The sequence below is a fragment of the Amblyomma americanum genome, chromosome 7, assembly GCF_052857255.1.
Source record: "Amblyomma americanum isolate KBUSLIRL-KWMA chromosome 7, ASM5285725v1, whole genome shotgun sequence".
Taxonomy (NCBI): Eukaryota; Metazoa; Arthropoda; class Arachnida; order Ixodida; family Ixodidae; genus Amblyomma; species Amblyomma americanum.
This window is the reverse complement of record NC_135503.1, coordinates 63,777,985-63,850,073: the sequence shown is the minus strand read 5'-3', so window position 1 is coordinate 63,850,073 and position 72,089 is coordinate 63,777,985. Positions and strand designations below refer to the sequence as shown.

At 49.3% G+C, this 72,089-nt stretch overlaps 1 protein-coding gene across 1 annotated transcript; it reads right to left on the bottom strand.

Moving 5' to 3' along the window:
* Positions 1–29,731: 29,731 nt before the first annotated feature.
* LOC144097739 (uncharacterized) lies at positions 29,732–66,326 on the bottom strand. Its single transcript, XM_077630377.1, has 2 exons — positions 65,802–66,326; positions 29,732–31,003 (listed from the first exon to the last, which is right to left on the bottom strand). Exons 1-2 carry the CDS (start codon positions 66,324–66,326, stop codon positions 29,798–29,800), a joined length of 1,731 nt encoding a protein of 576 aa, XP_077486503.1. The 3' UTR covers positions 29,732–29,797.
* Between the last annotated feature and the right edge of the window lie 5,763 nt (positions 66,327–72,089).

Below are 72,089 nucleotides of genomic sequence, written 5' to 3'. Positions count from 1 at the left end.
CGACGAGCAGGTGTTCAACAATTAGAGTAATATCTGTCAAGAAGCACATGCGACACAATGCGCAGACGTGAACGGTAGCACCACAGTCTCCTGACTGCTCCATGCAACCCATATATATCACAGTTTATAGCAATCCCGACGAGCAGGTGTTCAACAATTAGAGTAATATCTGTCAAGAAAGTTTGCTGTGCACGTGATGTTACCGATTTTTCGAAAGGAACAGGTAAAGGAACAGCTATAACGTACTTAACGTGCCTGATTCATTGATACTTGATTTCTGTGAGGCTATAGATAGGCATAATTTCGTCAAAATAATCTTTAAATTTTGATTCGAGTTCGAATAATCAGCTCGCTAACTGAAGCGTCGATGTCGTAATGATGAACTAAAAACATATTTCAAAACAGCCACACATAAGACATTGTTGTTCCTTTTGTGTGTTTTTGGTGTTCAGCAGTATTAACAGTCTGCTGAAAGAGGTGAATAAGATTTGGGAATCGTTTGAGCATGCGGAAGGCTGTTGCTTTTTTAATGTTCTTGGTGTTCAGCATTGCTAACAGTCTGGTGAAAGAGGTAAATAAGATTTGGGAATCGTTTGAGCATGTGGATGGCTGTTGCTTTTTTAATGTTTTTGGTGTTCAGCATTGTTAACAGTCTGGTGAAAGAGGTAAATAAGATTTGGGAATCGTTTGAGCATGCGGAAGGCTGTTGCTTTTTTAACGTTTTTGGTGTCCAGCATTGTTAACAGTCTGGTGAAAGAGGTAAATAATATTTGGGAATCGTTTGAGCATACGGAAGGCTGTTGCTTTTTTAATGTTTTTGGTGTCCAGCATTGGTAACAGTCTGGTGAAAGAGGTAAATAAGATTTGGGAATCGTTTGAGCATGCGGAAGGCTGTTGCTTTTTTAATGTTTTTGGTGTCCAGCATTGTTAACAGTCTGGTGAAAGAGGTAAATAAGATTTGGGAATCGTTTGAGCATGCGGAAGGCTGTTGCTTTTTTAACGTTTTTGGTGTCCAGCATTGTTAACAGTCTGGTGAAAGAGGTAAGTAAGATTTGGGAATCGTTTGAGCATGCGGAAGGCTGTTGCTTTTTTAATGTTTTCGGTGTCCAGCATTGTTAAGAGTCTGGTGAAAGAGGTAAATAAGATTTGGGAATCGTTTGAGCATGCGGAAGGCTGTTGCTTTTTTAATGTTTTTGGTGTCCAGCATTGTTAACAGTCTGGTGAAAGAGGTAAATAAGATTTGGGAATCGTTAGAGCATGCGGAAGGCTGTTGCTTTTTTAACGTTTTTGGTGTCCGGCATTGTTAACAGTCTGGTGAAAGAGGTAAATAAGATTTGGGAATCGTTTGAGCATGCGGAAGGCTGTTGCTTTTTTAACGTTTTTGGTGTCCAGCATTGTTAACAGTCTGGTGAAAGAGGTAAATAAGATTTGGGAATCGTTTGAGCATGCGGAAGGCTGTTGCTTTTTTAATGTTTTTGGTGTCCAGCATTGTTAACAGTCTGGTGAAAGAGGTAAATAAGATTTGGGAATCGTTTGAGCATGCGGAAGGCTGTTGCTTTTTTAACGTTTTTGGTGTCCAGCATTGTTAACAGTCTGGTGAAAGAGGTAAATAATATTTGGGAATCGTTTGAGCATGCGGAAGGCTGTTGCTTTTTTAATGTTCTTGGTGTCCAGCATTGCTAACAGTCTGGTGAAAGAGGTAAATAAGATTTGGGAATCGTTTGAGCATGCGGAAGGTTGTTGCTTTTTTAATGTTTTTGGTGTCCAGCATTGTTAACAGTCTGGTGAAAGAGGTAAATAAGATTTGGGAATCGTTTGAGCATGCGGAAGGCTGTTGCTTTTTTAATGTTTTTGGTGTCCAGCATTGTTAACAGTCTGGTGAAAGAGGTAAATAAGATTTGGGAATCGTTTGAGCACGCGGAAGGCTGTTGCTTTTTTAACGTTTTTGGTGTCCAGCATTGTTAACAGTCTGGTGAAAGAGGTAAATAATATTTGGGAATCGTTTGAGCATGCGGAAGGCTGTTGCTTTTTTAATGTTTTTGGTGTCCAGCATTGTTAACAGTCTGGTGAAAGAGGTAAATAAGATTTGGGAATCGTTTGAGCATGCGGAAGGATGTTGCTTTTTTAATGTTTTCGGTGTCCAGCATTGTTAAGAGTCTGGTGAAAGAGGTAAATAAGATTTGGGAATCGTTTGAGCATGCGGAAGGCTGTTGCTTTTTTAATGTTTTTGGTGTCCAGCATTGTTAACAGTCTGGTGAAAGAGGTAAATAAGATTTGGGAATCGTTTGAGCATGCGGAAGGCTGTTGCTTTTTTAATGTTTTTGGTGTCCAGCATTGTTAACAGTCTGGTGAAAGAGGTAAATAAGATTTGGGAATCGTTTGAGCATGCGGAAGGCTGTTGCTTTTTTAACGTTTTTGGTGTCCAGCATTGTTAACAGTCTGGTGAAAGAGGTAAATAATATTTGGGAATCGTTTGAGCATGCGGAAGGCTGTTGCTTTTTTAATGTTTTTGGTGTCCAGCATTGTTAACAGTCTGGTGAAAGAGGTAAATAAGATTTGGGAATCGTTTGAGCATGCGGAAGGCTGTTGCTTTTTTAATGTTTTTGGTGTCCAGCATTGTTAACAGTCTGGTGAAAGAGGTAAATAAGATTTGGGAATCGTTTGAGCATGCGGAAGGCTGTTGCTTTTTTAACGTTTTTGGTGTCCAGCATTGTTAACAGTCTGGTGAAAGAGGTAAGTAAGATTTGGGAATCGTTTGAGCATGCGGAAGGCTGTTGCTTTTTTAATGTTTTCGGTGTCCAGCATTGTTAAGAGTCTGGTGAAAGAGGTAAATAAGATTTGGGAATCGTTTGAGCATGCGGAAGGCTGTTGCTTTTTTAATGTTTTTGGTGTCCAGCATTGTTAACAGTCTGGTGAAAGAGGTAAATAAGATTTGGGAATCATTATAGCATGCGGAAGGCTGTTGCTTTTTTAATGTTTTTGGTGTCCAGCATTGTTAACAGTCTGGTGAAAGAGGTAAATAAGATTTGGGAATCGTTTGAGCATGCGGAAGGCTGTTGCTTTTTTAATGTTTTTGGTGTCCAGCATTGTTAACAGTCTGGTGAAAGAGGTAAATAAGATTTGGGAATCGTTTGAGCATGCGGAAGGCTGTTGCTTTTTTAATGTTTTTGGTGTCCAGCATTGTTAACAGTCTGGTGAAAGAGGTAAATAAGATTTGGGAATCGTTTGAGCATGCGGAAGGCTGTTGCTTCTTTAGTGTTTTTGCTGTACATCGGTGTTAATAGTGTGGCAATGTAAAAGAGGTACAGAAGATTTTGGAATCGTATGGGCATGCAGAAAGCTGTTCTTTTTTTTATGTGCAGCAGTATTAACAGTGTGACAAAAAACATTCAGAACATCGCTCAGCTAGAAACCATTAACATGGCTCCTCAATAATGGCGAGCTGAGCTGTTAGCCTTGACTCCTTCACGATGCTGCGGCGAATTTTAAAAGTTTGCCGCCATGATGTTCCTTAAACGTAACGCTACAGGAGGCGCGCCTTCGCCATCAATGTTAATCGCCAGGAATATCCCAAAGAGTTGCGCAAACAAAAGCGGCCTTTGTTTCAACCTTAATCGGTCCTAATTAGCTGATAGATGCTAATAAGCAAGCACGCCAGCCCCTTGCGAACGCATTCGTCACGTGCGTATACTCGGCACGCCTGTTTACCAGCTGCAACCATGAGAAGGCTCGCAAGAAGCGGAGCCTGTAATCAGTGCCGTCGGCCGATTCATTTCCAGTATTCTGGCTGTCGTCCTCAAGGCGATTCGACTTTTTCCTTTATAAAACCAAGCGCGCGACGCTCGCTCGTTTGCTGGCACCGTCGGCATTGAGCGAGACCCAACCCGCTGTGTGTACGGCGCCAAGTCTGTGTAATCAAGCCGGCTTCCTTTAATTGGCGCGGCTAATTGCTGCCTCTACAGGGTAATGTGTTGTACACATGCATTATCCGCAGAGCGCGCGCCCGACACGGACCTCCCCGGACGTTTGGTGCTGCTTGGCGCGCTGTGTCACCCGGGTTGTTTGTCCAGCTATGCGTCGAGCAGGAAGTGCCCGCAATAAATGCATTCTCCAAGAAGACGGTGGGTGCGGCAATTAGTAAAACATATGCTCACCGTTGTGCAAACTGCTATTTGATGTATACGCTTCACTATGTAAACGCAGAAAGAAGCGCTATATATTTTTACTGTTGGACTCTTGTTCAAGATGCAATAAACTCGATGTCATTGAGCATTCTCCGTAATATTGATTGTGAACTGCAAAGAAAATAGCTAGCAAACTGTTACCGTACACCCGCGCCCCGCCAACAGTGGCCACAACACGACCAGCTCAGCAATGGAGCGATAATTTGTTGCAGGGACAGATGGACGTGTAGAACTGCATGTTCTCAACGCCTCCCGCATTCTGCGTGTGCAATTAAAAAAATATTGCAAGAAACAGTTATTGTGTCCAAATGAGTCTCTTATACAATTTAATTACTGTGGCTTCCGCCCAACCCGAAGAAGAAAACTTAATGTTCACCAGGTCAGTTATTTTTATTGTCAGTATCCTATATCGCCTACATTTAGCAGGGAAAGGGAAAATTGCTGCTCGTTTTGCTGTTTGCTGGCATCCAAGCTGCCGTCATGTTTAAAGAAACAAGCGAACGCACAGCCTTACTGAACTAGGTAAATTCCGGCCACCACATGTAATCCGAAACAGCTCGGGGATGGAAGTGTTTTAAGCTACGTTGAGCGCCCTTGCGGTGTGCACTGCACGTTAGCCCCAGTTATATTCAAAGCCCGTAAGGACAGCACAACACTCGCAATACAGAATGACAGTAGTTTTTAAATTTGAAAATAAATGATGTTTACTGAGTACCAAGAAATATATATCCATGTTATAATATGGTGAGTACAGATTTGGAGAATTCGAAATCTTACTACGGCGCTCATCATGTTTCGAGACCTACTTCAGTTTAAGATAATGGTTACTAATTTATATATTATGATGGAATAAAACAAACCAATTAATTAGTCACGTTTGGTTGCTTCGACATTAAAGAACTGGAGGAGCGAGAAAAGCTTTGATTGCAAGCTTTCAAAGAGCTCCAAAAGCAAAGGTAAATTAAGTTTTTGAAGAATTAAACTACTGCAAAAGTGCTTCTCGCGATCTTAACGCAGCACGAAAAATCTTAAGTGCTCGTTGCACCAATGCATGTCTTGGTCGTTTCGCTGCTGACAGTGACAGCCGGCGTGGCGAGTCAAAATTTCTGCACGGTTGGCCAAGTCGCTATGTTGCCAAGCGACAGTGCGGCTGCTCTGTAACTTCCATATCTAAAAATGCTAGGGCCTTGACCGCCTTTGTTTGTATACAGCGCAAAAAAAAAGCAAGTTAATATCACACCAATGCTTACAGAAAATGCGGTATATCCGTTTTCTTTCCTACGCTCAGCGACTTCATGAAGAACATCTTGGTGCGCATCTATAACGACTTAAAATTAAATCCCCACTAATTAATTAGATATGAGTATTAAGCGAGAACTATCCATACAAGATCTATGCGCAATCACTGAAATTATCGCTAAATTAACTCTCATTCCCGCCGAAAGGATGCCGAATAAATCGTTCTTTCTTTTTTTTCCACCGTGAATTTTCCAGGCTCCAGTCATCGTAGATTACGCAGCCGACATTCGTCTAATGACCCATTTCTCTTAAACGTGAATTTCTGTCAAACGTGGCTGCCTCGCGCACCCTACACCAAATAATAGCTGGTCCGTATGGCTGCGGACGCAAACAACCATAGCATGCATAGGAGGGGGATGGGTCAGGAAAAGGGAAAGGTGAGACAGGCAAAGGAAAAGAAAGACGCAACACTGTGCAAGCTAAAAGTGCGCACACTGACGCGCGTCTTCGTTTTGTCCTGTCGCTGTCTCGCCGCCCAGTGGACACTGTCGAAAGAGAGGAGCGTGACTGACCCAAATGCGGCCCCGTCGCATCATGCGTTTGTCGGTCGCGAGTCGTCGCGCTGTCGGCTAAAACACGCGCGGATCACGCTGGACTTATACGGCTGCTGCTGCAGCAGCAGGGAAAGCTCACTTCTTATGCGCGGAGCACAACGCACACGCGCGCCGTGACAACGCCAAAGGAAAAGCAAGGGGGGAACCACCTAGCGACGCTGCTCGAGACGAGGCCACGCGCTTTCTGAGCACGCTTGTCGCACTACTTGTCCTCATTGGAAATTCGAACGACGGAGACAGCTTACGAGCGCACGAACTTTTACTTTCATTTTAGTTAAAAGCCAGCTGGCAAAGGCTCAGTGGCTATGACATGGCGTTGTGTTGTTCAGTAGTAGGCGATCCTGGTAGCGTAGACGCTGGTGTGTCTAGATATTTATGATCGTCAAAGAATATCGGGGGAAGAAATTTTGGACCGAAATCTTCACTACGGTGTTCCTTGTTGTCCGTAGTGTAATTGGGGATGTAAAATGGTTTTCTTTTTTAGATTTTCACAACTACAACAGGCATTTCATGTGTGTAAATTCCTACATGTAAAGCTAATATGTCTGGGAAAAGCGAGCGGGGGAATAGAATATATTTTTTTTTCAATAAGACATCCTTACTTGAGGACAGGAAGGATTTATAAAAAGGACAGGTCAACTACAAAGCGTCACAGTGCCACCGATAGCTGAGTAGCAGACGTTGAACCAGCCAGTGTTTTTTACCAACAATGCCTAACCACACAACAGGTGGCTTAGATGCATGGCTGCAGCAGTTGCATAGCAACTAGGACACCTATGGCCAGAGAAAAGGCACCGGACATATCTCAACACGCATCATATTCTTCCTGGCAAGAAGACATTGGCTTTATGCTATTCATGGCCTGTTTATTAATGTGCGTCACTTTCTTTAAAGAATGAAGTCAGAGCCCCTGGACGCCTCTTTCAGGGCTTTACAGCCTGAAGGACTGATATCACCACGTCGTGAAGATACTCCTACGCTTAAGACAAATGGTGTGCACCCAGTGCCACCAGCTCGAATTCTAACACAGCATTCTCAGCGCACATGAGGCCAATGCATTTCCACTTGGCCGTCATCGATTTCTTGTTGCAAGTTTATTAGCAAACATTCAGTCGTTTACGTCATGTAAATGTCGCCACAAGCGGCTTCTTGTCTCAACTATCGAAACCACAGCTAAGACGTGATGTGCCACTCAATTATTTGGGCGTGCCATCTCGTATAATGTCAACTACCAGTGTTTCTATTGTTTGCTTATTATTAAAAGATAAAGAAGGTCACCTCTATTTTTTCTCGCAATTTTCAAAAAACAAGAGACAAAACTGGTATTATTATCATAATTGGCTACACGGAAACAACAAGAGCTTAATGCACAGACCAAATTTGTTTTCAGTGCGACCCTCTCCAAGTTTAAACAGAAGATTAGTTTTGGTTAGTTTGGTTTATGGGGGTTTAACGTCCCAAAACGACTCAGGCTATGAGGGACACCGTAGTGAAGGGCTCCTGAAATTCAGACCACCTGGGATTCTTTAACGTGCACTGACATCGCACAGTACATGGGCTTCTAGAATTTCGCCTCCATCGAAATGCGACCGCCGCAGCCGGGATCGAACCCGCGCCCTTCGGGTCAGCAGCCGAGCGCGAAAGTTACTGAACCACCGCGGCGGCAAAACAGAAGATTAGACGCAGGTAAGACAAGACCCACTCAGTCTGCTGCGAGCAAGAAGTGGCGTGCCCAAGCCGGCCACCGCTGAGCAGCAACCAGCAATGCTCATTTGCAGACATACAACCGCAGTTGATCGCTAATGCGCATAATGCAAATGCTCACTCAGGCCGGGCACTCAGACTGTCCCTTCAGAGCTGTCCTTTTCCTGACAGAACCACAATAAGCAAATGTATGCACACGAGGAAACCGACGGCATAGCCAAGTGCTTGTAATTGTCAGAGAGGACATGGTTTTCTCAAACACAAAGCAAAGACGCCGACCACCAGAAACGTCGGCTGCATCGCCCGGGCTCTGCTCCTCTCTCTCTCTCTCTCTCTCTCTGCTTGTTGTGTTTCAGAGGAGCCTCCACGATGCATTGACTGCCATGGCAGGTACAAGCCTTTGCAAGGATCGCCGCTCTGTCATCCTTGGACGCCTGGCTTCCTCCCCTTGAGAGCCGTCACATACACGCAAAAAAAAGGGACCCTGCGACTGGCGTGACCTTCACTCGCTGTATCGGCGCGGGCATGTGTGCTGTTTCTTCATGGCGTGTACAAGTACACCCAGCGTGGCGTACGCTACTTGGAACGTACACTGGACACACACGCAGTTCGTTAACCCACCCGACCGACCATCCGGGACGTCCCTCTCATATTACGCACGCGTACAAGCATCGCTCTCACAAGCACACGAGGAGTGATCTGCATACGGAATAGAAAGGAGCTCCATTAAATGTCTGCACAAGTACTGTACTGAGAAACTAGTCGAGGAACAGGGAGTGGTTAAACGATGGGAGGTTCTCTTGCAGTGCAAAGCCGTCAGTTGCTTCGCCCAAGTGCCGCATGTAGCAAGTAGCCCTGTCGATTGCGAAAATAGCCGATCATGTCCAAATAGCATAGGTAATCGTTTAAACGCACCAGGGGAAGCAGGTGATAAAGCCAACCGAATTGCAGCTGGCCAGGCAGAACTCAGGTTTGTAGACTGCCTTGCAGTCCAGTCGCGCAGGCCCGCCCGTCCCACCTACAGTAATGGTGCCCAGTATCGCAATTAGCCCAAAATATCGACTTCTCTGGGAAACCTGAGCAGAAGCCAACCAATCCCCTTCTTTTAGTGAGGTGGCGTGACGTCCGCGCTGCTGTGCGGCACAGCGTAGAGAAGAAAGCCTTGTATAATAACGTGCAATAATGCACAACGTTATCGTGGGATCAACACGGCAGGTAAAATGGCTTCGTAGCGAGTATAGCTTGCAGTGGCTCATTGCTGTTCGCTCTAAGCCAAAACACGGTAAAATGAGAGCAACTGCAACAACTGTCCCTCATGACTATGGGTTATTTTTGGCGGAGGCTAAATGAAGCTGACAACCCTTTGCTATTAGTCTTTGCTATTAGGATGCAACGATTAGTCTTCTCAGGGGTTAGCGGCTGTGCAGCGTAGTTACTCCGAAAGGACCAATCCTTGTAGCATCCTCAATTAGTCGATCAGCGGTTTAGCTAGAGCGGTCTTACTAAGCCCGTGAGGATGCGATCGAGCACAATGGCTTCCATTCCGTTAACATGGTTGGTTATGTATACGGATGGTGCAGCGGGGCGTACGAAGAACTAGAGTGGTTCATCACGATTTGTCTTATGGCATGTTCGACTTCTTGCGACGCTTTCACAGTTGACCCAAGCGTGAGAGCCCCACAGGAAGACTTCCAGCAGCTTCATTGACTCAACAACGCATACACCTGAGGTAGATTCATTCAAACTATCCTTGAAACCAAGGGCGCGCAGCTATTTGATCAAACGGAGTGACAGCATGTGGCATTTGTCCAACAGAAACACCCGTTGCCGTTGTGAGGCCTGGAGTGCTGACTTGCTGTAACACAGTATCACGAAAGTTTGCACTGGGTAAGACTTCAGTTTCATCATAATGGGCGTCTCATAGGCGATGCCTTCACCATGTGGCCTTCACTCGCCACTGTTGTGCCGAGCTTCTGGCAACACTGGGTGGCACAGCCGTTCACGCAGAAAGATACTGCTTCCACCTCCCACTACCCCTCCCCCTTTTTTTTCTCCTTTTCCCATTAACGGCAAAGATGTAACAGTGCTCCTCTGTTCCGAAAGCACCGCACCCCGAACCTTCGTGTGTCGCCATAAATTAGCGGCAGCAGCAGATGTGGCCTCGGCGAAGCCACGTGTTCACGACTCCGCTTCGGAGGCGTTCCCATCTCCCTTCAAGAGTTCGGGAGAAAAACATTCCTCGGGAAAGCAAGGAAAGATCCAGCGTGATGCTGTGCTTACGTATCCTGGGCTGTGTTGCCCGAGCCACCCGCGGACGCCACTGGCGGCGGGCTTCAAAGGGGACGTTCCAAGAATCTGCTGCCTTGAGAATCTGGCACTGGGGCCCTGACGCCTACTGCGGGCCGGTGCTGAGTGACAGCGAGTGTAGAGATAGTCTTCGAGGGGGCGCCGCGGCTACTGTACAAGTGCGCGCGCGGTGTTCGGATTGGGTGTTCCTGACTCTCGAGAAGGTATAGGCCGATCGCCTTGTCGGTCGCCGACCCTTCGTGTCTCAATGTAACCACTATGTAAATACTGTGCATAAAGTCTTTTTCCAGCATTCATCTGTTTATATAACCCTGTCCCCCAGCTCCTCATTCCTGCTCCGACCTCGACCACGGTGTACCTGTATCCCAGCACCACCCTGCAGAATACGACGCAGTCAAACAAACCCCGTGGCCCAAAATACCCTAAAGAACGGAATCACAAACACCACACAGCATTTATCAACAAGGGCGCCCATGGAGATTGAAGATACATTGTGTACCTCCAAGAGTTCCACTATCATGGACCTCGCTTCAGTAAGAGAGGCTCACAGTTTTTGTTCGAATGCTGCGGCATTTCACATGGCACGTTAAAGATCCCCAGGTGGCCGAAATTATTCCGGAGCCCTCCACTACGGCACCTCTTCCTTTCTTCTTTCACTCCCTCCTTTATCCCTTCCCTTACGGCGCGGTTCAGGTGTCCGCCGATATGTGAGACAGATACTGTGCCATTTCATTTCCCCAAAAAACCAATTTTCACTGCGGACTCCAGTACGACCATCCCAAACGGGGTATTTAAGGAAATAAAGTAATGTTATGCGATATGATATGACCACGAAGTCGCCACGTGCTGCTCATGTCCTTGTGAATCCCGACGAAGCGAAGAGTAGCGAGCTCAAAGAAAACCCGAGACTTCGGCTGTTTCCTGTACAAGGCACATGATGAGAGTTCGCACAGTGCCTTTTCCACCCTAAAATGGCATAATTACACCAGAAGTCCCGGAGAGGCGACAATATCGATGTAAGGTTACTGGGGCTGGTTGAGCACATGGTCCTATGCCAGCTGGCAAGGTGCGACTCGGATGGCGAGATCGCGAGCGAATAATGGTGCCCTGAAGCTCGGCAGGAACGCTGTGAGGAATTCCAGCATTGACGAACGACGGTTCCATTGGATTTTACTAGTCATTTTCCGTACCACGTTCAGAAGCGGTGCTCTGCTGCCTACAAAACGTAGTCAGCAGGCACGTTTTCATTGCAGCCTTGAGTCAAGGGTGACGCGAAGGAACAGCGCGAGCTTGTCTTAGTGATCTGATACCCAAAGGGTAAATTACATGCACATATGCAGCCCAAAAAATACATTGACAGAGGACAAGCGATACTCCCGATCTTGCCCTGTGTCTCGGCTGCTGTGCGTATCTTTTTGCGCGGTTTGCCGTAATGTGTACTGTTCACCAACTCCCCCAATAGGTCAGTCCTTAAAAAAGAGTTCACTGCTGGATTAGTTGGCACGCTAACTTCACATCCATCTTATTTAGCCTGCTGACCAGTCACGCTAAATAAGATGAATGTGGAGTCAGCAGTCTTTCGGTGTGTGTGTGTGTGTGTGTGTGTGTGTGTGTGTGTGTGTGTGTGTGTGTGTGTGTGTGTGTGTGTGTGTGTGTGTGTGTGTGTGTGTGTGTGTGTGTGTGTGTGTGTGTGTGTGTGTGTGTGTGTGTGTGTGTGTGTGTGTGTGTGTGTGTGTGTGTGTGTGTGTGTGTGTGTGTGTGTGTGTGTGTGTGTGAGAGAGAGAGAGAGAGTAAGAAACTGTTCTTTTTCAGTAGTACCGCTTATGCACTCGCAAGAACAGCGCTATTCGTGCAGTGCACTCTCTTTTCATAAAAGGGTGAGCCAAAGGACAGTTTACTCTCTTGTTACTCCCATACAGGGGTATCTAATGTTTGGAGTTATAGGAGGAGCCCCGAAAGTAACGCACTCTCGTGGACTCCGGCTCAAGGGAATTAATTAATCCAATGCTTATCCAGAAGCTTACATCGGCAGCTTGAAATAGCAGTTGCGCCTTTTCTAAGTGCCCTACCAGCAGCCAGTACATTCAGCATCCTTGTACGTTAGCCCCTCACGGATGCTTCTACCCGATTCCGTCTGCCTTCAACAACTAAGGGACATAACGAAAGAACAAGAACGCCACACGTTTTGTTACTGTTTAAATCGCTGAACTCGCTGAGCGGGTACAAAGGCATAGCGGCCTGCACTCTGCGAACATGCACCCCCTCCTTTCTCCATCTTCCGTCTTCTTGTTACTCGTGCTGCCAACGGGTGTTTCACTTGTGCTGCTCATCGGATTCTATTTCTGCAACTGCCATCCGTGACCGCACGCTTCGGACCACAGCTGGGCACGTTCGAGTGGGACGCAGTGCTGCCGCAACCTCCGTGCAGCAGTACCGCTCCTCCGTGACCGGGCTTTTGTTGCGCGAGAAACGTTTTCCGCCGCCGGGCCCCTTTAGCGCGGGCCCCCTGTGGGTGCGCGGTGGTGGGCAGCTCACCGAAGGAACACACCCCTGACAGCCGGCGTCGGCCGTCGCTCTGAAAGATCACGATCCGCTGCTCATCGAGAGCCGATTCAGGACGTGTGCGCTTCGCGTCGGCGTATACATACCTCCCAGCAAGCGGATGGCGAGGCAAGCACCTACGTGCAATGCGAGCTCCTTGGGAGCTGCAGCCTCTGTTCGTGGCTTAGAGTCAAAAAGCTCCCGGCTGTGTATGCAGGAGAGCAGACTTCCTGATGAGTTAGAATGAAGGCGGTTAACCTCAACGATGTTGGCGTTAGCCGCGACCAGACCTCATGGGTTCGGAGAAGTGGGAATACGCTTTAGTTCGTTCATAGAACCCTAACGAAGGCTAGGAATCACACCTCCAACATTCTTGGGGAAAATTTTTCAATATTGGAAAATTGCAAAGTGCTGTTATGGAAATATTGAAGGTAATAGTCTATTCTTCCGAAACGGTAGCAAAATCTTTCTTTTAAAGTTTTTCCATCGCTCGTATCGAGCAGTTGAGACTGCCATAGAGAACCAACTTGGGGAACGCTCTCGACGATAGCAAAAACGTTAATAGCAAAAAAAAATGAAAGCCTGCCGGCGGGAGATCTGCGAACATATTGATTGTTGTGAAATCTTACATTTTATGAAAAAATTTAGTTCATAAACGGTTTCCTGTTCAAAAATGCTTTTGTCCAGAATTGTTGGGTATGCGAGTATTGTTCAGCAGTGCCAGATTGACCACTGTCCCGACATTTTCGACACCCAACTAAGCAGTAAAATGGACATTTGAGCGAGGTGGCATTTAGGATCAAAAGAAGAAAACAGTGCGAAGAATCAACGCACGAGTTTCCTGTATCTGGTTTACACTCGTCCGTTGTTTCTTTCGTGCTTTGTGTGTGTGTGTGTGTGTGTGTGTGTGTGTGTGTGTGTGTGTGTGTGTGTGTGTGTGTGTGTGTGTGTGTGTGTGTGTGTGTGTGTGTGTGTGTGTGTGTGTGTGTGTGTGTGTGTGTGTGTGCGTGCGTGTGCGTGCGTGTGCGTGTGTGTGTGTGTGTGTGTGTGTGTGTGTGTGTGTGTGTGTGTGTGTGTGTGTGTGTGTGTGTGTGTGTGTGTGTGTGTGTGTGTGTGTGTGTGTGTGTTTCCAAAACTACACATACCCACGCATGCAGTCATCTCTTCCACGTGGTGACCTGACCTCAAAGCAACCGCGCTTATCAGATTTACATGTACTTTATTTTTTCGTTGCACATTGGTGGCATTCTTGAGGCTGCAGACCAATTATAAAGTGACCACCATCCTCCCAATTCCCCTGTTCGCATTTGGTATCAACCTATTGCAGAGCACTTGGCAGGCATTCCCTGAACAGCAGCTTATGAATACCACTGAAGAGGAAACTATGGGCGGCTACATTTAATTTCGTTTCATTTCATTTATTTTCTCCTTACGAGCCCGACGATATTTCACAAGGGGAGGCATATTAATATGCTCAACGTTCCTTGAACATGCTTGAAAAATAGAGAAAATGGCAAAATTCAACGCAACACAAGCAAGAGCAAAAGGAACAAAAATTACAGCAAAATGCAGAAATACATCTGAGCGAGATAACCGCAAAGGAGATATAAATAAAAAAGAAAATATACAAGAGGTGTAGTTCGTTTAAAGAGGGTGACGTGTTAGTTAATTTGGCTTTTTGGTTTATCCCGGAATTTTGTTCTATCTGTGAATGCGACTATGTTTTGAGGCACGGTATCATATGACTATTTCGTGAGGGAGGAATGAGCTATTCATTGCTAAGGTATGGATAGGAATGCGTGTTAAAGACTGGCTGCGAATTAAATGAGAAGATCTTCTTAGAGGCGTTGTTAGTAGTTCGTGTTTGGACCGTGGAGGGTAGTAAAATTGTTACGAAGATCCTCTTGATCAGTTCTCGCCAATATAGCTGAAACTTGGAAGCTAACGAAAATGGCGAAAGATAAATTTAGGAAAGCGTAGTGCCCTTTGGAAATGTAAGTGATGGGTATAGGATGTTAATAGGTACTGAGAGGTAGCAGCGTGGGTTAGGTAGGGAGCATCATTTATGGACATCCCAGTTAAAATCAAGAGGAAATGTACTTGGGTGGTAGAAGTTCCATGCCTCGGCAAAGTCCCCAGTGCTCACTCAGGCTCAGTCATAAAAGTTTGGCCAACCTACGGGCTCACTCAAACTCACACTCACAGAGGACCGGGCTCACTCATACTCATAAACTCAAGTCCATTTAGGCTCACAAGTCGCTTGGGCTTACTCAGACTCACCGGTCAACTGGGGCCAACCACCCATAGCGACTCACGTCTCACTCAGCCTCACGACTCATCTAGGCTCACTCACTCTTTTAAACTCACGACTCATCTGCGCGCACTCCTTTCTCACTCATAGCTAGTTGCATTGAAATTTTGCTCAGCGTTTTTTATCGGAGCCTTTTTCTGTTTTAAGCGAAAAAAAAATTTCTGAAGTTCGGCACTGCACCTCGAGCCATGGTTGCCCCGTACCGCCACTGCACTGCAGAACACGACCGTGGTGGTGCTCACATTTCTCTGTTGGGCCAGAATCGAACCCGCTTCTGTAGGGTCAGCAACTGAGCGCCATAACCACTCAGCCAACGCGGCGGCTAGTTAAAAGAGAAAAGATGTGGCCTATATCTCGATCAGTTATTAAGTGTATATCAGCACCTTAAAATGTAGTTAGCGTCACTCCTGTATTATCAAAGAGGGGTTTTCATCACTGATTTTGTCAATCCTGATGGGGTACACTGGTGGGGTCATGCATTCTTGATAACGCGAGGCGACTGAATGTTGAAGCGGTAGCAACGGATGGTACAGAAAACGCGCCGTTCTATACCCAAGGCTCTTTGCTTCGTGGCGTGTGCCAGCAGCACACGCGCACCATCGTACGTCGCGTCGCGACGAGCACAGCCTCATGCAATTCCCGTTTAATTAAGGCCTAAATTACGCTTATAGCCGGAGGATAACTAAAATATAGTGTCTCACCTCATGACGATTTTCGAAGGCCGCAGATTTACTTGCTTGCATAGGTTGTTCTGTTGTCTCCATAACCACTGCGAAGCAGCTGATGTCTTGGAGCGCGCTGCCCGCTAAAGCCACCTTGCTGTCGCTATCGCAACACCGCTTTGGCGCTGCCTAGCGATCGGCCCATGTACCAGTGGCGACGAAAGAATTTCGTTTGCCTACGTCATGCGTACTCAGCCACTGCGATTAAGCCGTCGCGACACTAGTCACGGCGCCTAGGACCGATTTTGATTTTCCAGCCGGTCAACACACAGGCTTCGTTGACGACACAGAGCACCCTGGAACACTCTTATCTCTTTAATGTTTGCTGCAGCGCGCTTCCTGGGCAGCGTATGACTCTCGGGAGCCGGCAAAAGCATGCCGAGCAGTGCAGCGGCTGTACGGGGAAACCATGGCTGGAGGTGCACCCTGAGGTTCAATTTTTTTTTCTCGCTTAAAACAAAAAAGGCTCCGATAAAAATCGCTGAGCAAAATTTAAATGCAGCTAGCTATCAATTGAGCTACAATTTATATTTTTACTACGAACACCTCTGTACAAAAATTATGCCCGAATACGTTGCACGGCACACTTTTTTTAAGTTCGACATTTTTTTTTCAGAAATATACTGTGTTGTATCATAATTTAAAACCATTTACTCAGATAATACATATTATAGAGAAGTGGCGAAACATGTGGTGTTGCTCGCTAATGTCGCGAAAGAGTACAACGGTGTTTTATTTTTTAATAATGAAATAAAACAGAAGAAAGAATTTGCGCTACGAATTTTTTTATGTGCGAATAAACCCACAATGCATAATCATTATCTCTAAAAACTTTTCAAGCGCAACAGTAAGATATTTGATTTTTTTGTAAACTTTTCTGACACCAACTTTTGAACTTTGAGAAATTCGAAGGGCTGTAACATGACCAGGACATTTTTTCACCGGAGTTGTTAAGTTTAATTACTTTAGCCGGTTCAATAAAGAGCCACAAATTTTATCGAGAGGATCGAAGGGCCTAGTTACGCGTCTAAAATGCCATAAAATAAAAGATGTTTACAACGCGGTGGTGCGATGAGCTCTTAATTCAAGTTAGACTGTAGCCAGGCATGCCTGATAGGCCTAGAGACTCAAAGCTGCCGCTCACGGGACGTAAAGATCTGAGGCCGCTGCATGTGTTCTGCAACTAATTGAAACGAGCAAAAGAAGATCTTGAGCAACCGCGATACAGCAAGCCACAGCTAATATCCAAAGAGACGAAGAGAGGCGGCTAATCAACATTTATCGCCGTTTATTAATGTTCTAGAGCGCAGCAGCCACAAAAGTTACTGCGAAACCATGAAATTGCTCTACATAATCATCTCGACCAAATGCATATTCAGTGTTACGAGTGCGCGAGAAAATCGCGTTTATGAACGTTACAAGCTCGTGCCCAATCGGCATCATGGATTCACGTGAGACAATGGGATTGTTTAACCTCACATCATGGACTCATTGGATTTGATAGGCCCACACTCCACCGGAATGACCAGGACTCAGATCAGGGTCTGAATGTGAGCCCACCCTCACCACGACTCAATTCATGATCTGAATGTGAGCCCGTACTCGTGACTCACAGAAGGATCTGAATGCGAGTCTGGACTCGCGACTCAGATCGTGATCTCAACGTGAGTCAGGACTCATTCACGATTCAGATCATGATCTAAATGTGAGTCCGGACTCACTCACGACTCAAATCATGAAGAGATATGTATTTATCATTATCATTGGGCATCCTTGAAGCTGAGTGGCCAGCTCTGAACTGATTCATGCTGTGAGCTCACGGGTTTCCTTATTTCTTCCAACCTTTGTGTACCGCTGCCGGCCTTTTATTTTTATCCGTCTCGGGTTTTAGAAAGAAACGTTAATGATTGTTGCTAAAAATCACGGTGAAAGTTTCGAAACAACAGAGAAGAAACGTATCGACCACGAAGGACAAAAAAAAATTTTTAAAAATGGTTGCCTGCGTTGGATTCATGCAGTATTTACATTCCAGGCGGGGGGTCTCAGATTCCTTATCAAAACTCGTAGGGGGGTCCGAGACCCCCCTGACTTTAAGCACGGCACGTGACCGAGCTGGCAGTTGGGCCACCTGTTATTCGCGACACACCGCTGACGCTGGGGTTGCCGCTGAACAGGTCCCTTATTAAAGCTAACGCGTTAAAAGCGTGCAGCTGCGAGTCTGCGACTATCTCACTCCGCTGTATGGATGTGACATCCGTACTTCGCACCCTTTTGGGAGGGTGCGAGTTTTAGTTAGACACGTATATATGCACCCGTAAGGGTGCAAATTCTTTTATGAAAGAGAACGTGGTTGAGACCGAGTTCGCATATCACGGTGTGTGCATTAGCGTGCGCGAAGTCGATTATAAAGATCGCTGAGTATGGCAAGTACTTAGTCTCAATGCCGAGAAGGCAATCACATGATAGCGGTGTGGTGCCGTCGCTGGATTTTCTGCCATAAAGTCACGATTACTAATTCTATGTCGCGAACCCCTATAAAGCTACCTGACACAGCTGTAGGTGCAAAAAGTCTGGCTGTGCTACCGCTTGGCGCGTCTCCAAAGCGACACTCCGACCACGGTTTCGTTGAAACAGCGCACAGGTGCGAACTAAATTATTCCTCCTCTCACGGGAGCGATCTTATCGGCACGCGCACTTCGTCGTATAGCTTCGCTCCCAACACCTTGCGAAATCGAGCAGGCACATACGAGGCAACGCTGTACCGGCTCTCGAAACACGTAGGGAACGCGCCTAAAGATGTCTCTACAAGCGTAACCACGCGCATACAGCGGTGGTCGGAGCAGCAGCAGCGCATGTCAAACGAGCGAAGACGTCGTCGCCTTCGTCGCGGCAGCAATACCAACTTATGCACTAAAAAAAACATCGCTTTATAATTCCGCCCTCCGCGTCTTCGGTGCAGAGGATGGGCGGGGACCGGCTTATTCAATGCATGGATGGCTTCGTGAATAAGGAAGCCCGAAGGCGTCGGGAGATAAGCTGAGTGCTGAGCGGGTGGAGCGCGACGGATGCACATTTACCGTCACACGAATTGCATTGCGAGCAGCGGTGCGCGACCTCCTGCAGAACAGGGGCCCAGTCCAACCGGAGGAGGGGAAGGGAGGAGGAGGAGGAGGTGCCATCCCTGCGTGACTTTCTCGGGCCTTCCGCTGAGTAGACTGCGTACTTCCTGTCCCGAATGATGCTTGGAGAAGGAATTTCTCGCGTTCCGCTATATCGCCAGAGTGTATATACGTTCCAATGGTACTGCCATCTCGAGGCGACATAAATGTTGGATTACTTTTTTGGGCTTAAAGAAAGCTCGGCAGAGCCTTCGAGCTGCAGCGAAAACAGAAGTTGCAATAGTATCAAAGGTGGGGAGAGGAAAGGCCAAAGGTTGATTTCAAATATAGAGGGGAGGAGGAAGGGGGAGGGGGTCTATCGCACCTATCTCCTTCCTCCAAAACGAAGAATTGACCGTGAGAAACCACCCCAGCTTCCCCGCCACTCCCTTTCCTTTCCGACAAAATGTTCGAGATTTACACTGTGCAAATAGGACAACCACAAACGACAAAAGTAGGCCATAAGGCCGCCATGGAAAGACCATAAGAATGCATTATCCGTGCACGAGCTTCACTGAAGGGTCCAGATGGTTATTTGCCTGTCCACTTGATCACATACATTACTTCGAGCGGACGTTTACCCGAACTGTCTTCATTTCCCCTTTGTTGAACAGGTTCGGGCAAAGAAATTTCTTCGATTTCCTATGCCTAATTCAGTGACTTAAAATAGAATTGAACAAACTCCATCATCCCGGAACTGCAACGTGGAACCCCCTGTCGAGTGGATACAGAAGAGGACGACCTACGCCTCCAGTGTCTTGAACACAGGTGCATAGAATAGGAGGTGCGACTAAGAGTGTGGGAAGCGCACAACATCGCGGCACCTGTGTATACACGCGGACTGCACAAACGCGGCCACAGGGACCCTCTGTGTTCGTGCCCGCAGCTACCGACCAGCAAACCTGTCCTTCCCGGCCCTGACCGCTGCCCCGAGATCCATCACCCTGCGGGAGTTTCCGCCGTTATGGCGCGGGGCCGCTCCTCCCGTCCGCCCTTGCGTCGTTCCACGTGTCTCGTGGTGATTTACTGGCGCCACTCTTCTTCTGTGCCCGCTTCCTTCTGGGCTGCGTGGCCTCCGACCATCGAAGTCGGACCACATATCACCGCCGACCGTTTTAATTCACTCCTTGTTACGCGGCCAGTGCAACCGGACAGAGTGATGGCCTGACCCTTATTTGTTTTATTTGAAGACACGAAGGAAGACCGAAGGAAAGAGGGGAAAAGAGGGAAAAGGAGGACTGACAAATGCAGCCTCAAGCGGCACTTCAGTGCCTTTCTTTCGCAGAATGGGGAGAAAAGGAACTTGAAGAAGAAGCACAGGATCTGCATTTCCCCAAAAAAGGAAGAAAAGGAACCTAGGAAAAGGTTGGGGTGGGTGAAGCAAGGCGCTATGCAACGGTGCTTACAAAAAGGAAATGCAGGAAAATAAGACGCTAATAGTGAAGTAAAAGGCCCGAAAACTACAAAAAAGAAACAGAAAGAGGTAATTAAGCACTGCACAGTAAACTCGAATCAAGGGTTGGATTCGTAAAACAACCATATAGGCCTTTTTGTTGGATTTCCTAGTGATGCAGTTGGGACGATTGGTATTTGTGGACGGAAACACTGAGCAGTTTGTGTGGCAGCCGGGAATCTTGGGCAGCTTCGATTTGAGTCAGCCAGTGGGGATGGGAAAGAGGCATAGTGCGCTTAGATGTAAATAACTGAAGAAATAACATAAGCAGGAACACTGAACCGCACATGCGACATTAAACCATCTTTCATGGGTTCTTTCATGGGCTCCTTGGTTGCGCCTAGTGAGAATTTCTCTTTCAGGAATACTCGCCAAGCTTTCTTGAATTATCACGTTGGGTCAAGACGCAGGAAGCTTGCAGCAAGACATCGGTTTGTTAATGCCGGCCTTATTAATAATGATTTGATTAAACAGATAATAGAGCCTCAATTTCCGTGCGCGACATGTATAAATTAAACATGTATAAATTAAATCGCTTCCTGTGCCCTCCCCTGTTACGTGCCGACCATTGGGTAGAAAAGCAGTATGTAAGCTTCAATTTTGGGTTAAAAAGATCCTTGTGGAGAAGCCTAACGGGAGCCATTTAGATACGAATTTCCTGCGCATGACAACTTTCTCATCAATGAAGACACAAGCAAAATTATGTGTTCGAAAGTTTTCTTCAATAAAGAAACAGACTTTCCTTTTCATTAAACTCGGCAGCATTTGCTTGTGTGAACCGCCCCAACCCAAGCCCTTCGTAAGAAATCCTGCAGCTCACATCAACACTACCGAGCCATCGTTTTATGCTATCACACATCTCATACGCTTGCACAAAGACGGCAAGATTTTTCCTCTTTCACTTTACGACATTCGGTTCACTCCAACAGCGCAATGTCAGAGCAAATAGGCCGCATATTGACGTGGAAACTTTTCCTCTCTATAGACCGTTTACAGCGCGCAGTTCTTCCGTTTGAGACCAGATGGCGCCACAGACGCGCTCGGAACACGGCGCCATTACGGACCTCGTAAGTCGCCGGAGTGTACGCCTCGATGCAGTAATGGAAATATCGCGGGTGGCTGCCGAAGTGTTCTTTCTGCGAAGATGGGGAAAGGCAGAGGAAATACGTGCTTTATTGTGGATTGCAAGAATTGCGACAGAGAGTTAAAGGTGCAGGATGCGATCGTTTGCGAGCCTCACGGAACCGAACTGCACAAGGAAGTACTGCCCCTGTTCGCGCCCGTTTGCCATGCATCATTTCCGAACGGGCGAACGCGACAAACACGTCCGCCAGTGCTAGATGGCCAATATAGAAAGAAAGGTTACGATCTTGGAAAATCTGCGAGGGTAAGTGCGCAACATTGCTTCATGATCAAAGTGTTCCGCCACCGAAACCGTCACTTCGTGCTTTCAGTTGCTATGCAGTTGCGCCTACGTGTGTAGTGAGGCCCCATTGCTCGTAAGTTAAGGTGTTCGGCAATTGTAGTAACAGCAGCGCCGGAGGCCAGATCAGGTACGGAAAAGAAGGACGACTTATGCTCCTACATGCCGCTACTGTAGATCGTGCGCTGCACAGCCGTACGAACGGACAACGCTTACCGTCCGTGTATTGTATGCCGTCTTGGTGCTACTCTTGAACTTCGCTCCAAGTAGAGCGCTTTTCGTGGACCAGATTCGGAATACAGCATTTGCGTTACGGCTGCTGGGCTGGATGATTGCCACTTCCCCGCGGTCCATGCGAGACAGCCACTAAAAGTTACCGCCAGGCCAGCGCTCAGAGAGAAGCTGATTACTTACCACCAACGAGACCTCGAGCATTTTCATGTCCGCATATCGAGAGTGGAGCGTACCGCAATTTCATATGTGAGACTGACATAATTATGAACTTCGTGTAGTGTGAATGCGTTGCTGTGCGCGTTATAACAATTATATCGCGGAATCCTTCGAAACGATTGCGCGCCAGATTGTGAAGGCTGCTTGATGAATGGTACTGCTATACACGGTAGTTAACATTTGTGTGTCTATTTATTTTTGTCACCTTTGTGTGCTTAACAAACCAATAGAAAATACTTTCGGTTTCCTAAGCACCGTTAACAGGCTGCAAACAAATGCGTACGATGTGCATGCGAGCGTTTTAGAGCGGTGTCTGCGTGCATGTACAGAATACTACAACGACCTGCGCTGCCACAGAAGCATTAAACCTTGCCGTTTAAGATAATAACAATAAAAAAACATTCAGCAAAGCCTTCTGCGGACGCAAAGACAAGTATCAGGAAATCCATCCATCGGCTGGCTATGAAACCGGACACCGTTTTCAAGGCCACAAGAGATCAAATTAGAGTTCTCACGTGTCCTTCGAATCTTTGGACAAACCATACTGTCTCCTTCCCACTATTTTACAACCGTATCAGCCGAAACAGAGCCTGTTGGAACCGAACCATCAGACGCGGCAGCCGTCGCGACGAGGCGCGCTCGGAGCAGTCAGGAGGCGTGCAATGGCGGCGTGCTCACGTGACCAAAGATGGCAGCCCCCATGATACGGCGCTGTAAAGCGTCTATTATCCGACATGGTGTGCCAGAAGACGCTCACTCGCTTGCTGGCTACATTCACGGCCACACGATCCGCAAACCGTGAAAAAGAGTTACCGCCAACGCTTTGTAAGCGCAGAAAATCCCCGCATCCCGTCGTCGTTTGTTAGGAGGAGCGACGAACCGCGACTAATCCATCCACCCTTTCCTCCTTCCCCTTTCCTCCTTCCCAATCCCCCAGCCTTGCTACTCTCCCTGTGTTTTCCCTCGCCGCAGTTTGATACAATTATGCGCGCACGACTCGCGTGTCCACAAGAGCGAGGGGAACGATTACTCGGCGGCGTTGCGCTGCCGACACGCATACTATCGGAAGGGGAACCTGTTCCGGGGACTGTGCAAACAGGGGGCGCAAGCAGCCTGCAGGGCAGCCGTTGTGCCGACGTCCGCGGCCGACGTGGCCGGCGTTCCACATGGTGGCCCACGCGAGCCATTTCTGTCGCTTCAGCCCGAAGGGAAGGGGGTGGAATTTCAGCGAGAAAAACAGTTTCGGAGTATGGGTTTGGCCCCCGCCGCGGTGGCTCAGTGGTTAGGGCGCTCGACTACTGATCCGGAGTTCCCGGGTTCGAACCCGACCGCGGCGGCCGCGTTTTTATGAAGGAAAAACGCCAAGGCGCCCGTGTGCTGTGCGATGTCAGTGCACGTTAAAGATCCCCAGGTGGTCGAAATTATTCCGGAGCCCTCCACTACGGCACCTATTCTTCCTTTCTTCTTTCACTCCCTCCTTTATCCCTTCCCTTACGGCGCGGTTCAGGTGTCCAGCGATATATGAGACAGATACTGCGCCTTTTCCTTTCCCCCAAAACCAATTATTATTATTATTATGGGTTTGGGGAGTGTGCGTACCCCGTGCGCACATGAAAGAAGAACTCATATTCTGTTATGGTAACAGAGCTGCTACTAAAGGAGGGCTTACGGAATGGAAGGGAACCTTGAAACGAGAGCTGAAGCAGTCATTTTTCGAGAAACGCAGAGTTTAGGGGAGAACACCCGAAGTTGAGGAAAAGAAAAGGCAGACGAGGTATGACCGCCAGCAGTGCCTATCCATCTTTATACTACATCACCTGGGAATACCAAGACATTCCGGCAATCCCATCCATCCACTACCCCGCCTGCCTCAATGAAAAGCCGAGCTGACTGCAGCTCGCACCCGGATGACCAGCTTCGGCTGGTGGACAGGTCCCGAAGAGCGGCACACGGTACTGGAGCCGTGGACTGAGGGCACCACTCTTCACCGGCGTACCAGCTCCTCCTCCTCCTCCTACCATCGGGAGAGGTCGGGAGCAGTCTGGCTGTAGGACTACATGAAGAGTCCATCATTCAATGCCTAACCATGATAGACAGAGAGGAACAACAGAGGGTAATGATCATCTCGGCGGACATTGACAGGAAAAAAAGACTTGGGCAAGGAAATGTGATGCTGTGAGCAGACATCCGACGCTGTTATCTTAACAGAGCGGACTGCAAAGAAAAAAAAAAAGCGCAGTTGGGGGCATCTGGAGGCCAATGCAAACAGGAAAAAGAAATCTCCTCGGACAGTGTGGCTATACGGCTGGCTCACGATAGGGATAGGAAACCTCTGTAGTGCAGTGGGCCTAGTCCGGCTGACGATGATGGCATGTCGCTCTATCACGTGAACATGCCATAAACAGTCTTAGTAAAAAGTCTTCATACCACATATGGCTTGTTTTTCGGTACTTTTGGGGAGCACATTTAAGGTACCTCTGAAATATGATGCCTTAAGGCGCGAGGCTCTCTCGTCCTCGCGTTTCTTGGGCCTCTCTTTGGAGGTGTCCTAAGTGTTCCAGTATACGGCCTCGAACCGAACCATATGGTCCGAAGACTTTTCGCACTCTCCGCCAAAATTAATTACGCCCGCGTTGGCACTGGCTGACTGACTACGTATTTGGAGGGAAACCACACACGAGAGCAACAAACCCGCAAGCCGTAGCCAGCGCACGGAAAAGCGAAACGTCCGGCCCGAAACGTCCCCCCCTCCTCTCTCCTTCGGAGCCCGGCGCTGAGCGCGCGCAAGCGTATGCGCGTTTACACGCAGTGTACACATACACGCTCTCGCGCGCGCCAGCTCCACCCCGCACCGGTTTCCGCGGCGCGCTTATAAATCATCCGCTCCGGTAGGCTTTCATCGTGCAGGATTCGGCGGCGGCGGCTCGGCCCTTTCCGTATCACCGCCGAGGCTTCTCCCTCCCTTTTTATTTCTTCTCGCTCCTTCACGCATAGTCTCGTCGTCGAGAACGTGCTTTCAGCCGCCGCCGCGGCGCGAGGTGCGTGGACGGGCGAGGCGAAAGGCCATTTTCCGCCGGCTGACCCGAGCGGGCAGCCGCTGCTGGCGCCGATGTTGGGGCTTCTCTCCCGGCTGCCTCGACTGCCGCCGCGTCTCGTTAGCAACGGTGCGTGCAACGCGCCCACGGCGGCTCGCCCCGCAGCGCTGCAGCCTGCGTGGCGCGACAGGTGTGTCCGAGTGTGTGTCCGCCCGTGTTTGAGTTTCGCCCTCGGGGATTAAGTCGGGAGCTGGTTCTGGCTGGAACAGCTTAGCTCTGTTGGCGTGCGACGTGTTTATGCGACAGTCCGTTGTTACCTGGATGCGGCGGCCTCGGGAGAGGAAGCAGGTGCGCGGATTAGAGTGACGTCAAAACGGCTAGGTGCTCTTCGTGGTTAAAATGCTGGATGAGATCAGCGTAGGGAGTTATCGGTAACAAACGCGGCACGGGTGAAACTGGTCGTTCAAGAATGGGACTTGAAGCCCGTGCTAGGACAATACATGATGTCATTTAGTGCGTACGTGTGTGATAAGAACACAAGGTGCGAATGCAGATGAAAAAAAATCCGATGCACGGTATAAACCCTATAACAGTGCTGAAGGTATACAGGTACTTGCTTATACTTCATCACCCAGTTCTCCCCGAGGTGGAAGCTGTGCAGTTGGCATCAAGAAATAAACACTCGAATTCTGAGCACTGTTCCCAAGTTAGAACGGCGTTTATGCGGACAGCAGTTATGCTATCGTGTTGAAGCGACGGGCACGATCTAGCCGCGACCATTTGTACCCTGGTTTGCTACCACAAGCTGGAGCTTCCATTTAAGTAGCAACCATCGAATCAGAGAGAAGACACGCCTTTCCCGTCCGACAGTTAGATAGCCTTATGTGCCTCCAGAGATATTTAGTTTTTCTATAACAGAAATCCAAGCTGTCCATCATGACCTGACACAGACAAGCGAGAAGTCGCTTACATTCGTAGTTTTATGACAGCGAACTGCCGGCGAAAAAAATCGTCGCACAGGGTATATAAATGATTATAGATTTTTATGGCGCGAGAGCATCTATGGCCACACAGCGCCATGACACAAGTTATTTTAAATTTCTCAATGTTGGGTCAAAGACTTATTTCCCAAGCATTTCACCCTAAATAAGCCGAGCACCAGACCAGGGGAAAGAGTCTACCCATTGTATAACAGGTGGGTAATCGGCGGCACTGGGGATCAAACCCCGCACCTCCCGCATGCGAGGCCGATGCTCAACAACTTCGCCACCGCTGCAGTGGCCAGCGTAAATAAAACATGGCCACATCTTCCTTTTCAATTCAACCTTTCCTTTCCAATCGTTGCAAGCCATTTTAAACAACTACCGCCCCTCTACTTTTTTTTTTGCTTGTTTACCACTGGAATTCCCACACGCATCGCAGCACAACCCTGCATAATCGTCCACGTCAGCAGCTGTTCGTGCCAGACGCGGTACGCAATCCGTCAAGGCAGAAGGAGCCACGTTTTTCCCGCGCTTTCCCAAAACGCACGCACCTGCCACCTCGCGGCAGCAGGCCAAGCCAGGGAGAAGGGCGTCATCGCAGGAAGCGTGCGGCGAAACGTTGTTTGGCGAAGCGAGCGATTAACCTGGCGACACGACGGCAGCCGTGCGCGGTTCGCGTATTGTGGAAAGGGCAGTCTGTGAGGGAGGTGCGGAGCACACCAGGCGAAAGCGCGGCGCTACGCCCATTCGCGGGCTACCAAGCAGAGTGCAGACAGGCGTGCGGGTCTTCGCAGAATCATTTCCTGCCGTTTACGCCGTTGTGGGAACCTCGTGCCTTCCGTTAAGCACGCACACAAGAACGCACGCGCCCAATTTGCCAGAGAAAATGGCGATCTGGATGCTTGCGAGCGGAAACGCTCTGCGTGACTAGGGACTATGCGACTCGTGTTGCCAGTGGTGCCGTGCCGCAAGAAGAGGGACAGTGGACTTGTTGAGGATCATTTTCTTATTTTATTGAGGTCTGTCAGTACCATCTTGTTCTGTCGCCAGAGATCATATAGCCTGTTTCAGCGACCGTTGAGTACGAATTAAATAAAGTCCCCTTGGTTGGACGCAGCAGAGAAGGATACCGGCACTACATACGGCTTCGTATGAGAGACATTGGAGGACCAAACACTGGGCACAAATGTGACACAATGCATTGACATATAGGCGGGCGTATAGAATGTCTGCCCAAAAAACCAATTAGGCATTGTGAATGGGTGTATAGTTACGCATTTAAGTAGATCGTTGCTTAATCTGTGACTAAAAAGAACGCTGAAACTGGAATTGAGTAGACATGGGTAGGGAAATGAGGGGCTAGTTATGACATACACGTGAAGGAAGCCAACAGTGACCCATGCCAAGAAAAGCGTAAGGAAGTGTTTCTATTTTTCTTGTTTTTAATTTTCTGCTAACCAATGAGAAATTATAAGCATAATTACTTTTTGGCTCTAAGATAATTGATTAGAAAAGCAGGAAAAAAAAACGACCACATGCAGCCAGTGGGATCGGAACCCATGGCCTCCGAATTTCGCGTACGGTTCTCTATACAACTGACCTACGGCGGCGGCTGCCCATTCTACTTTCGGGGGCATTTATGCCTCGGGTAACCAAACCTTGACACCAGCGCCGCCATCTTCCATAGCGGCTGACGTAGTACGTCCTGTATCATCGCGTGTTTCATGTGGAACGAAGTTTCTTGATCCTACTGGCCAAGCTAGTTCTTTATGTAGAGCATGCGGATAAACGTTTATTGGGAGTAATGAGCAGAAATCAACGCCTCGACAAAGCCTAGAGTGTAGTCATAACCAGACAATGAGCATGTTTTGAGGCAACCACCTAAACATGCAATTTTGTCAAGACAGACACATATAAAACTAAGAAGCAGAGAGAGACATTGACACATAAACACGTATACCTCGAGCTTTTGCGATCCTTCCTGGAGCAAATTTCAAATCGGTACAGTATATCCACAAACAGCCCGACCTGGAAAGCATTTCTCAACATACTGATGGATTTTATGACTACACAGCCAAACCGAGTGTCTGCGTTGCGTATGCTCCATTCTGGTGCAGTGTTAGTTCGCTGGCAGCACTAATTATGTTTTCTTTTATGACGACCGCCTTTTTTCCTGTGAAAATTGCTTTAGGCGAAGGTGTGGGGAGGGGGGGGGGTGCAGTCATATAAATCAGAGCCGAAGATATTTCTAAAAGTCGTTTAGCCAGAAGCGTAACCCTCACGAGTTTTTCCAGATCCATTATCTCGCTTCTCACCATATCCGTTTCCCTGCATCTTTGCTGCATTATACACAGTTACATTACTTTAAAGGCGGGCACCAGCTAACGTCGCCTCTTAACTCAAGTCGCCGGCGCCACTTGCCAAGCGCAGGTGGCCGAGAAGAAATATTTCACGAACCCTCATTTCTATAACGAAAGACAAAATAAAAAGCGATGAGACGCAGAGCACACAGTGAGAACTGTTGTGTGAAGAGGCGGCGGAGAAATAAAGCACAGGGCGCTTCCGCGAAAGCCCGAGACATGTTGAAGACCCCGACCGGAACCAAGAACAGAAATCCGATCTTCCGGGCATCCTCGAAACGTTGCGTACAGGGCGCCGCAAAGAAGTCGCTGCCGGCTCGTCAAGAAAGTAAAGTAAGCTAGAAAGCAGTCGCGCTCGCTTTTCTCGCTGATTTTTTTTTTCGTTTGCCCCCTCTCTCTCTCTCCCTCATCCTCCCAAGGCTCTGTGTGAATATGTGAGCGCACAGCGCACCAAGGCATCCCCTTCTTCGCTCTGAGCCGCCCTTCGCCTGTGGCCCGCGCAAGACTCCGGGTTTCGGGTTTCGGACGATACGCGGAGCGCAAGCTCTTTGATGTTCTGGCGTGTGTCAGCTCGTCCAAGTGGAAACCTGCGGCTGCAGTGTGTTCTTGCAGTTTTGGGGGGACCGGCCCGTTCTTGCCTTTATCTCTCCGTGGCCTGCGTGCACGGCCTCTGTCGCGTCGGCCTCTCTTTTGCAACAATCTTTCGTCGACGGTCATCTGGTCTGCACTGCTTCGCTTTATCGCGCCAAGCCTCCTCCCTCCTGTGCTGGCGTATACAATCGCAGCTTGTCACAGCACATCTGCTCGTGGAAAATGGAGATCAATTGCGCGAGCTTAAAAGTAAAGACAAACATTGCACGTTGAAATGTGTAAGTATAACATAATTTTAAGGTACGACACCCTGAGTATGAGAGAACACAGGACTGTAGCGATTACCGCGATGGTTCTCAAGGCAGCTCGCTGTTTCGACGGCAGAGTTTTTCGAGCAGCAACAATGCTGTACGCCAAGACCCGAAGCTATGCAGTGCCTCGCTTGCAAGCATACAGCTGTCCCATACACCGCAACACGCATTCTTCCAGATTTTCAGTCGTTTATTAACAGCGTCAGTCTATGTGCATGTTCCAGACACCCAGAGACAAAACGAATGTGAGTTTTCTATTTACAGCGAAGGAATGAGATGTGAGGCACAGTATACAATGTCCAGCATATTGCGAGTGCGCAGAGCGCAGGCGGGTCGAGTGGTGTGCATGCGAGAAACAGATACGTAAAACGCAACGTCGTTCGCTGGTCAACAGCGTCGGATCGTGACAGGTTAGCTCTCCTGGATGTGGATGTAATGGATGCTCTCCTCGCCCGTGCCCAGACCCTGGCCGTCTTTCCTGAGGTCCTCCTCCTTATGCAGTTCCACCACCTGGTAGTTGCGGCGTCCCATGTCTGGGGAGTCCTTGTCCACGGGAACCTTGTACCACCCGCCGCCCTTGCGTTGCTCGACTAGCGTGATAGACTCGCCGACCGGCTTGCGCTTCAGGTGGAACATCCCCTCCTTGGGCATCTTCCTGGGCAGCTTACTGCTCTGGCTGGCGTAGTACACGTCGTCGGCTGGCAGGTTCTTGGGCAGCGACGAGACACCGGACTTCTGCGGCATGTGTTGGCCTCTGCGCGTTCCGTGTGCCCGTCCGACGGTCCTCGGGGGCTGAGCGAACCGGAGGTGAGCCAGCTTGGGGGGCCGGATTGGAGGGGGAATGGTCTGCGGTCCGGTGGACTGCTGCTCTCCTGGAGCGGGAGCGGCGGACCTCCAGGGAACGAGAGGAGTGTGCAGGTCCCTCTTGGGAAGCGGAACGGGGTGAGACGTGGACACGCTGAAAGAAGTCTTCACGGGAGGCTGGGATTGCGGGTTCTTCAGATGCCCTTGGCTGTGGGCCTGCTGCGGCTGGGACGGAATTGGGAAGACGGGGACGGCGGGCCTCCATGCTGGCTTCTGGTAAGGTGGCAGTGGGGGCAGCGGGCCTGGCTGTGGCTTGTCGTTATTGTTGTTATTGTTGTTGTTGTTGTGGTTATTGTTTAAGTTATTGTTAATGTTGTTCATGTTGTTGTTATTGCCGTTCATAGGACCAGCAGGAGCTATAGTGTCCATCTTCCAGGGGATAATGGGAATCTGCAGGCCAATCGGTGGGAAGCACGGATTCTGGTGCTGGAAGGCCATCTGCTGGAGACCGGGCCCCATGGGCTTTCCGCCGACCCAGATTCCGGCCGGAAGCTGGTTCCGGTGGGAGTACTCGGCGATGATCTGACGCACAATTTCGGAGATCTGCCGGTGCAGGCCGGGGTCGTTTCCTATAAGGTTTTCGACGGGTGAGGCTTGCTGGGGTGGCCTTGTAGGACCCATGTGGGGGGCATCGCTTGTGTCCCAGATGAGCGACTCCACTTGCTCCAGATCATCCACGTCGTAGTCGAAGCTTCTCTCCGCGCTGGCAGCCACCAGTACGAACAAGAGGAAAGAGGCTGAGTAGGCGCGAGTCTGCGAGAGAAGAGTTATGCGACGGTATCAGTATCTGTGCTCAAGGTACGCAAAGTACAGTCTTGAAAGCAGGGTACTGAAACACGCGCACATTGAAAGCATATTTCGATGGTGCACACGACAGTTAATCTAACCGAAGACAGTGCCTAGGACAGCTCCTTAAGAGCATGTACAGCCTTGCTCAAAAGTCTTTACTCTACATGGTATGATTTTCAGCCATGTAATATAGGGCAGTCATGGCACTTCTGATGCTTTAAATTTCTCGGTTCTGGTGAGCAGAATCCCTTAGGGGTGCTATAAGTGCTCCACTAAACAGCTAAAAAGCGATCCATGTGTCCTGAAGACTTTTTGTCGCAGATGTACCTATGCTAGCATCGTACATAAGCTGAGTCGTCGGTGGTATTGTGTCCCTTCCTGCCTATCGTTTGGCATAAGTGAAGGATGAAGTTTGTATTGTAATGCCGGGCTTGGAGCAGTCTCGAAAAACATTAATCTCGGAACTTATGCTAAGTGTTTTGCGTCTAGCCTATCTGTAGCCAATATAGAAATTTCAATACTTGCTACGAACTGACTGCAGGAATAACTGACCGACCGCAGCTTGAACAAAAGCGACCATAGAAGGTGTATGGACATGAATCAGACTTCGTTGGCCATTGTGTGGAATAAATAAAGGTGATTTCGTCAATACCCATTGGTAAGTGCCATTGACAACAGACTACAACCCTTTCTCAGCGCTATCCAGCTCTGATTGCGTCGGTGGGCGCTCGACAGCGCTGATACTGCGTCCTCTATACCACATACGAGCTATGACAGTGCACCAACGACGTTTCCCCTGGCACAACAGCAGCATTGTCTCTACAAGCGCATATATACTTACCCGTGGGCTCATGTCTGTCGGCGAGTTTCTCCGAGTCTCGAAGGCACTCAGTATCCAAATCCAGGGCCAACGTTGAGAAGCTAGCTAGTAGCGTCTGTGCCGTCGTCGCCGCCGCAGGTAAAAAAGTCCAGAGGATTGCTGAAGACCCCGTCTCCACCGGTGCTCACACACTGACGACTTGTGGCAGCGTCGGAGCGGCTTTTATGCCAGCCGAGAAGCCGTGGATGTCCAACGTGACCGAGGGAGGGGGTCGACAAAAACAGCGCATGCCGTGACAATTGGGCGCTGCCTTGTAGACCCCGCACAGACGGCGTGTGCGGCTGACACGGCAGCGTGGTCGGATTCGCGCGCACGTTGTCCCCGCGGGGAGTGCCAGGGGCTTCTTTGGACCAGATACCGTTCGCTCGGCGGCACTCACGTTTGTGACAACGTGACGCCGGCCACCGAACGCGAGGAAGGCGCACGTGTGATCTATACGAGAGCGGATACGCATCGCAGTTACAGAGCGTGTGCCGGCAGCGTACATTTACGTGTACGCACTTACAAAAGCATAGAGCGAGCTCGTCATGAGTCGCATTTGTCCTGCGAGGACGACAACAATAGGGGAGCCGGCGCTTTCACGCCTTCAAGCCCCGTCGATGTGTGTCGAGCGCCGGTGCCTTGCGGTGAAGAGGTGGGCGGGCGTTATGAAATCGCGCCCAGTGAATAAACATATTTATTATTTATGCATGTATTTATTTATTTGTTACGTATTGCAGGCCGTGAAGCCCAATAAGTTGAGGGGTACAAAGACAAACTATTACAAATGCAAATCAAAATGCAACCAAAACAAAATATGAGCAGCAGGAAATAACTAGTACACAACACACAAAGCTATACATGGTTACTTATGAGGTCCAAAGATTTTAGACAATAAGCTGGTAAACAGCTGCGATAAGTGACTGTCTGAAGAGAAAAATAAACTGACCTTAGCAAAGTATACGAGACAAGAGAAAGGGGTGAGAATGTCGGGTTTGTCTGGTTCTTGATAATGTTAGGTACGGTGAAGAATTTATTTTAACTTAGTGGTTAAATTTCAAATATAAAAATCTCAATCGGGGAAGTTTGCGCCGGGATTGAAACATTGGGATTACATTGGGATAAAATTATTGTGGATAAGGCTTCAAAGGCGGAAATTTAAGACAGATAATACAAAGACTAAATCAAATGAAAAGAATGAGAGAGGCGCGGGGTCAAGTTTTGCCGGGACTATACATTGGATGGTCCGTTACCTCCCATAGGTGCTTCAAGCCATGAGAAATCTGCAATACCCGCCAGTGTATGCGCATGTCCACCCAATCGGCTTTATGATTCACCGTGGCGTGAAACGGCAGGTTTATTTGGCCTACCTAGGATGGCGCGAAGATCGACAGGCACGTGTGTGTGTTTAATGAAGACAAGGAATCCGTACACCTCAGCCACATTAAGTGGCCGTCATTGCGGCGACTCTTGTTCGTACGTATAGACCAGCGCTCACACATGGGGAGAACAAAAGCCAAAGAGAATATCGGACCCTTCGCTTATGCGCTGGTAAAGTGCGCTTTGTCGACACTGTTTCACCACATGCAGTACTCAATTTCTCTGCCACCTGAAGTAAATCATTCGGCATGCGATCCCGCTACAGCAGCGAGAACACCTTACAGTTCCTAGAAAAGCAAACAAGCACTGCTATCGTTAGGCTAGGCATGGGTGAGAGAGTTCAGACTGCAAATGCAGAACATAATGGCGTGAAAAAGCAATGTCTTATGGCCGCAACTCCATTCTGTTGCGCAAGTCAGCTTTTACATGCATTCTTTCTTTTCGCAGAAATGGCAGGAAGACCATGCAGGATAAATAGATGAAGGGGTGCAGTTTTGCGACATATTCCGCCATCGCACACTTTCAGTCTACGGAAATGTCATTTTATCCGAGAGACTTCATGGTATCGTTCTGTACGTGATGCAGCTCATCCCAGCTTTTTATTTACCGGCCTAGCTACAAACGTTTTGATGCTGGTATTGCCGCTGGCTGAACAGCGACAGCAAAATATTTCTCTGCAAAACGGGTACAAGAAATTCGAAAAAGGTTCACTACGTTTATTATTTTTTTTTTTGAAGTGAAAAGCTTCATTCACTACGCCAGCTTTTCGAGCCGTCAGCGGGGCCGCAAGTTTGACCTTGAATGTAGCTAGAGGTCACGGTGGCCTCAAGTTTCACCTTGAATGTAGGTAGAGGCCAAACCATGAGCATAAGTGGTGGTAGTCAGGTTCGACACATGACTTCACCTACAGCAGCGACACCAGCGGCTGTTACAACATCTCGACTTTGACCTTTGACCTTGACCTCCGGTCAAGCGGGAAAGCGTCCGCCGGCATTGCATGCGCAGGTCATGAAAGTGGACTTAGCATAAAACGCCGGTGCACTTTGACGGCTTCAGTGGTACGCTAAGTGTGATCGATGCGACGCCTGCCGTGGAGATTGAAACCCGAATCGCGCCCGTAAAGAGAAGGAAAATGATATGAAAGTTTGTTTTAAGGAAAGGCCCCGCCGCGGTGGCTCAGTGGTTAGGGCGCTCGACTACTGATCCGGAGTTCCCGGGCTCGAACCCGACCGCGGCGGCTGCGTTTTTATGGAGGAAAAACGCTAAGGCGCCCGTGTGCTGTGCGATGTCAGTGCACGTTAAAGATCCCCAGGTGGTCGAAATTATTCCGGAGCCCTCCACTACGGCACCTCTCTCTTCCTTTCTTCTTTCACTCCCTCCTTTACCCTTCCCTTACGGCGCGGTTCAGGTGTCCAACGATATATGAGACAGATACTGCGCCATTTCCTTTCCTCCCCAAAACCAATTATTATTATTATTATTAAGGAAAGGAAATTACGCCTGTCTCACATATCTCGGTGGACACCCGAACCACGCCCGTAAGGGAAGGAAAATGAAAGTTGATTTTAAGGAAAGGAAATGACGCCTGTCTCACATATCTCGGTGGACACCCGAACCACGCTGTAAGAGAAGAAAACTGAAAGTTGGTTTTAAGAAAAGGAAATGGCGCCTGTCTCTCATTGCGCCACTTCCTCTCCCCAAAAACCAATTTATTTTTCAGTTTGGCTTTCTGAAATTTTCAGGGTTTGCGCGTCGGTTGGAACCAGATTTGGTTCCATATCTCCGCATAAAACGCGCAATAATACAGTTGTAAATATCACCGAAGTAATATTAAACATATGCTGTCTTGTGTGACCGCCTTTAATGTCGTTTCGAAGAAAGCAAGATGTTTAACAAATAAAAAAAAGCCTACTACTGTGTGTGTGTCTCACTCAGTATGGCTACCAATCGCTCGACCGCAAACGTAACCAGGGAGATGCAGCTTTTCGCTTTTGATCAGGGTTAACCAGAGTTAAACCACCAGCATTTTTTTTAGTTTTTAAGTGTTGCGTTAGAAGAGGAAATCTGCCTAACTAACATCTATCTCATAGAAAAGTTATGAAAGCGGAGCTTTGCTAACATTTCGCACCCATTGCACATCTTCAGTGAGTTTATTTAGGGCAACCACTGAATACAAGTAAATTTGTAAAGGACACACATTTTGAGTCTACAACCTCTACTCCGTTGTTATGGTAGCAGAATCGCATTTTAAGCGCATCAGGTTGCTGTGGACACATTTTTTCGCTAACATTTTTTGCGTAGCTGCTGATTGGCCGAATAAAGAAATGTACACTTCTTCAGGATGCATACAGTCTGTTCGCTGCTCGCTACAAATGTACTCGTCGATTTGTAGCTTTGTTGTGTCTGCAGCGCAGGCGTTGAAAAACAGGTCTAGTTCGCCAGAGCTGCGTTTCTCAGGTCGAGGCTTGACAGTCGCGCGATTTTCAAACATCGAAACTTCTCGATTCTTACCCCTTGCCCTTCGATCCCGCCGCCTCCATCTGGCAAATTTTGTCAAGAACACTCTCAGACAAGCGTCAAATTGAAACGTGTAAGTTTTCCTTGTATCTTGTCACGATCCTTCATTGGCATGGACGTAATGACCAAAACATGCTTATGTAGGTTGGCTTTGAGAACTACTCTAACATTGTTAATTATCGTGAATCGACATTGAAGCCGTCATAGCACACCACGTTTGTCAGCAAGGGAAGTACGGAATCACATGTGGCATTGAATATCGCCGTATTGTGCTAAATCTTCGTTTCTTGAATGACATGTATTATTTGTGGCAAAATAAACCTTGTAAAGACAGTGAACAAATGAATGAAAGTGCAATAGAGGTGTTTATCCGGCACCACGTAATACACTGGTGAGCTTTTGTCCGGGCCAGTTTGAAATTGGAGAGGGTTTGTCCTGTATTCATGCCTGCTTGCTTGAGCACATTTTTCTGTCCCGGGAGTCCAATTAAGCGCCATCCTGCCTTTTTCTTTGTCCCTGTCTTCAGCAAATGTAATTTTCTTTGTTTTGTGTTTTTACTCCCTCCCACGCCTGTGAATAACGTCTTCTCATCAACAATACGCGCTCTGATGCTGGTGCACTTTCTTTGTGAAAAAGGCTGCAGAAAATGAGACCTGTTGAACCTGCGCGGCGACGTGCCGAGGTCGATCGAGGCATCGCACCAAACCCTGGACAAAAGAGACCGACAAGCGGACAAAACACGCAGCTTCTAATGCTTTGTCTACGCAACGAGACATCGCGCACCTCGTTAACGCCAATAACGCGCAGTTCGCACAACGTGTCCACGCAGCCCCAAACGTGAGCAGCCTTCGCATTCTCCGCGTGGCCACCTCTTCAAGAGGCAGAGGCGGCCACACAGACACTCTTCATTTTGTGCGCGCCGCACGCGTCTAATGGAGGGCGGCCTCGTCGACGCAAGGCCGTCGCGCGGTGTTTTCACCGCAACGCACGCACGCACACACACGGGACGACAATGGAGGGCTGCGGGCGAGCTCCACTCGGCATGCGGGTCGCGCCGCACACGCCTCGCTTCCATGGCCTCTGCAGCCACCGTGACACGTTTTCAGTGTCAGGGGCACACGCGCCTGTGTCTCGCGTCGGCGTCGTCGTCGTCATGATGCTCAACGTGCTCCGCGCCCACTCTCGGGGAAAACTCGCTCCTCCTCCTCCTCCGCCTCCTCCTCTTCCATGTCTGCCCGTCGCAGGCTATTCGAGACGTGCTTCTGTGTGAATCCATGACGCCGTTAAGTGCGGGCATGTGCGTTCCTCTCACGGGACAGAGTAGGGCGGGCTGAGGCGTGAGATGGAGAAAAGACCGAGATTAACATCCGTAATGGCTGGCGAGCTGGTTTCTCTTGTTGAACGGAATGATGGCTTCCTTGTTTTCTTGCTTCGCGGCTGCTGTTCGCTGATGGTCAGCACGTTTTCTTTAGGCAACCTGACTCTGGGCATGGATTAAGAGAAAGCTGCCGGGAGAGGGGGAGATGGTCGGGGAACAATTGAAAGGCGGTTATGTGGAGGGAAAGACAAAGCGTAGAGAGGGTTCTTCGGACTGTTTTACGCGTTTATTTTCCTGGCATTTGGTTCACGTCTGGCCTTTATCCTTTCGGTATCGTCTTACTCGAGAATACCTCGGAGTTTAACGTCTGGACTGACGAAATTAGCGTTGAAGTTTTATGCATGAGCTCGGTGAGCAATTTAAGCCGTCCTCCGTTAGTTCACAACCAGCTCGCCAACGCCGCATCTGCAACGACAGAACACTAGAAGAACTGCCACGAATGTCGATCTTTTGGCCGGACATTTTACAGGAGCGCAACTCGACCCAGCGTTTGTTTATGTGCCAACGTTGAGGCAATCTTCGGCCAACAAAAGACGTCCGGCCAACATAGGGGCGATGTTCGGCCATTGTCCTATAATTACCAACCTTCGTCCGTTGTTCGCCCCTCGTTGCGCGATGCTCTTCATTGCTTAGCCAGTGTAAAACCGGCATTCTGGCCCTGCTCAGCCAGTCGAAGCGGCAACATTGCTCTATTAGCAGAAGTGCAAAAATGAATTCGCTTCGTCATTCACATCCATCTTCACACCCGATTTGACCACCTTTTACTAAGCCAACTTTGTTCACAGGCTGTGCGGGTACTGCTGGCCAGAAATTTCGATGTCAGGTGCCGCCGTCATGCAGTATACATGAAGGAAAGAAAACTCAGTGCAGTAGAGAATCAAAAATTTCCCAATCATTGCTTTTTTTCACATCTTTACTTATTTGATTAAAACACTTACACAGTGTCAGCATAAAAATTCGCATGGCGATACCTTGCATACATTGGGAAGAGTGGAAAACGTGCAAGATTACGTTTTGTTGCCAGTGACAGCAGCGAGTAGCGGTAGCGATGTACAATTTCTTTATTCTGCGAACAGTTCTGCGTTACACTGTCTTATATGTGCGCACATTACTTCTCAATTTTATTTTAAATGATTTGACATGCCGTGTTCAGCACGCACTTTCGTGTTCTGAACCCCAAAATAGGCAATGGCTATGAGTCCAAACAATTTTTGAAACTACGCAAAAAATAACAAAATAAAATTTTCAAACAAGAAAAGAAAATATGTTGTGGTCAATAAAAGGCAACTTCTTCATTTTTTCATCACCAAAGGACCTGCTCGAGCTTCACTTAAAGGGTAGGCCTCACTGCGCGTATCTGATGAGGCATATAGGTGCGCAGAACATAGTAGCGGCTGATAAGTATCTCATCTTTGGTGGCACGTTTGTGTTGCTGACCCTCCACATTCTTTTTTAGGAATGGTTGGTGATTTTTACCTGCAATTTACATGCAACTGTGTGCATTACGGAAACCGCTCAAAAATTCCCCAACAGGCTTTTTTTCAGTTTCGAACCAAACTGTCTCTGAGTAGACTCGAGGAAAAACTCCATTGTAATTTCGCATTGTCGTACTTTTGAATTACAACGCAAAAGCACCACCTTCCGACAACGTCAGAAAAGAAAGTGAAAAGATAGAGGCCATAATTTTATAGCCGACAGTCCCTGACAACGTAGTCGACTCATCTGTTTTAGCATAGCAGCTGTCACCGAAAGACAGCCAACGCAATATGATCATCTTTCAATATAATTTACGGGTTCGAAAATGGCAGGCATTGCCTTTTGTTTTCGGCTGGAACGTCGATCGTAAGAGACTCCTCTGTATGTTATGCCTTAGAAGAGGCAGATAGACTGCTGCGAAACGGAGGCGTCATTCCCAGCTGCTGAGTAACCTGAGCGAAGGTTTTGGAGAGGCACTCGATTTGACTGACGTCGTCGATGACCACGAACATTTATCTACTCAGGGAATGAAAAATTCAACGTTCGTGCAACCAGAAATTTCATCATCTTGCGCTTCGCTGGAGCCGAAGTCATGCTCGACAAAGAGCTCAGACAACGGCCGAACCGAGAGCGCTGAACTCGACGACGCAGTTGCACGCAGTATATATAGGGGCGACCCAAGCGGAGCGCGCGTTGCCAAGAGGCGCGCATCTGTGCGGGGGAGGAGGGTGTCGGTGAGAGAGGGTGGAAACGGACGTTTAATTAACCTCGTAAATTAATCAGCGCTGTCACCGTGGCGTCGGCTGTCGAGCGGGACACGGCGGCCACCTGCCCTCGGTCGTAGTGTATAGTCGCAGTCTAAGCAGGCCGGCCGGTCTACTATATGCATGCACGCCTTACCATGGGCCCAACGCAACAGCTTTCGCATGGCGCGGCTGCCGAATCGCGGTCTCTTCTTCTGCACACCCACCGCTGCTGCTTCCAATGGCGCGTCCTGCGTGCGGCAGACGGTTGCTGCTGCCGTCATCATCTCTGCCGTGTTCCAGGACAGTGAAGTGCCCTTCCTATGGCGTCTGCAGGCTTCCGCCTGATGGCGCGAACAACGGCGTTGTGGTAATGAAACTCCGCCAGTGGACGCCTGCTGTCGGTCGGTACCCCGCAGTGCAGATTCTTGATCGCCGGCCGGACGAAAGAACTGTCTGCAGATCGAAAGGGACAGCGCTTTCGCAGGGTATCGCGGTCATTGCCGGCTTCGTGAACGCGGTGCTGTATCTCCTATTGGCTCCTACAGTGGCGCCAAAGCATTCGTGCGTGGGGCCTACTAATGTGTCCTCTGCTTTTTGCTGGCGACCTTTTGTTCAATGCATGCAAAGTGCTATTTCGCTGTTAGAGCTCCACTTAATAGTGAGAGCACCAGCCCCGCGTGCGATGAATCTATCAGCAAGTCTATTCGCCCGCAGACGACGGAGGCTACATAAACTGCTTGCTCCCACCAAACACATGTCGTGTGGAAAATTGGGAAACTGTAAGACGCTGATATCGAAATATTGAAAGTAATGGTTCATTACTCAGATATGAAGCAAAATCCTTCTTTTACAGTGTTTCCATCGATCGCATCAAGCATTGAATGCTGCATAGAAGACCAATAGGGAACGCTTTTGACGATAGCGAAAACGTTAATAGCAAAAAAAAAAAAAGCACAAGACAGCCGTCGGGTGATCTACGGAGATAGTTATAGTGTTATAGCGAAATCTTATATTATAAGAAAAAATTGGGTTCATAAATGGTTTCCTGTTCAAAATTGAATTTGTCCAGAACTGCGGATATGCAAGGAGTAACTGTTCAGTTGTGGAGTGTTATGATGCATGTCAGTGTTTGCTGCACTTTTACGGAGGTAGGTAGCTACGTCCACTCGGCCCAGCGTGAGATTTCCGGCCCTGCCGGACTCTGTATTACTATTCCTACAATCACAGCAAGCAGCTTGCGGGCTTCACTGAAACTGCAGAGTTTCACTGATTGCCTTCACTTGCCCTTAGCTAGATATTCGGAAACGGTTTATTTGAACAGTGCTAAAGCACTTAACCACTCACTGTCCAAAAAAAAAATGGCAGACGAAGTCGAAACAAGACTGCAAAATGAATTGTAGTCTAACAGAGGTGAAGAAAAGAAAAAGGGAACGCATGACGAAGTTATCCGCGTAGTGAATGCTTATTTACTCCGCCATTTTCTCTTTGTTTCTTGCGCTACATTTAATGTTGCTATCACATCATTCGCCCAAGCTTCCATTATAGCAGAAAATGTATAAGTGTGACTTAAGCCAGAAGTACAGCTCAGTACAAGCCTCCTCACGGGACCGCGCGTGTGCAGTTCTTAAGGTGTATGCATAATTTTTAAAGGACCGTTCTCTCCCTTTCCATTAGACAATGTAATAAGTTTCCACAGAATATTACTGCCTGAGAAAGTAAGTCGCTCCGCGCGATGACATCGAAGTTGATTTGATTAGAGCTATCCTGTGTCGCTGAAATGATTTTCGGGATTACGTACTTTAGTTTCTTTTTTCTTGATTAAATTCGTGACTTACGTCCTTGACCTTTCAACTTTTGTTTCTTCCGTAGCCTGTCCAACCCATATACGCATGTATTCCCCGTCCCCCGCCACCCTGCAATCATAACGTGACAACAACGCGAGTTATTACACGTAAAAAAAAAACTAGAAAAATGCAATCACGCTACTCAAATAGAACCAGCATGTCGGCTCCTTTCGTTAGACAAAACTGCTATCCTCGACTTCTGCAACGAGCATCTTCATTCATTTAACACAAATTTTAATGTTTCAACCCTGGCGTAAATTGACGTGCGTAAATTCAGCGCTTTAGGTGCCTATTCCTTGAACCGAGTTTTATACTGTTGAAGCACAGCACGATGTCACGCATCACACAAATGGGTTAACACGCGCACAAGGACGACTGCGTAGACTCGGCTTTCCATGTATGGAGAAAAGAAGGTGTATATATATATATATATATATATATATATATATATATATATATATATATATATATATATATATATATATATATATATATATATATATATATATATATATATATATATATATATATATATATAGTGTGTGTGTGTGAGAGAGAGAGAGAGAGATCAGCACTATGCGAGCTGCACATGGCCCACCAAAGCTTCTCATAAAAAATAACGGTTGTCGCCAAATAGCTAAACGGTGACCCGATTATTTATCCTTTATTTACTCGTGCTTTCCTCCTTGCTTCTTCTGAATAGACGCAGAGGAAGCTAGCCAGCTGCGAAGACCGACAGACGCTAAGTTTTTTTGTGAAAGCTGAGGACAAGCAAGACAGCGTAGCAAAATTGTAAAATTTTTGATGCCTCCGGAAACTTTTAGTTACAGTATATATCGATCCTTCAGTTAACTTTCGACGGGTGGCCGGTTTGGTCTGGTCGGATCCTCGTTAGATCGAGGAACAACGATGGTACATTGATTGGTCGGTGATCGTACACGGCCGTTAGCGGTACGAAAAGGACTTCGCGTCTTCGTCCAGCGACACGTTGCCAGTTGGGGCAGTCACTACAACTTCTTAGCAAATCAGTTACGGGATAAAATACAAGGCAGTTTTAGAAAATACTGTTCAAAAGTGGCCGAGACCGAGACTCGACGTGCTGTCTCTATCTCTTTGTTTACAGCTGCTTTTAAAACCTTCGGTGGTTGGGCGGAGCTTTACTGTTTCTGCTCCCGCCAAATTTTAACCAATACGAGAGCAATGACAAGGTACAGTCGGGGACAAAAGTCTCTGGGCCAAGTGTTTCCTGAACGAAGCCGTTTCCTCTACTATTAGCCGGCGGCTGTAGACCACACCTGTTGATGTGAAAGTCAAAATTTTGTTCTTTGACCCCCGAAAGTGTGGTCTTCAGCCGGAGGTTTAATGACCAGTGATGTGGGCTTTGTTTACGTAACGCGCACGGAACAGCCGGGTCGTTTAAGAAGCTGCCGACTTTAATGACGACCCCATGGACTTGAGCACTCGTCCGGTTTCAGTGGCAAAAGGTATTCGGCCCTTTGCGACCGTGACGGTGCCGTTCGAAGAATCACTCCCTATAAAAGGCCCTGGACAGCACCCGAAACGCACGACGCGGAGGCATTCTTTGCAACCCTCGCGATTCCGATGGCTCTCTGCGGAAGGGTAAACGAGCCACCGGATCTGTAAGCTCCTAACCTAATACCTTCATTCTCTGTTTCGTTTCGTCCTTACCACCCAGCCTGTTGTCTGGAGAGAATGAACAGTCGCAGCTGCACGGCGTCTTCCGATGAAAGAACGACGTGCTGAAGAGACTCACAGCGCTTGAACACTATCGTTACACTTTCCAGACCCAGGGCTCAATCGATTTAGGGGCAATTCTCTTGAAATCGTAAAAATTTCTTCAACTACACTCACGCCGCACATTTCACCCGTAAATACTTGCGCAACAAATGGCTCCTTTTCGCGCATTGGCGAACTGGGCCGCATGCCATAGCAGCATTCCCAGCCCCGCCCACTAGAACCGGCGCGGCCTGGAGAGCCATACCCGCCCTTTTCATTTGTTCCGAAATTACCACTTCACGTCTCTATTTGCTTTGGTCCTGGACGCTCCGCTTTTCTTGGCACGAAGAGGAAGCCATTACTCTTCCATTGTTGACCCAGAGTGGACACTTCGGAGGGTCCAAACACAGGAGGGGCGTCACTTGTTCAGTGCAGCTGCTGCCGCTGAAGCCGTGAGCAGGGAAAGTACGCGAGATAAAGTAAACAAAAAAAGAACACTCCGAGCCCTACTGTAAACAGCCTAAGGCCCGCACCAAATGGTGCGAAAGAACACAATGGCACCGGAGGTGCACGAGCGTAAATAAGCGGGCTGCGCTTCTAAGCCTCGAAAAGCAGATTTGGCGCGAACTGCACGCGAGGCAAGCCGTCGTCTTTGGCCCCATACGGCGGTGGCCGGTAATGGGGAGGGGGAGAAATGAGGAAAAAGGAAAAATAGTAATAGAAGAGGAGAAATAAATTGGGAGATGGACAGGAGGTGAGCAGGGGCAGAGCTCCGCGAGTGAGGGTGTTCGGACCTTTTCTCTCGCGTCGCCACATATTCGCCATTGTATTTGCTCTCCCAAAACCCTTTCGTCCGTCCCGTCGCACATTGTCCGCCACGACGGGCCAAAGGTGTGGGGACGGCAGCGGGATCTCAACAAGGAATGAATGGGACCCACTGTTAAGGGGAAATGAAAACAGCCGAAGGGTCAGGGAAGCCCTTTCTCCTTTTCTAGACAGCGCGTTCCAAAGATTTGGACGCACCAGAAAGCCCATCTATGGGGAAAGGCGAGAAGAAAAGGGGAAAAAACACAAAGCGAAGTAAAGCAACAAAGTATTGCAAAGTTTTGAGGAAGAAAAAGCAGTAAAGGGACCAAAAGGAAGGGCAATTCAAGAAAAAACGGCTGTGCGTGTGTGGGGAGGAGGCTGAGGGGTTCGAAAGGGAAGTACCTCGGCAGGATGGAAGGGGAAAGGGCCTAGACAGCTGCACAAGACGTAAATCTGTCACTGTCCACCCCCTCCCACCGTTCGCGTCTCGCGGTACTACCTCATTCTTCCCCGCAACGTAGCGCCCCCCCCCCCCCCCCCCTCCTTTTCACTCTCAAGCGAAAAAGACGGGGAGTTGAGGGAAGTGGAAGGGCTCGAGTCCACGCAGGAAGGTGCCTCCCAACGCTGCCGGCCGGCAACAGAGCGCCAGGGAGACTCTGCTACTCGGCCAGTCTGCGGTGCAGTTTCGTCCTGAGGTACCGTATTTCACGGTTCAGATGCCTATATTGGAGGTTTACACGGCATCTTGTGTTACTTGATCATTGTTTCCTTTAAATGCGAGAATAAAAATATCATTTGCAAATCGCGAGCAGTTTTTCTCGAGGAGACTGAATTTTTTTATTGCAGCGAAAACAATGGGACAAAGAGCAAAATTAATACACACTATCCGGTCACACGTCCTTCTTTTATTTTTTTCTAAATTTTCTCTGTTAGCTGGTGCAGCTAACAGACGCACAAGCATTCTTCTCATCTTTTCACCATAGAATTCAAACAGTAGCAGCTAGCGCGGTCAAGCCCCACCTCAATGTATACTTTTGAAACCTATCAGTTATATCTGAAACGCTCCTTAGCAGGCATGACTCCTATCGTTTCTGATCCCATCATCCAAGTCACTGTTTCAATATTTCATCCCCACCATTGGCCACGCTGTTACTTACTTGCCCCATCCATTTTGAAAAGAACGATACATGCAAATAGTAAGCAGCACACTCGAAAGAGCGTAGTTACCTAACCACAGCTACCAATCAGACGTCTGGCACAAAGACATGGCGCACGTACTCAGTTTGTCCGTTCATGTTGGCGTTAGTTGTGGTTCTGCGCAAAATCCCGCCTGAAATCCTGAAATGTAAGCGAAATATCCGTCGCTGCTTCGGTATGCATCCTTTCTTGCACTAAAATCCATCATCAGAGGAGCGTTCCGCGCACTCGGCGAGGCAGCTGTAGTACAGACGAAACAGTACCCCGAGACGGCTCTGGCCAGCAAATCCGCACCCCTTCAAAAGAGAAAAACGCGGCAGTTCCGTGTCCCGTGGGACGACGGCGGAGCATTGGTCAACGAAGGGACCTGCTGGGTTAGCGTGGCCGCGCCTCTGTGTGTGTATGTGCTGTTCGATTTTTCTCGGTTGCCCGCCCTTTCACTGTGGCCAGTCAAGAACTGAAGCGGGAAGAGCGTTCGTGCAAAACAACAACGAAACGCCCGCGAAGAAAACAGCAGCAGGGAACCGCGGGAAGGAGAAGAGGGAAAAAAACCATCAACACTCGAAAGCGAGAAAGCCAGACAAAAAGGTGGCCCGGGAGGAGAAGGCGGGTGGACGGGAGAGGCCCCTCGCGAGACAGTCCAGGAAAGACGGTCGTCCTGGTCGTGCCTTGGCATCGTTTCCTATCTCGGCGGGGAGCCGGCTGACGAGCAGGTCGCGGTCGCCGGGACGTCCCGTTTGTACAGCAGGCCCCGTTCACTTCCCCCGCTGCCGAGGGAGTGGGGAGATAGGAATCTCCCCCTCAGTGCGGTCGGCGGCGTCGCAGTGGCGTGGCCCATTGGCTTCTCCAGCGCTCTGCACGGAGCCTACTTCTACAGCCGCTGCTGCTCACTTGAAGCCACCAGACGCGTCATCTTTCTTATTTTCTCTTCGGGGAGACAAACTTCGTCCGCCTCCTGGACCCCTCTGGAAAATGTCACACAGCGACGGTCGTGAGAAAACAGCCAGAGACGGCGCTGACGACGAAGAGCAAGCGGGAAGCCCGCGGGCGTCGTCCATTTTGAGAAGAACGTCTCGAACCTTTCTCTCTGTGTTCTGTTGTCTACAGGCGCACCTGCAGTTTCCTGGTCGCGCTGAATCCATGGCGTTGCATGCTCCGGGGGGTCCCGTGCACTGGTCGCCATCACTCGACCCGTAGAGCCTCTTTCTGTGTCCTCCCTTTATCTCTCGCTCTACGCCCAGTCGTTAACATTGTGAGGCTGGCCCCTCGTGAGCCGAGCTCGTTAGAAGCCTCGCGAGTCCATCGCCCGAAGCGAAGGCCCTCTCGGCTGTCAACGGAGGCGTAGCGGGGAGGCGCTGCACCGTCAAGTGTGTCGTAGATATGCGGAGAAATATATGACCGGCTGCGTGCGTTCCGAGGACCCAGGGACACCCCTCGAATTTTCTTTGTCCAAACAGGCTGGCAACTCCTGATGGCCGCACACTTTCCGGTTGGACAGGCATCGTGCCTTCCTAATCTCAGTCGTCGGTGATGTGTGTCACCAGGGCTACCATTCGAAGAACGGTAGAATACAGCAGCGCTAGTTGGTGATAAACAATTTTGCAAGGGCATTTTTTTAAAATGAAAATACGACAGGTACAGTTAAATCATGCACACAGTTAATTCAGGTGACATGGGGGACCTGAGTGAACCATTATCGCCCATGGCGGTCAGGATTGACTTTAAGCCGTAGCTGTAAAGTGATGCGAGTTTACTGTGCCGCTGCATTACTGATAAACAGTGTGTATAATAAGCAATCAATACAGTAAATAACACAAGCAACGGGGCGTTTCGTCGCTGCGAACACAATTGATTGATTGATTGGTTAATTGGTTGACTTATTTCACAAGTTTCTTCCGAAGATCCTGATGTTACGGTTGATAGATTGATTGATAATCACGCCGGCAACACTTGCCAGAAGGGCCTGTCTGCTGTAAAGCCCAACATCGCATCTGAATCCGCACTTTGTACACGTGACTCTCAGGTGAAAGCGTACGCTAGAAAGGGAAACAAGACACCGAACCAATCCGGCGCAGGTTTCCCGCCGGGTCGTCCCGACCTTGAATAGAGGCATGGAATGCGCAGCGAGAGAGCAACAAATAAAGCAAACAAGAAAGAAAAAAGATGATGCACGCGCCTGACGCGCCAAGCTGCTGATCATTGTTGTCGTGCATGCTCGGCGTATAGTGTGACACTATTTTCCGCCCACTCAAGTGCGCATCGCCCCGATCGAGAGGCGAACAAACGGACAGGTGGGAGCAGAAAAAGAAAAATAAGAACGCGAATAAAATAGAGCGACCGTATACGGTAGCATGACACCTCGTTGGCGGCAGCGATGGTGGATCACGCACGATGAGCGACTCCCAACTGCGCACATGCGTCATGCCAGCGCGGTCAGTGCTCGAGTTCTTCCGTTTAGACGAACGTGCGATGGTGGACGGACATTGGACACCGGAAAAGCGAAGGGTGAACCGGACACCTCCTGGCGCCGGTGTGTACACAGATGGTGGGGCTGCGTCGCTGGCATGCCTATCGGCTCTGTGCGCGCTGTTTACAGCGCACATGCGTGCGTGTCGTGGGAACTGGCTGACCGTGACGAAAACACGCGGACGTTCAAGTTGGCATATAGTGTGTCGCGATATTCCGAGTACGTGTCGAGGGAAATCTGTGTACGTTGAAAGCGTGTCCTGTTGACAGACGGCGCAAGGCCACGCGGAGGCGTTGTCTCGTCTATATGAGAAATCCGAGATGCTTTGCGGTTTAAAAACAGCACGGGTGAGGTCCTTTTTTCTAGAAGTGGTTACAAGAAGCGGATGGAAGACTGGCGGAGAGAACAGAAAGAATGTACTTTAGCTGAACACAAAGAATAGTTGGCAGATAGGTTTAGAGAATGGTCGTTAAAATTACTGCCTAGGTGGCAATTGGCAATAATCAGACATGGTTGGGAAGCATCTCTCTGTCTGTCTAATATTTCCTAATCCAATCTAATCCATCCATCCATCCATCCATCCATCCATCCATCCATCCATCCATCCATCCATCCATCCATCCATCCATCCATCCATCCATCCATCCATCCATCCATCCATCCATCCATCCATCCATCCATCCAAATTGAAAGAAAAATTAACTACCTCCCCATTTTGCTGATTAATCTACCCACATTCAGAAGCCAATATCAAAATTTTGTTAGCGCCGCTAAAATCTGAGAAATCGGCATGTCGCCAATCGACAACAATTAAGATTTGGCCCATTTCGTGCAGCTATTCCGAGTTCTTGACAAACACCTGGTCGAAGCCCTCGAACCAATTAGAAGGCCCAGGGACAGTAGAAAATTGTTTAGCTCTAAGTCACACATTTGCGCCCTCTTATTTTTTTCACACAGTTTCTCCACAGTGACGCCAAGCATTTTGGTCGGAAATGACTGGCTACTGAGAACACGTTGACATCAAACGTTTTATGCAAGCTCAATGCAATAATGAGTAAACGGCGTGCAAACGGTACGGCGCGGATTCGCGGGCGTTAAAGGGTCAATTTAGAAGTGTGGCCCCAGGGTAGGAGAGGCCAAAAGATGTCGTTATCAAAATGACCAAAATGACTGAAATTCAATGACAGAGAGCGATCTAATCCTGCCTACGTAATTATTGTACACAATATTAAAATCATCAGTGACAATCAGCATTAGTACGTACAGTTCACATCATAGTTAGAAATCGTAGAAATCGTATTGTGTTAGCTGGAACGTCTGCCTGCATAATCTAGTATACGATGATTGTTTGAGCTCATTTGCAGTGCATAATTAAAGCAAGCAGCGATGAAGATAACGGCACTGATAATCAGCAAACTTTGAATTTAGAATATCACCTAGATGATTCGGGGAAACTTGGAGCGATGTTCGATAAGCTCCGCTCCTAGGGTGTGCAACCTTTTCCAGTGATCGAATTCAAAAAAGCTACATTCAAGTCAGCGTATGGAATGTCCTCCTTATCCACTGAACGCCTCACTTCTTGAGCTTGAATATATCGAAATTTTGTTTACATCGAAAAGTCAGAACATCCACCAAGTGCAAGAGCATAGCAGTATTGTTCACGTTTATCGAAGTTGCGTTAAAGGGAACATTCGATATATCGAAAGGCCCTTGCAAATGACGCTTCTCCTAATGGCGCCCTTAAACACTTTTCGCGCGCTGAGATTGCAGCGGGCTGCGCGACCTTGGGCCCCTGCTAGCGCCGTGAAACCGCGTGACTAGGTGAACGTAGGATGTGTTTGAGGGTGGCCTCCGGTCTCATGCACTCATTTTCATCACTGTCATGCGGTGAAGCCAACCTAACTAAATCCTTGCGGCAGTTCTCACGTATACTTGGCGTGCTTCGCTGCCGAAGGTGGTCTGGAAACCAACTGTACCTTATAGTTTCAAGAGCTTATTGTATTTGTAGTGTAACAACAGAATTGGGCAGCTTATGATACGCAGTGGCTAATTCCAAAGCACAGACTATTGCGGCTTTGATGCGAAACTGGTTATGCCATGCACCGCCTAACGAGCGGCACATCGCTGCAAAAAAACACGTCACTAGCGTGAGTGCAACGTATTCTTACCTCTATATTACCCAGAAGCTTGTCATTTGCCATGTGTGTACAGGGAACCATCGATGCATCTAACTATTTTGCAATCGTCTTCGGGTATGTTCCTTCATCTTGTGAACAGCCACAAGTCCGATGGCGAGAGGCCCGGGCTGTAAGGTGCAGCGCGGCGTCGATGTCGTACACAGGTATATTTTCGTTCCCCCCTATAACGGCATGTACACATTACTGCACCCAAGGCACAACTATATCCCTAATCTTGGGAACTACGTCAAACAGTGACGTGGGTTTCGGCTATCAGGGCATTCTTAACTTTAATTTGATCTAACATCTTGCAATCCGTCAGTTAGTAAAAATAAATAAAAAGTTCCAGTCCAGCAGGCGAAACTCAGCATCTCTCGTATTTGAAGTAACCGAACATAAATTACTGCAGAAATTGACGATAATCCCGTTGCAGAGGTGTGAAGTAATGGATGGGAGCGCAGCCGCAGACCACTTTGGGGGAAAAGGGCTACCACATCGAGAACCACTTTAACCAATAGGATGAAGAGTACAATATTGCATGCCTGGTTCGCAAGGTTTTTCTGTGCAACCACGTCACTGAAATCCCGCCAACGCACATGTAGTGCGGTGAGGGCGAAAAAGATAGTGTTGCGTAGATGGTAAGATTGTGCCAACTGCCACTGGCGCAGATGACCACTAAAAATACGACACACTCCTATCGTCAAGAGCACAACAGGAAGACAAGAACCACACATTATTATCATTAAGAAGACGGCAAAGATCTTATGTAGAATTTGGTATCCATGACTTATCAAACTCTGCCTTGAAACCTCATATATTACAGCATGGCACAGCTTTCTCAGATCACAATATTGTCATCATGCGTTTGCATTGGGTATACCCTTGGAGATATCACCCAGTGCTCGGAATTCCATCGGTACCACAGCTGCTGGCTTGTGCCAGTGACCCTGTATTTGGATTTTCAGGTCTTTGAACTTCCTGTTTTTTTTTTCTTTAGTTCTATTCCTTGTCATCGATCCCGTTTTGAACCTTTTTTTGAACATTTTTATTTCAGATTTTCGGCACAGTACATAGTTATGGATATATATATATATATATATATATATATATATATATATATATATATATATATATATATATAGCAGACAAGTTAAAGGAAATGCGGGGCCCGTTTGAGGGGCCATATGTATATGTGTGTGTGTGTGTGTGTGTGTGTGTGTGTGTGTGTGTGTGTGTGTGTGTGTGTGTGTGTGTGTGTGTGTGTGTGTGTGTGTGTGTGTGTGTGTGTGTGTGTGTGTGTGTGTGTGTGTGTGTGTGTGTGTGTGTGTGTGTGTGTGTGTGTGTGTGTGTGTGTGTGTGTGTGTACACAGCAGGAGGCCCAAAAGTAGAAACTGCAAATAGGGCCTCCTATAGCCGTTGTCACGAGGCATTCCATATGTCGGCGATCTACAAATAACTTTATCTCAGTGGTGCATAAGTCTTGCCCATTATGCTCCGGCGCCCTGTCTGTTCGGCTCCAAAAGTCTCAACACATTCAACGTACTCAATTTCCACCACTTTTCCAAGGTTACGATCGCAACATTTTTGTGTTGGTGACCTATCATAACTCTTGCGCAGTCATACGCACACCACTAGAGAGAAGCAGTTCAAGATTTAAAAAAAAAAAAACGTTCACGATCGTTTGAAACACCGCTTGGCGTCTCTTCAAAGGAACCGCGACAGCGTGCATCGATGTCGGCGACAATGGGTCCAACACCATCCACTCCTCGAGCGACAGTGACACGAAAAGAAAGAATGACCAAAACTGTCTTCGTCAAGCGAACAGTATCGATCGAGCCTAGCAACGACGAACGCAAGCCCACCTATACTTCAGCGTGTCGTTGTGTAATATATGTGGAACTCAGGCGACACGCACTCTATAGTAGAAGCGAACGTTTCACGCTTCGAAGAACCCCCAACGAACCTGTCTCGTGTCGCGGTACAAATACGAAAAAATTAAAAAGAAAATCAGTTAAAAAATCCTGAAGAAAAGGCACCGCGCCGGCACACACACACACACACACACACACACACACACACACACACACACGTGTCGCATGCACGCTGCCTGGAGCGCGATACGTTGTATCCGTTCGGCCTGTTCGCGACACGTCGGTATATATTGAGGAAACGAGAAGCGCTTTTATACACGCTGCTTGCTCAAGATCGGAAAGGGTATAGAGACGGGCGAGAAAAAAAATAAAGGAGTAAGACGTAAAAAAAAAGGGCGAAACAGAGGGACTCTGTCACGGCGCGCGATTGCCGGCGCGTCCCGCTATACAGCGAGCCTCCGAAAGGGGGCGCATGTGAGTGCATATATACCACCGCTGCACACACACAGTGGCGCGGCCTGTATCTTTATGAGCTCTTCGCGACACAAAAAAAAAAAAACACTCCAAAAAGAAAAAAGGAAGCCATAGCGTGCGTAGTCCGCCGAGAACGCTACTGCAGACGCCTCGTGCAAAGGGAGAGACTGTTGTCTGCTGCGCGGCTGTAAAAAATGCGGCGCGTCTTCGCGTCGACTGTGAGCGAGTGGCATCCACACTACGCCGCAGACACGTACGTCCGCACCTGGAAAGCTGTTGATCGAGCAGGTAGCCCCGGTGATGGTCGCGCAAATATTCAGTAGTTTTCAGAAGTAGGAATAAGTGTATCAGGAGGCTAGAACGGCATTCTCTGTTATCGAGGCGAGCTTATCCTCGTCCTTGGGGTGTTTTCGTTCTGTCTAAATATATGAATTAACAAGGTCACCATATTGTTATTCCTGAATTAGTGTCTAGGTGTTGTATGGTATGCAGAAAGTGGGGCCTAGACACAACAATACGTTGGTCAGTGCCTAGGTGGCGCTGTATGAACAGGTATATGTGTGGTGGTGGTTTTGAATCGGAAAGTATGTGCGTGGCCACCTAGGTGATGTTACATGAGCACCTGTGCATGTGGCCAAGGTCTAGACGTTATATGGTATGGAGCAGGTGGGACCTAAGCACAGCACCACGTTTATTAGTGCCTAGGTGGCGCTGTATGACCACGCATATATCCGGTAGTGGTTTTGAGTTGGAAAGTATGTACATACATGGCCACCTAGATGATGCCGCATGAGCATCTGTGCGTGCGGCCAGGATCTGTGTGCATGGTATGGAGGAGGTGGGACCTAGACAAAACGCGTTGATTAGTGCCCATGTGGCGCTGTATGACCGCGTATATATAAGGTGGTGGCTTTGAATCGGAAAATATGTGCATGGCCATGTAGGTACTGTTTCATCAGCACCTGTGCATGCGGTCAGAATCTAGGAGATGTGTGAGCATATATGAATGCAACCGCTTAAACTACGGCATAGGTTCTGTTCCCAGATATATACGATGTAGATCAATAAGTCCGATATAGTGAATAAGATGAATGTGCATCCATGTACATAAAGTGCGAGGGAGTGGGAGATGCATGCATTCGGTGCACGATGCCAAGAATAGGTGAGAAAGGAACAGAATTTTACGACTCTTCCAACATTAGTTGCGCTCGGTCGTTCGGCGCCGGAGCCGATCGCACGCCAGATGGCGCGCGTTGGAGGCCTTTCACTCAGAAATTATACACGAGTACAGCGGCACTGTCGTTTTTGTTCGAATACGCGCTGTCACTTCGCATATACCTACGCTCCTATGGCAGCCGCGTAGCGCGCTCACTCACGACGCTTTGTGTACAACGTCTGAAGTGGGAGTAGCTGACGTAGAAAAAGAGAAAAGTACGTGATGCAACTAGTGGTCCTGCTCTGCCCGAAGACGACTAAAAAGGACAAGGAGAGAATTGAGCTTATTAACCTCCTGTTGTGACTCAAAATATTAGTCGATACAATTCCGCTTTGGAGGCGCCTTCGCTGATTAGGGCAGTGCATGGTTGTTCTTACTCATTCTGAAGATTCGATGATTTGACAGCGTTTGTTTCACGTCAGCGTATTGAGAATTGATATTTAACGAACAGGCTGCACATAGCGTGCGCAGGATCACGTCAGTGCGTTCACAGTCGCGCCTGAACTTTCATAATAAAACTCGGCTCTTCACCGCATAGGAGAAAAACACACAAAAAAGCTGGTCGTTTCCTATCGTTGTGTGCATTTTCCTCTTCTTCAGTGAGTGAGTGAGTGAGTGAGTGAGTGAGTGAGTCGGTCAGTCAGTCAGTCAGTCAGTCAGTCAGTCAGTCAGTCAGTCAGTCAGTCAGTCAGTCAGTCAGTCAGTCAGTCAGTCAGTCAGTCAGTCAGTCAGTCAGTTTCGATAAAACCAATCAATCAAGCCATCTTTATCAATAAATAAACCCCAATACAGACTACTTACAAATATATGCATACATGCAAATATATGGGGGGGGGGGGGGCAGCCTTGTCGCATTTTTATACTGGGTGTTTTTAACGAGCCCTGTACACTTTCTATCATTAATCCATCACCCCATTAGCCTTCTAGCTTTAGATATTCCTTCACAACGGTTTCCCACCTATTCCCAACAACCAACTTTGTTTCGTTTGTATTCGTCGAAAATGAAAATTGGTTGTTGGGGAAAGGAAATGGCTCAGTATCTAGCCGTCCATCATCATTACATGACCCAACCAAAGCCGCTTTCCTTCTTGAGTTTTTCAGCATCCGTGTGACTTTGACCGTCCCTCGTACGTGGTCGTTCCGGACTCCTTTCTTGTGACTCCAAACAACCATCTCAGCGTCCTCACTTCTACTATTATTCCTCTTTGCAACGCAATGCCTTCATTAAGGGTCCATCGCTTCAGTTCCACGCAGCATTACTGACCTCGCCACTATTTTGTATCTTGGCCCCGACTATATTATACCACTCCGTAAAAATCCAAAGCTCAATGCTTGGTGCCAAAAAATGCACGTTAATTGATTAGCAAATAAAAAAAGTAGAAATACGGACGCTGACACCAATTTAGGCCATTCTCGCCTTGCACCCACACTGGAAGGAAATACGCATTTAATCAGCAAGGTACACTATATCGCCGCACAGCGCAGGCCGCCTCGATCGTGGACTCCGATTGCAATCCGCTCGAGACACACCGGTCTCGCGCAGCAACGAAATGCAAGGAAGCATGAAAAAGACGACACGACACGTGGGTGTCAGGAAGGAAAGTAATCGACACTAGGGCACTAATGGCCTGAGCGGCCTCGGGCCGCCTTATCGCGTTCTGGGCGCTCCATGTGGAGAGAGCGAAAGAGAAAAGAAAACAGAACCAAGAAAAATAAAGGGAGACCCTCACCCCAGCACGCTTGCACGCGCGCGCCCAATTTCCACTCAGCGCGTCGTCCTAATAGACTGTCCTCGCCTGGCGCCCAAATTGCGTCCGTGTATAAACGGCGAGATATCAGACGCCGCCGCGTTGCCTGGAAACTAGCTTGCGCGCCCGATTTGCAAGTTGGCTCTGCGGCGCGTGTTCTCTTTTTTTGGAAACGGCTATCGGTTTATCGACCACAGGGTGAGTTTCAGTTAGAGGGATCCATTAGGCTTACCATTTAGTTTTGAAACAACGCGCATTCATGGCTCTGCGGGAGGATGTGCAAAAAGGGAAGAGCTCTGTACCTTAAGCAAGCTGTTTGCATTTAACACGGCCAGTGGGAGAGAGAGAGTGTATTTTTATTTGTCCGATATGGTGCTTCCCTCTGGTGGCATCCATAGGGAATAAAAACAGAACAGCTGGCGGTTTAGCATGTCTAAGCGCGGAATATTGGGCAGTAGCTCTAGTTACGATGGGCACTTCATATCCTTACGTGCTAGAGCCATTTGACCGCGGTAAAGGTCTTTGGCCTAAATTCCTTCTACTGAAACCCCTTGACCCGGAAGGCATTTGCCTTGAAGGCCTTCACTCTAAATACCTTTGACCTAAAGGCTTTTACTTTCAAGGCCTTCGTCCAGGTGAGGGTCTGCCAGGAGTACGCCTGGCAGGTTGTCCACAACTCGGTGTGCCGCCTGCCACAGGGCAGGCATCAGGGACGACCAGCGCCCAGCAGTGCTTCCGCACTAAAACAATTTTTTTTAAACGTGAAATGACGAGCAGGTCATCGTGTCGCCAGTTTTCCCGAACGTGTCGAAACGTGAAGACGCATTCACGTATCGACTAAACTTTGCCTGCTATTTTCTTGCGAGGAAGCTATGGTGAACAAGACGAGCGCGAGACGCGTCATAGTGTCCGTGTTCCTCGTTTAGTATTACTCTTTTTTTCATTATTAAGGTTTTCAGCCGATCACTCGGCGAATCCTACGCGGCTTCCCACAGAACATCGCGTTTACACGCATCTGAGCACGTCTTGTCACCTGAAGATTCTCCTTAATTGCAAAAAGGCCGACGGTTTAGACTTCCTTGGTAGCTAAGAACCAACAGGAATATGCTGCCGACGAGAGTCGAGCCGTTCGTTGCCGTTCAGTGCGATAACAACTAAAGATGCGATAACAATAAAACAAATGATAAAAGAATGAATGAAGGGAAGGATATGGCTCTCGGCCGCTGCCGGGGAGCTGGGCGGCGATAGCATAGTGCTCTCGTGCAGTGGACAGCGATGGTGAAACGAGAAAAGAAAGAAGAGTAATACAAACGTTTCGCGCTCTTTCAGGAGTAATTACTACTCTCTTATATACTTCCTTATTAAATACTTACTCCAAATTTAGAAACCTTTCGTGTTCTTCCAGGGAATAATTACTACTCCCTTATCGACTTCCTTATTAAATACTCCCTATTTAGAAACCTTCGTGTTCCTTCAGGGAGTAATTACTACTCCTTCATTGACTCCATTATTAAAGACTTGCTCCTAATTTACTCTTGCGCTTTCTTGATCACTTCCTTATGAAGAGTAATTACTCCTCTATTTCTTATTATCCGTTCAGCTGCTGAGTCCGAGATGCGGGGCCAAATGCCGGCTGCGGCGTTCGCTTTTCCACACAGGAGAAATGCACAAAGCACTCGTGTGATGTGCGATGTGAGTGGACGTTAAAAACCCCAGGTGGTCTAATCTTCCGGAGACCTCCACCACGGCGTCTCTCACAGCACACGCCCCACGCACAGCTTTGGAAGTTTAAAACCCTACTTACCCACACCTTTACTGCTGTGTTTACCCCCTTATAACCGAGTAATTACAGTTGAAACTCGTTATAACAAAGTTGAAAGGTCCATGGTGACTATTTCATTGTAGCCGTAGCTTCGTTGCAGCCCATGCTGACCGAGCTACCAAGGGGAATCCTAAGTCCTTCGTTATGTCCATTATTTCGTTATAATTAAGTTCGACTGTATTTCCTTATTTTAGGACGAAGAGAAAGTGATAGCGCTACCTGCCCCCATCGCGCCCATGAGAACTTCTCCTCCGCACGATCACCCAAGACGCTTCCTCGTTAGCACATACCCCCCCCCCCCCCCCTCCCGGCCCACCTCACTAACGGCCCCTCATTGGCCAGCACTTGATAGCGGTAGTTTTCGGCTGCGACATACAACGACCTACTTTTCCTCACAGACAGCTGGGGCTGCAAAAAAATACGACACTTAACATCAGGGATGAAGGAAGCAAATTACGACGCCTGAGCTTCAGGCCCACCGCGGTGGTGTCGCCTGTCGACAATGCATAATCGAGCGGTCAGCGAACAAGCTCGTAAAAAAAGAAAGAGCGCGAGAGCATTACGGAGAGCGGAGGGTATGAGAAGTGCAAACACGGATGGCGGGAAAGAAAGCCGCGAAGACAAAGGGAGCGGGCAGGGGGAGAGTGAGGAGGAAAGGCCCGTCGCGGCTAGCTTGCGCTCGCTCGGCGGTGTAATGGTCCTCCTCATACACCTCATAAAAGGCTAAACACGGACGGGACGGCCGAAGCAAATATACAGCAACGGCAGCAGGGTCGTAAGGAAGCTTAGCGGGTATACGCTCAACTGCGAGCAGCAAGCCATCCTGTAAACTGCGGCTCCTCTCTAAAGCTGCCTGGGACGGGGAGAGGGTGTTTGGGGGCCTTCGCCTGCATCAACTGTTGCTAGTGCAAGCGAAGAATTGCGCCCTCGGGCTAGGGACAGGGCGCCAAGCTGTAATGGCCCTAATGACAGCGATAACAGGAACGTGGAAGGAAAAGTTTGGTCAGCGTCGGACTCCCAAAATTGGACGGCGCAGTGGGAGAGTGAGAGACGGCCCGGCTGGCAATGTGGTTCTGTTGCTTGCATTTGCTCCAATTGCTGCGTCTTTCCGTCGTTTAGATTTCTTCCACATTCTTATCCACTCGAGAAGAAGAACTGTGTACGACCGACCGCGGTGACCTTATTTTATTTGTGTGAGGTTTACTTTTAGCGGGCCGTTCTTTCATCCTGCATGCATGGTTCGCCACTCGTGCCACTTGTGTCTTGTGTCCACTCCCGCCCTGCTCTGTCACTCTCAGGTCCTGTAATTATAAGCATCTTCGTCTCGCACAGCGCCCCAGCTACAAGCTTCGTCTCTTCGCCTCGCTCGATCACCCCTGAGATGCGCCTTACGGAGGGTATGCACAGCCTATCTACGGTATATTCTTGGCCGACTGAAATCTCTCGCTTCTTCATCTGGCTGTCTCGCATTTCTCAGATATTTCATGACCCTCTTGTAACTCCTCATCTCTGCCCCGGGCAATAACGCGGGCAGTAAGCAAGTCTCAAAATGCATTCTTTCTTTTGTTTGTTTTTGTTCCTTAACAAGGTTCGCTCGCGAGCGCTCCTTCTTGTCTTTGCATCCAGCGTGTATTGTTTGTTCATTTGTTTGTTTATTTATACTGCCAGCCCAAGGAAGGGCCTTTACAGGAGTGAAAAAAAAATACCACGAAGAAAAATACAAACTTTCGCTCCATGTATTTTTTTCTGCAGTCTCGTCGGGGGCCCCAACCTACTATTAGGTCGGTGGGGGCGCCCGCCCGTGATGACGGCGATGCCGGCGAAGACAGCAGCCTGCAACTTGCGCCCCGCACTTCGAGCGCAGCGGTTCCCGCTGGAAGCACTGGGGTTCCCTCCGGAAGGTTTCTTCCCCCCCCCCGCCCCCCCCCCCCCCCCCCCGCGCCAGATCATTTTCGAGGTTTTTGTCTCAGGAACCGAAAATGTGCGACTGTGCCCACATGTGCCCCCGTGAGAAGGGCTGCCTACGTCTCGGTCCTTTCCTTAACGCCCTTCACTCTCTCCTAACACCCTCCCCTCCGCTGTCGTTGAGAGGCCACGGGTCATTACAGCGTGAGTCGCTGGTGCTGCCCGTCAGCACTCATTGTTTTCTCTAGAAGTAATGGAAGATGACCAGCTGTTCTGCCGAGTTTTACAACGTTCTTAGCTCGTCCCTCAAAAATTTGGCTTCGGCGGTGACGACCGTAACCACAGCTCACTGCCGGGCAACCGCCGCTGATAATGCACCTCCCATCTACGAGCCAGCACCTCCCATCCAACACCTCCGGCATACGAGGTAGATGCTATAACCCCTACACAAACCTCCGCTGTGATGGCCTATAGTGGCAACAGCGTTAGTTGTGCTAAGCTCTGTCATCAGTTTAGCGCCATTGGTGTCCGAATTCAAAGACGCAGTCGGGAAGCCATCTGCCCTCCAGAAGCTCCGCTCACCAGCCACCTGCCACCCTCCACCCTCCACCCTCGATCCACTTCAGCCCACCTTCACAGTCGCGCGTGTGTGAAGCTTCGGCTGACAGCAAAAGCTTCGTTAGAGTAAAAGCATGAAAGCAGTCATCGAGAGTAAATCCAACTGCCTTCTCAGAATTGCCGCATCTGATGTCTGATCATCCGATCATCCCAGAATTTTTTTACTGTGTAACTATTTACGCAGTTGACAAGTTTAACAGAAAGCAGAAGTCACCATGACACCAATGAGGACCAAACTCACGACTCGCGTATAACGCTCTACAGCTTCGTGCAACTCGAAAGTGAAGCCGCATATAGCAGTAACGGCGCTAGGCTATTCGTAGTGAGGTGGCACGGAGGGTAGGGAGACTGCTTGGCGTAAGATTTTTAGCCGGTATCTTCGTGGCACTGGTCCTCTGAGGATAGGCGAGAGCCACAACTGAATGCACCAACTAAGACTTTTGAGTCTCTTTTGTGCGAATAAAATCACTTTGCCTGGGACTAAATTAACGAAGCGCGCACCACCTCTGGCACCGTTCTACTGGCAGATGGCGTCCCCCTCACTTTGACTATACCCCCCCCCCCCCCCCCCTCTCAAAGGAGGCCTTCCATCTAATGACAGAACCGACTTGCAGCTGCCACGGCAGCTAGTAAGTGTACGCCAGCAGAGGCAAGGCAAATGACCGCAGCATCATGAAGGTATAAGGCGATGTCACTGGTTGGCAGGCCTCTGCCGCTTCGCTCTTGTCTGTCAATACCAACTGAGCTACGACGGCGGCTGCGGAGGATACCCACAAACGATGAGAACGTTCACTCCTTTCTCGGCGAGCCTGAGGACTGGCGCAATTAAGTGCTAACGTAGTCCTATAGTGGTGCTAATAAAACGCGAAGAGCGGCAAATGCGAAGAAACACAGAGGCTCTGAAACCCCGTCCGTTTCAGGTCACGCGTAGGTTATACGACGAGGTACTTTTCGCACCGATTATCATAGCGAAGAACACATAGACTGGACACCGGTCGCCCGTAAATCAAACATCCAGGTCCCTGCGCCACGCTTCTTCAGCGCATCTCATCGCCTAACCGACCGCTATCTTCATTTCCATCGACGCCATGGCGGTGTTCGAGGGCAGCGCCATCTCGCGAGCGTGTACACGTACACACGCCAAGCAGACCACCCCGCTGCGAAGCCGCGCACGGCAGCATAGGCGAACACCCGGACAGCAGTGTACACTTACAATGATACACTCGAGCACGCATTCATGTGTGAGCTTGGTCGTTGAAATGACCCCCGACGCTCGGCGATACGTACGCTGATGCGCATCGCATATGCATCGCGCACACACGCACGCACGCATTCACGGCCGCTAAACGACGTGCGGACGGTCGAGGCAAATTGCGGGCACGATTCGTAACCGGTGAGTGCCGGCTTGGTCGTATGCATAGCCGCTGGAAAGGCGGCAGAACACCGTCGCGTCGTGCAGGGGCGAACGGAGATTGCATCGACATCGTTCGCCGCCGGGTGGTGCGGTAGTTGTTTGGGGCCAATGGGCCGCGCAGCCAGTTTCTAAAGCACTCAGCTGTCATCAATTAAAAAGCACTTTTTTTCTTCTCTGAACTGGGCCACGCCAATCAGACGTTGTCGTGCTGATCAAACAAGTCTGCAAGGCACTTAATGACCGCAGAATTGTCCTTTGTTCGACACAGTGGCCCTACTCAGCATGACAGCCCGATATAACCCTACCAGAGTGCCGGTCAGTCAGAAGTAAAGGGACTGGAACACGAACTCGCAGCTTGTGTTGGGCGATAGTGAGTGCAGCAAAACTCCTTGCTATCGGCCATGAACCCTAGGTAAGAAATGGGAATGGTGCTCGCATTGAGAGACTGTGCGGGACAACTTGTTCTCATCCACCTGCTCTGAAAATTCAGACCCGCGTGCTTTCTGATTAAAAAAAAAAATTGGCCTGAGGTTCAACCTGGGCTGAACCTAGTATAGACGAAGCGAAAGCTTGGTTTTGTATGGTTTTGCATGGCTACACATGGTTATACATCATCACATGGATATACCATCAGACGATGCGAATCTCAGCTCTAAAGGTCAAGGTCAGAGGTCAAGTGACCACTTGCCACCAGTCACGTGGTTTCTGGCTTTGTCACCATGCGCAGCAAGACACATAGTAATACATTGTCAGGTATTGGGGATGTGTGCTAGGTTTGACCTTGGTCGGGCTTCAAGGTCAAATGCGCCAACCCAGGCGAAACTTTAAGTTGTGCCTCGAGTAGTAGAGCTTTCGCTCTTGAACAGGAATCCACACGCTCACACGAGACTGCCTTATTGCGAATAAAGCTCGTCGCTGTTTGTGGCAACCATCGCGTTGTTCGGCACGCCCTCAACGAGCCGCTCGAAGGAATAATATAGGGGCACAGAAGAAACAAGAACAAACAAAAATTATGGGGACCCTTAAGTATAACGTTGAGACTGGAATAGGATAGCATTAGATTTCACATCTGTCGCAGATTCTGTGTATGTATGCGCCAGTTGCTTTACAATTGTCGGTCTATCAAGCGCCATACTCGGACTCCTAGCTACAGTGGCAGGTATCCGCTATGATGAGACGGTACCGACGTTTGAATATTTCATATTTTTTCACATTTTTTTTTATTTCACGTCTCTATCTAGGTTGCTGTAGGCTGCCCATAACCCGGTGGGCAGGTTGTGAGGACGTCACTAACTTCTATCGGCCAAACTAATTTAATTGCAACCTGACACGGTGGGCAGGTTGCTCACAATACGGCGGTCTTGTTGTCACCTGCCACGCTGGGCAGGTTCTGATTACGCCATAGGGTCACGTGAGCTCTCTCGATCCCACCAGGGCAGGCAGGTTGTGATGACGTCGCAATGTCACGTGACCTCTCTCGACCAACCAGCGAATTTCATCTCGGATATCGTCGGGGCTTTGGTGCGACGACAACTATAATTAAATCGCATTAAAAGAACTGCAGGGAACAATGAGGTGGAGGCAGCGTTATGGGCATAGACAATGGCGTCTGTCTGCGTGTGACCGAGAGGTAGAGGGAAGCCTACCTTCATCTGACTGATAACCCCAGAGCAGCAGGCAGCTTAGCTACACATCACCCAGGGCCTATGCGGACCAAGATAACGTGTTATTAAGAGCACCGGGCTCCACTGCAGGATGTCCTTACACGTGGCGATTACGTTGCATTGTAATGTGACCATTACACTGAGGTGTAAATCAATTTCATCCAAGAGTGCCTCATTTCTCTGGGTGTTTTTTTTTTTTCCTTCTCTGTGCACCTAGCTTTAGTGTAGCTTACTCAGAGTAAATTGCGTACTTCACTCGCGTAGCGTAGTAGTGTGATGCGCATTGCGAAAAACAAATGAAACCTTAGTCGACCTGAGGTCTGAGATCTATCTGTAGATTTCGCAACATGCATACGTATGTAAATTAAATTTCTTTGCAACCTGTGCCCGCGCCATACCGCACCCTGCCGCACTGCCAGTGAGTTTAACCTTACCGGTCTGTTGTCTTTGTGAGAAAAACTTCGTGTGGGAGAGCGATCGAATCGTGCGACGGTGAATAATTCAGGAAACAGTGACGACTCGGAGGCGTATTCTTTAACAAACAGACAAGGAAAACTGTATTAACTTTACGGATACACAAAGAGTGGTCAGACGGAACACCCGGCACAAACGTCTCTCTTCTCTGCCGTCTAAGAAGCCACTGTCTTGCCGAGAGTCCGAGGGGGCCCGGCCGCTTTCCGCTGCATCCGACCGTTCCGCTGCCCAACTCGCCTCCCGGGCGCCGTCGTCGAAACCCGATCCCGGGCCAGACACCGGCGCTCCAAAAACTGGGAGTGTCCCGCACTGCTCCGGTCCCCAATGGCACCCCGTCGTGCACACGTGCGAAGGAAACACACGCACACAAAACTCAAAGGAGGGGCACACGGGCGACGAGAAACACAGGCAGTAGTCAGCGATGCCGTTCGTGGAAGACGCACTCTCCCTTCCCCAAAAAAAGACAGAATACACAACAACCTCCCGGCCCCAAACAGGAACAGCACTACACATTGGGGTACGGTCAGTGAACAAAGGTCCATTAGCTCCGACTTCCAGTCTTCCCACTTCCTGAAAATATCATTGGGCAATTTGTCATCCCAACCGATGTGCCGTTGCCACAATTCCTGAAAGAGTGCCTCGGCTTGTATGGTAAATGGCACTAGCAATCCCAGAGGATCAAATATTCTGGCGATGGTTGGTAGAACAAGTCTTTTGCAGTTGTGCTCTCTGTCCAAAACGCTTGAGAGAGACTTGGTGGCCACGGTGATCGTATCCTCTGCAGGATTCCAAATAAGGCCAAGAGTTTTTACTGTTAGAGTTGAGTCATCCCGTCCCTCCTGCGACGCAAATAGGTTTTTGCAAGCGCTTTGAGTTCGACGACCACTTTCGCAAACTCATTCCGCAAGCTCCAAGAATATCGTTGGCTTGCGCGAAAATCTCCTCCGCATCCTTTTCTGTGTCTGCTCTAAGCAACAGGTCGTCGACGTAGAACGACTCCGCCAGAAGCGCAGCTATTCTCTGCTTTGGCTCCTCAACTGTCTTAAGGTGGTATTGCAGGGTGGCGTTTAGCAGGAATGGGCTAGCCTTGGTGCCAAACGGCACACGCTTCATTCGCCACTCTTCTACTTCAGGATCAGGTTCTTCCTTTGAAGGCAAGCCGTTAAACCAGAGAAAGCGCAGGGAGTCTCGGTCCTCTTTTCGGACACTGATTTGCAAAAATGCCTTCTCAATGTCAGCTGTCAAAGCGACCTGATGAAGTCGAAAACGAATCAGCAGCTTGACCAGATCAGCTAAGAGACAAGGCCCCTTCTCCAAATGTTCGTTCCGGGAGGAAGACCCTTGTTCATGTGAGGAGGCGTCAAAGACAATGCGTAGCTTAGTCGTTCTTGAGTCACTGCGCAAAACAGCGTGGTGTGGCATGTAATAAGCCTGATCGATGGCTTGCTGTTCAGGTGTTACACGTTCGGCATAGCCCAAATCTATGTAGCTCCGCATTGTACTTTCATACTCCGCGCCAAATTCCGGAGTGCGCTGAATTCTTTTCCCTAGGCTCTTCAGTCGCTTTAGTGCCTGTGAGCGGTTGTCACAAAGTTGTCCACTGTTTTCTTTCCACGGAAGGGCGACTTCGTAGCGGCCGTTCTTCATGATGTTTCTTTCAAACTGACCCACAATCGCTTCCGCTTCCTCATTCGGCCCTCCGGTATGATCCATAATGCCAATGCTTTCCAATTCCCAGAAGCCTTTCACAAGTCTTTCCGTGCTTTCGAGGACTGTGCTTACCCTGAGGACACAGGAGTTGGCTGAACTGTCAACTGAGGTATGCACGGATATCGGACCCTGAAACATCCAACCGAAGACCGACCCCAGGGCAACCAAGTCAGCGCTTTGCTGGAAACGTTGAATTTCGCCAGTCATGAATTTCCACAGGTGTTCAGCGCCAATAAGAAGCCCAATTCCTGGTACCGCTGGCATTCCCGGCAATAGAAGCTTGTCCGCGATGGGCCGTCCTGTCTCTTCTATTGCTCTGACAAAGTTGTTTTCGACAGGCACCTGGACTATGTCGTTGCAGATGAAAGGAACCTCAATGGCCTCTATAATGTATTCCTTGTCACTGTACTGGCTGCGAAGATGCACTTCTACTAGACGACGTCTTTCTGGTGCTGATGTGGCGGTCCCGAATGTACTCAGCTGGATCGAGGTCTTTCCACTTTCTTTGAGGCCTAAAAATTTAGAGATGTCCTCACGGATAAAAGTGCGGTTGCTTCCCCCATCCACGATTCCTCGAATGTAACCGCGCCTACCTTCTCCAATAGCCCAAAGCCGGCAGGTTTGCAGAAGAATTTCATTGTTGAGGGAATTTCGGCTGCTTGCATGCAAGCTGTTAATCTCCAATCTTGGAGTCACATCTAGTTTCTTCGGCTTCCAGTTTGGATCGCACACTGATAGAACATGTCTGCCGCTACACTTCCCGCATTTCAGTCGGCGGCGGCAGTCTTTCGAGCGATGTCCTCTCAAGGTACATCGGAAGCAGCGGTTGTCCTTTTTAAGTCTTTGCAATCTTTCCTCCCTGTTTATTTCACTGTCACAATCTGCAGCGTTGTGAGTAAGTGAGCCGCAGAAAAAGCACTGTTCCCTTACTTTGGAAGTTGTGTGCAGTACAGCAGACGTCGGCGGGAGAGACAACGATTTCTTTTCGCTTTCCTGTCTGACTCGCTTGTTGTCTCTATTGCTGTCAATACCGCTCTTTTCCCGGCTTTCAACTTCGACTGTCAAAAAAAGTTAGAAGTTCCTCCAGCTCACCGTCTGAAGGGCTCGTGACAGATGTAGGCTCACCGTTCTGCGTGTCGCTAGCTGAACGCGGCCACTCCGGAGTGTTGGCCAGCCGTTTATAATAGCCCACGACGATGTCAGCAGGTAGGGCTTTCAAAAGAATGTCTATCATCATGGCAGAATAAGTGGTCGAGCTCACCTTCAACCCATTCAGTCCACGCACATGGCACTGAACGTGATCCACGAGCTTCCGCAGGCCTCGCACGTCGTCCGATGACGTTACAGACGGTAGCGATCTCAGCTGGGCAAGATGCTCCTGTATAATCTGCCGGGTGTCGCCAAAGCGCTTGGACAGAATGTTTACGGCATCGTCGTAGCACTCCCCTGTCGCTTGTAGTCCGGCTATCGATGACGCTGCCGCTCCGCTCAGAAGGCTTCTTAAGTAATGAAACTTTTCTCCCTTTGTGAGGTTTCCATTCTCATCAACGGCTTCTTTAAACTGCTCCCAAAAACCGCGCCACTGTCGAAGCTCACCGTTGAAGGTCTGCAGCTGAAGGGTGGGCAGCTTGACTGCACTGCGGTGAACAGCTTCACCGCCGCCATGTTGGCTTCCTCGTTGTGGCTCTGCCGGCTGTGTAGCCAATAGGCGAGGAGCTCTGAGCAGTTCAGCTTCTTTCGCCTTGAGCTGTCCAAGCATGCCCCTGGCTGCGTCCTCGTACCGCATGACCGTCTCAAACTCAGAAGCGAAGTCTTCATCGGCAACAGAATCTTCCAATTCGGCGTTCAGCTTAAGCAACTCGTCGTTGTTGGCTGCAAGTCTTTCGATTAGGGAGCACAGCGTTCCGATGTCTGTCGCGCCCAACAGCTGCCTTGGCCTCGTTGATCAGCTTGGTATTTTGCTGTCGACGCGCTGTTCTCTTTTTCTTTCGATCTCTGCATGATTGCGCAGAACACGGACCGTGGCGTCACTCACTTTCTCCGTTACCGTCGCAGCCTGGTTCCAGTTTTCAGAAGATCTCCAAGTCCTGGAGATTGCAGTTCCCGGGTTTCGGCACCATGTTGTCTTTGTGAGAAAAACTTCGTGTGGGAGAGCGATCGAATCGTGCGACGGTGAATAATTCAGGAAACAGTGACGACTCGGAGGCGTATTCTTTAACAAACAGACAAGGAAAACTGTATTAACTTTACGGATACACAAAGAGTGGTCAGACGGAACACCCGGCACAAACGTCTCTCTTCTCTGCCGTCTAAGAAGCCACTGTCTTGCCGAGAGTCCGAGGGGCCCGGCCGCTTTCCGCTGCATCCGACCGTTCCGCTGCCCAACTCGCCTCCCGGGCGCCGTCGTCGAAACCCGATCCCGGGCCAGACACCGGCGCTCCAAAAACTGGGAGTGTCCCGCACTGCTCCGGTCCCCAATGGCACCCCCGTCGTGCACACGTGCGAAGGAAACACACGCACACAAAACTCAAAGGAGGGCACACGGGCGACGAGAAACACAGGCAGTAGTCAGCGATGCCGTTCGTGGAAGACGCACTCTCCCCTTCCCCCAAAAAAAAGACAGAATACACAACACGGTCTACCAAACTGTCAGATTCGGACACAGGTATAACCAAGTCAACTACTTTTTGTCATCTATGTCACTGAGCGGCAAAAGCAGAGGATTGAATTTTTGCTTCTTCAGCACTACCTTGGTAACAAGAAGAGGCTAGCCCCAAACCAATCAGGCGTAGGTCGCTTCGCCCCCATCGTTGCCGTTCAGCTACTCCAAAAAACCGAGAGCACCCCATGTCATCCTTCCAACAAGCGACACATACCCAGTACTTTGCCAGGAACGTTCTCGTTACTCGACAAGTTCAACACATCGTGTTGCCTGGTGGAGCCTGCCAAGAAACAATACATCCTTCGCCGGGTCAACACCGCAGCATCCCTAGCGGTGCAATCCTGTTCTCTCCCCCCCCCCCCCCCCCCCCCTTATCGCCGCCGCCCTTCTGGAAGCGTTGTCTACAAACCAAACAACCGCGTGACGACGGAGCTGAGCCCGAACCCGAACGCTCTCAGCCCGGCGAGGTTTGATCACCGCGTGCTCAGCGCGGATCCGAGGACGATCTTCTCAACAAAGGGGGGGGGGGGGGGGGGGGGTGGGATTGCCGTCACCAGGGGCGGCCCGTCAAGGAAGAAGCGAAGTCCGAAGCAATAGCTCGCTGTCGACGCCGCCGCCGAGCGCGGGTAATAGCGAGCAATTGGGAAGAGAGGTGGGGAAGAGGGCAGGGAGTGCGTGTGTGCGAGGGAGGCCCATCCGGAGCCCCTGCAATGTGTGTGCTCCGCGCGATGGGACCCTCCGATAAGCCCCTGCCGAGGCACGACGAAACCCGAGAGCGTTCCGCGCGCGCTTGCCGACGCCGCGCCGCTGCTCTGTTCCAGATTTTAATCGGTCCCGAAGCCACGGAAGGCGACCCCCCCGCCCCCCCCCCCCCCCCATCCCTCTCCTCCAGTTCCCCCCCTTCATATTCCTCGCTCTGGTTTGTGCGTGCCTGATGCGTTGTTATTATTACTACTTGCCTCGCGCGTTCTTTATATCATGCGGCGGCGAGCGCGCAGCCTTGAGGAGCGAAAAACGCGCCAATTACTGGGCAAACACGGGCGCTCTCCTTTTTCGCGCTTTTATTTATATGCCTTGCGTCTGCCGATTGTTCCGGGGTTTCGGAGCCAGCCTGATTCGTAGTTCGGTTTTGGCGCATGCGCGAAACAACTCTAGCAAGTGTTTTACCTTGCACACTCTTCCTCGGGCCGATAAATATATACGGCTGACTGTGGTGCCACTCTATCAGTCACCGGGCATGTTTCATGAATCCTCCCTTTCTCTCTCTTGGCTGAGTCAAGCAAGAGCAACTTGTAATGTGACTTCTAGAAACGAAGAATGAGTTCCGAACATATGAACGTCCTCAAGGAAGCTGTGGTCGCATGCAACTCAAGAACGAAGCGACTTTTCTCCGTCAGAGTATCCCCTTCCAGCCAATGGCGCCGGCCGACTCTCATGACCCCGGTAACGTGACAATGCAGGGAGAAGACTAACTCCTTTCATCTGCCACTCCCTGCATTGTCACACTATCAGTGTCATGAGAATAGGCCGACGCCACTGGCTGGAAGGGGGGTCCTTTCACGGGGGAAAACCCGCTTTGTTCTTGAGTTGTATTAGACTTTAGTTACACGATTCGTGTATGACTATCGACAAGGTAAGTTGTTGGGCGAGTTGGTTTCTATATCCCATAACTACAGCGCAACGAACGGGACCGCAGAAGGACTCAGGCAGGGACACAACACAGCTCTGACCTAGTTAGTACGTCTACACCTTCAGATATACATCGTTCCGCCTCACTTTTTCCGGCCCTGCCTAGAGACTTGCCTCACCATGGCCAAGAGCTCCGTCCGCTCTGGATTTCCTTGGTTCAACCGCAAACTTGGGCCCCAGGCTGAGGACTTGTTAGACGTTCCCAGAAAAGAAATGTTCTCCGCGGTGTGGATTTGTTGTCCGGATGGTGGACTCTTCTCCGGCAGAAGCGCACGAAGTCTGGGAAGAGTTTGCTGCCATAGGAACTCTGTGGTGCGGTCTATGCACCGTGACCCCTGATGCCATTGTTTCCATGCGTGAACCGGTTCCGAAGACAGTTGCACCCGAAGCTTGAGGTGCGCCCTGTACACACGCACCTGTCACTGCCATTCCGCTCGGAGTAACTTGCCTATCTTTTGCCATGTCCGGCTGAGGGCTAAACGCCGCCCCAGTAGGGTCAAGACTTATGGCGGAAGGATCTTCTTGCGAACGCAAAAACCGAACGTTTCTCGCTATGCACGTTTCGCCCGTTTCGTCCTACTGGGCGGTGTTCAGCCCTCAGCCGGGCATGGCAGAAAGGCAAGTTACTCCGAGCGGAATGGCAGTGGCAGGTGCGTGTGTACAGGGAGCACCTCAAGCTTCGGGTGCAACTGTCTTCGGAACCGGTTCACGCATGGAAACAATGGCATCAGGTGTCACGGTGCATAGACCGCACCACAGAGTTCCTATGGCAGCAAACTCTTCCCAGACTTCGTGCGCTTCTGCCGAAGAAGAGTCCACATCCGGACAACAAATCCACACCGCGGAGAACATTTCTTTTCCTGGGAACGTCTAACAAGTCCTCAGCCCTGGGGCCCAAGTTTGCGGTTGAGCCAAGGAAATCCAGAGTGGAGCTCTTGGCCATGGTGAGGCAAGTCTCTAGGCAGGCCGGAAAAACTGAGGCGAAACGATGTATATCTGAAGGTGTAGACGTACTAACTAGGTCAGCGCGGTGTTGTGTCCCTGCCTGTGTCCTTCTGCGTCCCGTTCGTTGCGCTGTAGTTATGGTGTATGACTAGTAACAGAACCGTGCACTATACACAGACATGCCTGATGAGCGAGGTTCTGGTCTCTCGCGGACTGCTCACAGCGCGTGCAACTATCACGAGGCATGTCGTGGAACGAGCGGTAGGACGCAACGCTGAAGCAGTATTAAACGCGCGCACACTGCCTCTCGGAAATAAAGTGTCATTAAGCACATCTGCAGGGAAGCCGTGGACTCGACCAGCAGGTTGAGAGCCTGATACTATTCCTGTTTTCACTAATCACCATGCCACCCTTAATAATGGCAATTTAACGCAGCTGGCGGGCAGTAAAATGCGTTGACATCTACACCCGCGTTTCACCTCCCTCCGTTGTGTCCCCTATTATTTCACCCGGGCTGTTATACGCACCGCGAAACGGCTTGCAAACCGAGACTGCAGCTGCTCGCCAGGCATATGCATCTCCACGTGCAAAGGCGCATAAATTTTTGGCGGCCGTTACAACTTGCTAGCCTCTTTTGCAAGAGCAGTTCTGCGGATGTTGAGGCCCCAAACTGTGTGTCCCCAATGTGTAGAAGAGCAGTTCTGTGGAGAGAGATAGAGAGAAAATAAACATTTATTATCTAAAAGGAAAACCGAAGCGGATTGTGGGTGGGGTCCTCAGTCCAGGACTCCGGCTGTTTCCGCCGACGCTTTAGCGATGGCGACTGCGGATATTGAGGCCCCAAACAGTGTGTCACCAATGTGTGGCCTGGTGCCATTTTCAGCATAATGTGGCCCTGTTTCAGCTATGGCAGAGTCTCTTCGGGATCCTGCTGCTGAGACTTGGACTTGACACACTCAGCCCAAGCCACAGTGGTGACCTATAGGTTTGAGCATCCGCTTCGCATGCGGTAGGCGCTTGGATTCGATTCCCAGTGCCGCCGGGCATACCAGCAGTGGTACAATGGGTACCACCTTTCCCCTGACCTGGTTCTCGGTTCCTCTGGGATGAATCGTGAAATGCTTGGAAAATGGGTCTTCGACCCCACCTTGTGTAGACCAAGAATTACCTTGTGTCATAGCGCCCTTTGTCCAAAGCTGCCGTTGCACCATTAAAACTCATCATCATCATTACTGTCAGACTGAGCCAATGGCCTCCACAGGCGACAGATGGTCATGCAACAGCCCTTCGGTTTCCTGTCATCTATACAGGACGTCCTCTGAGCACCACCCCACATAATCATTCACCAGAGAAACTTTGTTTCACCGTTGCACCACCGTTGGATGACTTACGAGAAGGCGTCGTATGACTTGACACGGAAGGACAAAGAAACAGAGGGCGTGTTTGCTTTCTCTCTCTCCTTCTTCTTTCAACTGTTTTACTTAAAGTAGACAGATTCAATACAGATTCAATCGGAAGGTAATGGGCCGAACAGACTAATTAATCTTTCCTGGTGAGGCTATCTCTTCCTCTCCAGGAAAAGTGATCGCGAAGGGCAGGGCAATCAAGGTGCCTGTTGTCCGTGCCCGTTTGTCCAGCCTTGAGCAAAAAGAAAAAAAAGCTATGGTAGAACAAGTTGGTCCGAGTAGGTCAAGCCCAAAGTGATCACCGTGTAAGTGCACGAAAAAATTCGCACAAGGAACATGCACGCTTAGAGGTAATGAGCAGATGCGTTTGCCGTGCAACAAGTACCGCAAGAGATAAGACGTTTTTAGCATACCGAGACGTACTACCGGAGGCGTATACCCGTTTACCGGACCCCTCCTGCGCATGCGCTGAGGTCAGGAGGAGCCACTGCGCGTGTGCAGGAGGGGTCCGGTAAGCCGGTGTACGTCTCCGCTAGTACGTCTACGGTATGCTAAAAACGTCTATTGATTTTAGTTGACCGACAGATAAGTCAATCGCTGACCCGTCAACGCAAGACTGGTGGGAGGGATCAGGTGGCACCTTTGCCAAGCGCAAGTGGAGCACCAGCGCCACAGGACGCGTTCGGAAAACCATTCGGCTTGAGATTCCAGGATTTCAGCCTTAACGTCTGCTGCGCACAAGGCAACATAGGGAGCCACTGCGGTCAAGTGTGAAAGCAACCCCTTAGCTGCGACACAGAGCAGTCTTCAAGCCACACCAACTGAGCAACACAGCTCCAGATTCTTG

Excerpts from the sequence above, each read along its gene's own strand:
- LOC144097739 (XM_077630377.1), bottom strand. The coding sequence starts at position 66,326 with ATGCGGTACGAGGACGCAGCCAGGGGCATGCTTGGACAGCTCAAGGCG. Across the intron at positions 31,004-65,801 it reads GTGGACTGAATGGGTTGAAG|ACTCGCGCCTACTCAGCCTC; the intron begins GTGAGCTCGACC and ends CTTCTCTCGCAG.